Source organism: Castor canadensis, chromosome 8, assembly GCF_047511655.1.
Source record: "Castor canadensis chromosome 8, mCasCan1.hap1v2, whole genome shotgun sequence".
NCBI lineage: Eukaryota > Metazoa > Chordata > Mammalia > Rodentia > Castoridae > Castor > Castor canadensis.
Window position 1 is genome coordinate 70299814 of NC_133393.1, and position 72089 is coordinate 70371902.

Sequence of the window (72089 nt, forward strand, 5' to 3'; positions counted from 1 at the left end):
TTTAGACAATTCAGGTGAATAGGCCAATTTGAAACAAAGAAACATATGGCCCCCTTCAAAGTGCTAATTTGCAGGACGAGTTCCTTTAAAAACTAACTCAGTTCTCACAGGGAAACAATGTGCTAGATGCACTTTCTTCTAACACAGATGGTTTTCTTTCAAGAAATATGTGTGTTTCTTCAACCTAGGCTTGCTTGGAGCAAGTGAACTTCAATCCATGTTGGAAATTCTGATTTGCAGGAAATACTCCTTTCTAAAACAAACTAAATTGTCAGAGGGAAGCAGTGTGATAGAAATTACAGCTTCCAACGTAGATGGTACTTTTTCAAGATACACATGTGCTTCTTCATCTCAGCTAAAAAGGCCTGTTTGAAGCAAACAGAGACTATCTCCACAATGAAACTCAAAAGTTGCCAGTAGTAGTCCTTTCAAAAACTAAGTCAGTTCTTGCAGGGAAACAATGTGGTAATTGCTGCAGGTTGAAGCATAGATGGTATTGTGAGGAGAGATACATGTCTGTCTTCAATTGAGCCGAATCGTCCTCTTTGGACAAAATGAGCCTTTCTCTAGCTTGAAAATTCTGATTTGCTAAACGTGTTGCTTTGAAAACCTAACTCAATACTCAGAAGGAAACAATGTGGTCGATTTGATGCTGCTAACGTAGACCATTTTCCTTGGAGAGATACATGAGTTTCTCAAACTCATCTGAATAGGCTTATTGGAGGAAATAGAGCCAATCTCCACCTTGAAACACCTAGGTTGCAGTCAGCGTTCTTTTCAAACACTAACTCACTTCTCATAGGAAACAATGTGCTAGATTCTCCTTCTTCTAACACAGGTGATTTTCTTTAGAGAGAAAAATGTGCTTCTTCAACTCAGCTGAATAGGCTTAGTCCAACAAAAAGAGGCTTTTCCAGCCTGAAAATTCTCCTTTGCAGAAGTATTCCACTCAAAAACTACCTCTAATCTCACAGGGAATCAAGGTTAAAGGCAGTGGAGATTGTAACATGGATTGTTTTCTTTCCAGAGAAACATGTGTTTCAACATCTCAGTGGAATAGGCCTATTTAGAATGAAATGAAGCTTTGGTGCACCTTGGAAGTTCTGATTTGCAGGAATATTCTTTTCCAAACGAACTGAATTCTCCCAGGGAAGCAATATGTACATGCTTCAGCTTCTACCAGAAATGGTTTTCTTTGGAAGTATCCATTTGTTACTTCCCCTCAAATCAATAGGCCTATTTTGAACAAAAGCAGCCTTTCTCCACCTTCAAATCTAGCATTTGCAGGAGGTATTCCTTTCAAACGTAACTCGGTTCTCACAGGGAATCAATGTTCTAGATGCTCAGGCTTCTTACACATATAGTTCTCTTGCGAGATATACATGTTGTTTCTTCCACTCAGCTAAATAGTCCTATTTGGAGTAAAGTGAGCTGTTGTACACCTTGAAATCCATGATTGGCAGGAAGTACTCCTTTCAAATATTCACTCGATTCTCACAGGGAAACAATGTGCCGGATGATCCTGCTTCTAACACAGATGGTTTTCTCTCGCGAGATCCATGTGTTTTTTCAATGCAGCTCAATAGGGCTATTAGGAACAAAGTAGCCTTTTCCACCCTGAAATTCTGATTTGCAAAAGTGCTCCAATGAAAACGAACTCAAATCTCACAGGTAAACAATGTTCTATGCGACGGACCGTCTAACACAGAGAGTTTCTTGTGAGAGAAACATGTGTTTCAACATGTCAGGTGAAAACGCCTATTTGGCACAGAATGAACCTTTGTTGACCTTGCAAGTTCTGAATTGCAGGAAGTACTCCTTTCAAAAGCTCTCTCAATTGTGACAGAGAAACCATGTGGTAGCTGCTGCACTTTCTAACATAGATGGTTTTCTTGGGAAAGATGCGTGTGTCTTCAACTCAGCTGAAAAGACCTATTTCGAGCAAACAGAGCCTATCGCCCCTTTGAAACTCTCAGGTTTCCTGTAGTAGTCATTTCAAAACCACACTCAGTTCTCACAGGGAAACAATGTTCTAGATATTCCAGCATCATACAGAGATGGTTTTTTTTGAGAGGTACATGTGTTTCTTCAACTTAGCTGAATAGGCCAATTTGGAACAGAAAGAGGCTATCTCCACGTTGATCCCCTAAGTTGCACGTATATTCCTTTCAAAAACTAACACTATTCTCACAGCAAACAATGTGATAGATGCTCTGGTTTCTAACACACATAGTTTTCTTTTGAGATTTACATTTGTTTCTTCAACTGTTCTAAACTGTCCTATTTGGAACAAAATGAAGCTTTCTACACCTCGAAAACGCTGATTTGCAGCAGTCTTCCTTTCAAAAACTCACAGAATTCTCACAGTAAAACAATGTGCTAGATGCTCCTGCTTCTAACACTGCTGGTTTTCTTTTGAGAGGTACATGTGTTTTTTCAACTCAGGCGAATAGGCCTATTCAGAACAAAATGATCTTCATCCACCCCGACAATTCTGATTTGCAGGAGCATTCCATTCAAAAAGTAATTCAAGTATCACTGGTAAACAACGTTCTACGTGCTTGAGCTTCGGACCCAGCTTGTTCTCTTTTGGACATACAGGCCTTTCTTCATCTTAGGTGAATAGGCCTTTGCGAAACAAAATGAACCTTTGTGCACGTTGGAATTTCGGATTTGCAGGAAGTATTCTTCCCAAAACGAACTCAATTCTCACAGGAAAACAATATGGTAGATGCTGCAGCTTCTACCATAAATGGGTTTCTTCGGAGGGATACTTGTGTTTCTTCCCCAATGATGAACGGCCCCATTTGGAACAAAATGAGCCTTTCTCCACTTTGAAACATCTTAAGTCGCAGGAAGTATTCCTTTCAATAACTTACTCAGTTCTCACAGGGAAACAATGCCCTAGATGCTCGTGGTTCTAACAAAGATTTTTCTTTGAGAGATACATGTTTCTATACAACTTAGCTGAATGGGCCTACTTGGACACACTCAGCCTAAGAATACCCTGAAAATTCAGATTGTCAGGAAGTCTTCCTTTCAAAAACTAAGCCAATTGTCACAGGGAAACAATGTGCTAGCAACTGTAGCTTCAAGCTTAGATGGTGTTATTTGGAGAAATAAATGTGTTTCTTCAAATCAGCTGATTAGGCATTTTTGTACCAAAATGAGCCTTCCCCTACCATGATAACCACGATATGCAGGAAATATTCCTTTCAAAAGTGAACTCAATTCTCACAGGTAACAATGTGTCAGATGCTGCAGCTTCTAGCAGAAATGGTTTTCTTTGGAGGGATACATGTGTTTCTTCCCCCCAGACAAAGAGGGCCATTTGAGGAAAATCACCCTTTCTCCACCTTGAAAATTAGGATTTGCAGTAAGTATTCCTTTCAAAACTAAGTCAATTCTCACACGGAAACAATGGTCTAGACACTTCTCTCTTTCTAACACTGACCATTTTCTTTCGAGAGACAAATGTGTTCCCACTTTCAGGTCAATAGGCTTATTTGGAAGAAAATGAACATCTCTCCACCTTGAAAGTTCTAATTTTCAGGAAATATTCCTTTCCAAAAGTAACTCATTTACAGAATGAAGCAATGTTGTTAATGTTTTGACTTCTGGCACAGATGGCTTTCTGTGGAGAGCTAAATGTGTTTCTTCACCTCAGGAAAATACGCATACTTGGGACAAAAGGAGCCTTTCTACTTCTTGAAAATGAGGATTTCCAGAAGTATTGCATTGAAAAACTCATTCAATTCTCACAGGCAAACAACAGGCGGGATTGTGAAGCATTTAACATAGATCTCTTTCTTTGGGAGATACATGCGTTTCTCAAACCACCTTGAATACGCCTCCCTGGAGTAAACAGAACCTATCTCCACATTGAAACACTTAAGATGTAGGAAGTATGCTTTTAAAAATTAACTCAATTTTCACAGGGAAAGAATGTGCAGGAAACACCTGTTTCTATGACAGTTTTCCTTTCCACACAAATGGTTTTTGACATCTCATGTGATTTGGCCCATTTGGAAAAAATGATCCTTTCTCTGCCTTCTAAGTTATCATTTCCATTAAATGTTCCTTTGAAATCTATGTCAATTCACACAGGGAAATAAAGTGGTAGATCTACCATAGATGGTTTTCTTTGGAAAGGTACATGTGTTTCTTCAACTCAGCTGTATAGACCTATTTGGAACAAAATGAGCCTTACTTCATCTTGAAAAGGAGGATTTGCAGGAAATACGCCTTTCACGAACTAAATCAATTCTCACAAGGAAACACTGTTCTAGATGATGCTGATTCTAACCTACATGATTTCCTTGGAGAGATGCATGTTTTTCTTCAACATAGCTGAAATGGCCCATTTGGACAAAATGAGCTGTCCTACACTTTGAAAATCTGTTATTCAGAAGTTATTCATTTCCATAACTAATTGAAATTTCATAGGGGAACAATGTGCTTGACGCTACAGTTTCTAGCATAGATGGTTGTCATTAGAGTTAGACATGTGTTTCTTCAACTCAGCTATATAGGCCTATTTGCAGCAATCAGGGCATATCTCCACATTGAAATCTGTCAGTTGCAGGTACATTCCTTTCCAAGACTAAGTCTTCTCACAAGGAAGCAATAGGCTAGTTGTTCCTCTTTCTAAAACATATTGTGATGTTTCAAGAGGAACACGTGTTTAGACAATTCAGGTGAATAGGCCAATTTGAAACAAAGAAACATATGGCCCCCTTCAAAGTGCTAATTTGCAGGACGAGTTCCTTTAAAAACTAACTCAGTTCTCAAAGGGAAACAACGTGCTAGATGCACTTTCTTCTAACACAGATGGTTTTCTTTCAAGAAATATGTGTGTTTCTTCAACCTAGGCTTGCTTGGAGCAAGTGAACTTCAATCCATGTTGGAAATTCTGATTTGCAGGAAATACTTCTTTCTAAAACAAACTAAATTGTCAGAGGGAAACAGTGTGATAGAAATTACAGCTTCCAACGTAGATGGTACTTTTTCAAGATACACATGTGCTTCTTCATCTCAGCTAAAAAGGCCTGTTTGAAGCAAACAGAGACTATCTCCACAGTGAAACTCAAAAGTTGCCAGTAGTAGTCCTTTCAAAAACTAAGTCAATTCTTGCAGGGAAACAATGTGGTAATTGCTGCAGGTTGAAGCATAGATGGTATTGTGTGGAGAGATACATGTCTGTCTTCAATTGAGCCGAATCGTCCTCTTTGGACAAAATGAGCCTTTCTCTAGCTTGAAAATTCTGATTTGCTAAACGTGTTGCTTTCGAAACCTAACTCAATACTCAGAAGGAAACAATGTGGTCGATTTAATGCTGCTAACGTAGACCATTTTCCTTGGAGAGATACATGAGTTTCTCAAACTCATCTGAATAGGCTCATTGGAGGAAATAGAGCCAATCTCCACCTTGAAACACCTAGGTTGCAGTCAGCGTTCTTTTCAAACACTAACTCACTTCTCATAGGAAACAATGTGCTAGATTCTCCTTCTTCTAACACAGATGATTTTCTTTAGAGAGAAAAATGTGCTTCTTCAACTCAGCTGAATAGGCTTAGTCCAACAAAAAGAGGCTTTTCCAGCCTGAAAATTCTCCTTTGCAGAAGTATTCCACTCAAAAACTACCTCTAATCTCACAGGGAATCAAGGTTAAAGGCAGTGGAGATTGTAACATGGATTGTTTTCTTTCCAGAGAAACATGTGTTTCAACATCTCAGTGGAATAGGCCTATTTAGAATGAAATGAAGCTTGGTGCACCTTGGAAGTTCTGATTTGCAGGAATATTCTTTTCCAAACGAACTGAATTCTCCCAGGGAAGCAATATGTACATGCTTCTGCTTCTACCAGAAATGGTTTTCTTTGGAAGAATCCATTTGTTACTTCCCCTCAAATCAATAGGCCTATTTTGAACAAAAGCAGCCTTTCTCCACCTTCAAATCTAGCATTTGCAGGAGGTATTCCTTTCAAACGTAACTCGGTTCTCACAGTTAATCAATGTTCTAGATGCTCAGGCTTCTTACACATATAGTTCTCTTGCGAGATATACATGTTGTTTCTTCCACTCAGCTAAATAGTCCTATTTGGAGTAAAGTGAGCTGTTGTACACCTTGAAATCCATGATTGGCAGGAAGTACTCCTTTCAAATATTCACTCGATTCTCACAGGGAAACAATGTGCTGGATGATCCTGCTTCTAACACAGATGGTTTTCTCTTGCGAGATCCATGTGTTTTTTCAATGCAGCTCAATAGGGCTATTAGGAACAAAGTAGCCTTTTCCATCCTGACATTCTGATTTGCAAAAGTTCTCCAATGAAAACGAACTCAAATCTCACAGGTAAACAATGTTCCATGCGATGGACCGTCTAACACAGAGAGTTTCTTGTGAGAGAAACATGTGTTTCAACATGTCAGGTGAAAACGCCTATTTGGCACAGAATGAACCTTTGTTGACCTTGCAAGTTCTGAATTGCAGGAAGTACTCCTTTCAAAAGCTCTCTCAATTGTGACAGAGAAACCATGTGGTAGCTGCTGCACTTTCTAACATAGATGGTTTTCTTGGGAAAGATGCGTGTGTCTTCAACTCAGCTGAAAAGACCTATTTCGAGCAAACAGAGCCTATCGCCCCTTTGAAACTCTCAGGTTTCCTGTCGTAGTCATTTCAAAACCACACTCAGTTCTCACAGGGAAACAATGTTCTAGATATTCCAGCATCATACAGAGATGGTTTTTTTTGAGAGGTACATGTATTTCTTCAACTTAGCTGAATAGGCCAATTTGGAACAGAAAGAGGCTATCTCCACGTTGATCCCCTAAGTTGCAGGTATATTCCTTTCAAAAACTAACACTATTCTCACAGCAAACAATGTGATAGATGCTCTGGTTTCTAACACACATAGTTTTCTTTTGAGATTTACATTTGTTTCTTCAACTGTTCTAAACTGTCCTATTTGGAACAAAATGAAGCTTTCTACACCTCGAAAACGCTGATTTGCAGCAGTCTTCCTTTCAAAAACTCACTGAATTCTCACAGGAAAACAATGTGCTAGATGCTCCTGCTTCTAACACTGCTGGTTTTCTTTTGAGAGGTACATGTGTTTTTTCAACTCAGGCGAATAGGCCTATTCAGAACAAAATGATCTTCATCCACCCCGACAATTCTGATTTGCAGGAGCATTCCATTCAAAAAGTAATTCAAGTATCACTGGTAAACAACGTTCTACGTGCTTGAGCTTCGGACCCAGCTTGTTCTCTTTTGGACATACAGGCCTTTCTTCATCTTAGGTGAATAGGCCTATGGGAAACAAAATGAACCTTTGTTCACGTTGGAATTTCTGATTTGCAGGAAGTATTCTTCCCAAAACGAACTCAATTCTCACAGGAAAACAATATGGTAGATGCTGCAGCTTCTAGCATGAATGGGTTTCTTCGGAGGGATACTTGTGTTTCTTCCCCAATGATGAACGGCCCCATTTGGAACAAAATGAGCCTTTCTCCACTTTGAAACATCTTAAGTCGCAGGAAGTATTCCTTTCAATATCTTACTCAGTTCTCACAGGGAAACAATGCCCTAGATGCTCGTTGTTCTAACAAAGATTTTTCTTTGAGAGATACATGTCTCTATACAACTTAGCTGAATGGGCCTACTTGGACACACTCAGCCTAAGAATACCCTGAAAATTCAGATTGTCAGGAAGTCTTCCTTTCAAAAACTAAGCCAATTGTCACAGGGAAACAATGTGCTAGCAACTGTAGCTTCAAGCTTAGATGGTGTTATTTGGAGAAATAAATGTGTTTCTTCAAATCAGCTGATTAGGCATTTTTGTACCAAAATGAGCCTTCCCCTACCATGATAACCACGATATGCAGGAAATATTCCTTTCAAAAGTGAACTCAATTCTCACAGGTAAAAATGTGTCAGATGCTGCAGCTTCTAGCAGAAATGGTTTTCTTTGGAGGGATACATGTGTTTCTTCCCCTCAGATAAAGAGGCCCATTTGAGGAAAATCACCCTTTCTCCACCTTGAAAATTAGGATTTGCAGTAAGTATTCCTTTCAAAACTAAGTCAATTCTCACACGGAAACAATGGTCTAGACACTTCTCTCTTTCTAACACTGACCATTTTCTTTCGAGAGACAAATGTGTTCCCACTTTCAGGTCAATAGGCTTAATTGGAAGAAAATGAACATCTCTCCACCTTGAAAGTTCTAATTTTCAGGAAACATTCCTTTCCAAAAGTAACTCATTTACAGAATGAAGCAATGTTGTTAATGTTTTGACTTCTGGCACAGATGGCTTTCTGTGGAGAGCTAAATGTGTTTCTTCACCTCAGGAAAATACGCATACTTGGGACAAAAGGAGCCTTTCTTCTTCTTGAAAATGAGGATTTCCAGAAGTATTGCATTCAAAAACTCATTCAATTCTCACAGGCAAACAACAGGCGGGATTGTGAAGCATTTAACATAGATCTCTTTCTTTGGGAGATACATGCGTTTCTCAAACCACCTTGAATACGCCTCCCTGGAGTAAACAGAACCTATCTCCACATTGAAACACTTAAGATGTAGGAAGTATGCTTTTAAAAATTAACTCAATTTTCACAGGGAAAGAATGTGCAGGAAACACCTGTTTCTATGACAGTTTTCCTTTCCACACAAATGGTTTTTGACATCTCATGTGATTTGGCCCATTTGGAAAAAATGATCCTTTCTCTGCCTTCTAAGTTATCATTCCCATTAAAGGTTCCTTTGAAATCTATGTCAATTCACACAGGGAAATAAAGTGGTAGATCTACCATAGATGGTTTTCTTTGGAAAGGTACATGTGTTTCTTCAACTCAGCTGTATAGACCTATTTGGAACAAAATGAGCCTTACTTCATCTTGAAAAGGATGATTTGCAGGAAATACGCCTTTCACGAACTAAATCAATTCTCACAAGGAAACCGTCTTCTCGATGATGCTGATTCTAACCTACATGATTTCGTTGGAGAGATGCATGTGTTTCTTCAACATAGCTGAAATGGCCTATTTGGACAAAATGAGCTTTCCTACACTTTGAAAATCTGTTATTCAGAAGTTATTCATTTCCATAACTAATTGAAATTTCATAGGGGAACAATGTGCTTGACGCTACAGTTTCTAGCATAGATGGTTGTCATTAGAGTTAGACATGTGTTTCTTCAACTCAGCTATATAGGCCTATTTGCAGCAATCAGGGCATATCTCCACATTGAAATCTGTCAGTTGCAGGTACATTCCTTTCCAAGACTAAGTCTTCTCACAAGGAAGCAATAGGCTAGTTGTTCCTCTTTCTAAAACATATTGTGATGTTTCAAGAGGAACACGTGTTTAGACAATTCAGGTGAATAGGCCAATTTGAAACAAAGAAACATATGGCCCCCTTCAAAGTGCTAATTTGCAGGACGAGTTCCTTTAAAAACTAACTCAGTTCTCACAGGGAAACAATGTGCTAGATGCACTTTCTTCTAACACAGATGGTTTTCTTTCAAGAAATATGTGTGTTTCTTCAACCTAGGCTTGCTTGGAGCAAGTGAACTTCAATCCATGTTGGAAATTCTGATTTGCAGGAAATACTCCTTTCTAAAACAAACTAAATTGTCAGAGGGAAGCAGTGTGATAGAAATTACAGCTTCCAACGTAGATGGTACTTTTTCAAGATACACATGTGCTTCTTCATCTCAGCTAAAAAGGCCTGTTTGAAGCAAACAGAGACTATCTCCACAATGAAACTCAAAAGTTGCCAGTAGTAGTCCTTTCAAAAACTAAGTCAGTTCTTGCAGGGAAACAATGTGGTAATTGCTGCAGGTTGAAGCATAGATGGTATTGTGAGGAGAGATACATGTCTGTCTTCAATTGAGCCGAATCGTCCTCTTTGGACAAAATGAGCCTTTCTCTAGCTTGAAAATTCTGATTTGCTAAACGTGTTGCTTTGAAAACCTAACTCAATACTCAGAAGGAAACAATGTGGTCGATTTGATGCTGCTAACGTAGACCATTTTCCTTGGAGAGATACATGAGTTTCTCAAACTCATCTGAATAGGCTTATTGGAGGAAATAGAGCCAATCTCCACCTTGAAACACCTAGGTTGCAGTCAGCGTTCTTTTCAAACACTAACTCACTTCTCATAGGAAACAATGTGCTAGATTCTCCTTCTTCTAACACAGGTGATTTTCTTTAGAGAGAAAAATGTGCTTCTTCAACTCAGCTGAATAGGCTTAGTCCAACAAAAAGAGGCTTTTCCAGCCTGAAAATTCTCCTTTGCAGAAGTATTCCACTCAAAAACTACCTCTAATCTCACAGGGAATCAAGGTTAAAGGCAGTGGAGATTGTAACATGGATTGTTTTCTTTCCAGAGAAACATGTGTTTCAACATCTCAGTGGAATAGGCCTATTTAGAATGAAATGAAGCTTTGGTGCACCTTGGAAGTTCTGATTTGCAGGAATATTCTTTTCCAAACGAACTGAATTCTCCCAGGGAAGCAATATGTACATGCTTCAGCTTCTACCAGAAATGGTTTTCTTTGGAAGTATCCATTTGTTACTTCCCCTCAAATCAATAGGCCTATTTTGAACAAAAGCAGCCTTTCTCCACCTTCAAATCTAGCATTTGCAGGAGGTATTCCTTTCAAACGTAACTCGGTTCTCACAGGGAATCAATGTTCTAGATGCTCAGGCTTCTTACACATATAGTTCTCTTGCGAGATATACATGTTGTTTCTTCCACTCAGCTAAATAGTCCTATTTGGAGTAAAGTGAGCTGTTGTACACCTTGAAATCCATGATTGGCAGGAAGTACTCCTTTCAAATATTCACTCGATTCTCACAGGGAAACAATGTGCCGGATGATCCTGCTTCTAACACAGATGGTTTTCTCTCGCGAGATCCATGTGTTTTTTCAATGCAGCTCAATAGGGCTATTAGGAACAAAGTAGCCTTTTCCACCCTGAAATTCTGATTTGCAAAAGTTCTCCAATGAAAACGAACTCAAATCTCACAGGTAAACAATGTTCTATGCGATGGACCGTCTAACACAGAGAGTTTCTTGTGAGAGAAACATGTGTTTCAACATGTCAGGTGAAAACGCCTATTTGGCACAGAATGAACCTTTGTTGACCTTGCAAGTTCTGAATTGCAGGAAGTACTCCTTTCAAAAGCTCTCTCAATTGTGACAGAGAAACCATGTGGTAGCTGCTGCACTTTCTAACATAGATGGTTTTCTTGGGAAAGATGCGTGTGTCTTCAACTCAGCTGAAAAGACCTATTTCGAGCAAACAGAGCCTATCGCCCCTTTGAAACTCTCAGGTTTCCTGTCGTAGTCATTTCAAAACCACACTCAGTTCTCACAGGGAAACAATGTTCTAGATATTCCAGCATCATACAGAGATGGTTTTTTTTGAGAGGTACATGTATTTCTTCAACTTAGCTGAATAGGCCAATTTGGAACAGAAAGAGGCTATCTCCACGTTGATCCCCTAAGTTGCAGGTATATTCCTTTCAAAAACTAACACTATTCTCACAGCAAACAATGTGATAGATGCTCTGGTTTCTAACACACATAGTTTTCTTTTGAGATTTACATTTGTTTCTTCAACTGTTCTAAACTGTCCTATTTGGAACAAAATGAAGCTTTCTACACCTCGAAAACGCTGATTTGCAGCAGTCTTCCTTTCAAAAACTCACTGAATTCTCACAGGAAAACAATGTGCTAGATGCTCCTGCTTCTAACACTGCTGGTTTTCTTTTGAGAGGTACATGTGTTTTTTCAACTCAGGCGAATAGGCCTATTCAGAACAAAATGATCTTCATCCACCCCGACAATTCTGATTTGCAGGAGCATTCCATTCAAAAAGTAATTCAAGTATCACTGGTAAACAACGTTCTACGTGCTTGAGCTTCGGACCCAGCTTGTTCTCTTTTGGACATACAGGCCTTTCTTCATCTTAGGTGAATAGGCCTATGGGAAACAAAATGAACCTTTGTTCACGTTGGAATTTCTGATTTGCAGGAAGTATTCTTCCCAAAACGAACTCAATTCTCACAGGAAAACAATATGGTAGATGCTGCAGCTTCTAGCATGAATGGGTTTCTTCGGAGGGATACTTGTGTTTCTTCCCCAATGATGAACGGCCCCATTTGGAACAAAATGAGCCTTTCTCCACTTTGAAACATCTTAAGTCGCAGGAAGTATTCCTTTCAATATCTTACTCAGTTCTCACAGGGAAACAATGCCCTAGATGCTCGTTGTTCTAACAAAGATTTTTCTTTGAGAGATACATGTCTCTATACAACTTAGCTGAATGGGCCTACTTGGACACACTCAGCCTAAGAATACCCTGAAAATTCAGATTGTCAGGAAGTCTTCCTTTCAAAAACTAAGCCAATTGTCACAGGGAAACAATGTGCTAGCAACTGTAGCTTCAAGCTTAGATGGTGTTATTTGGAGAAATAAATGTGTTTCTTCAAATCAGCTGATTAGGCATTTTTGTACCAAAATGAGCCTTCCCCTACCATGATAACCACGATATGCAGGAAATATTCCTTTCAAAAGTGAACTCAATTCTCACAGGTAAAAATGTGTCAGATGCTGCAGCTTCTAGCAGAAATGGTTTTCTTTGGAGGGATACATGTGTTTCTTCCCCTCAGATAAAGAGGCCCATTTGAGGAAAATCACCCTTTCTCCACCTTGAAAATTAGGATTTGCAGTAAGTATTCCTTTCAAAACTAAGTCAATTCTCACACGGAAACAATGGTCTAGACACTTCTCTCTTTCTAACACTGACCATTTTCTTTCGAGAGACAAATGTGTTCCCACTTTCAGGTCAATAGGCTTAATTGGAAGAAAATGAACATCTCTCCACCTTGAAAGTTCTAATTTTCAGGAAACATTCCTTTCCAAAAGTAACTCATTTACAGAATGAAGCAATGTTGTTAATGTTTTGACTTCTGGCACAGATGGCTTTCTGTGGAGAGCTAAATGTGTTTCTTCACCTCAGGAAAATACGCATACTTGGGACAAAAGGAGCCTTTCTTCTTCTTGAAAATGAGGATTTCCAGAAGTATTGCATTCAAAAACTCATTCAATTCTCACAGGCAAACAACAGGCGGGATTGTGAAGCATTTAACATAGATCTCTTTCTTTGGGAGATACATGCGTTTCTCAAACCACCTTGAATACGCCTCCCTGGAGTAAACAGAACCTATCTCCACATTGAAACACTTAAGATGTAGGAAGTATGCTTTTAAAAATTAACTCAATTTTCACAGGGAAAGAATGTGCAGGAAACACCTGTTTCTATGACAGTTTTCCTTTCCACACAAATGGTTTTTGACATCTCATGTGATTTGGCCCATTTGGAAAAAATGATCCTTTCTCTGCCTTCTAAGTTATCATTCCCATTAAAGGTTCCTTTGAAATCTATGTCAATTCACACAGGGAAATAAAGTGGTAGATCTACCATAGATGGTTTTCTTTGGAAAGGTACATGTGTTTCTTCAACTCAGCTGTATAGACCTATTTGGAACAAAATGAGCCTTACTTCATCTTGAAAAGGATGATTTGCAGGAAATACGCCTTTCACGAACTAAATCAATTCTCACAAGGAAACCGTCTTCTCGATGATGCTGATTCTAACCTACATGATTTCGTTGGAGAGATGCATGTGTTTCTTCAACATAGCTGAAATGGCCTATTTGGACAAAATGAGCTTTCCTACACTTTGAAAATCTGTTATTCAGAAGTTATTCATTTCCATAACTAATTGAAATTTCATAGGGGAACAATGTGCTTGACGCTACAGTTTCTAGCATAGATGGTTGTCATTAGAGTTAGACATGTGTTTCTTCAACTCAGCTATATAGGCCTATTTGCAGCAATCAGGGCATATCTCCACATTGAAATCTGTCAGTTGCAGGTACATTCCTTTCCAAGACTAAGTCTTCTCACAAGGAAGCAATAGGCTAGTTGTTCCTCTTTCTAAAACATATTGTGATGTTTCAAGAGGAACACGTGTTTAGACAATTCAGGTGAATAGGCCAATTTGAAACAAAGAAACATATGGCCCCCTTCAAAGTGCTAATTTGCAGGACGAGTTCCTTTAAAAACTAACTCAGTTCTCACAGGGAAACAATGTGCTAGATGCACTTTCTTCTAACACAGATGGTTTTCTTTCAAGAAATATGTGTGTTTCTTCAACCTAGGCTTGCTTGGAGCAAGTGAACTTCAATCCATGTTGGAAATTCTGATTTGCAGGAAATACTCCTTTCTAAAACAAACTAAATTGTCAGAGGGAAGCAGTGTGATAGAAATTACAGCTTCCAACGTAGATGGTACTTTTTCAAGATACACATGTGCTTCTTCATCTCAGCTAAAAAGGCCTGTTTGAAGCAAACAGAGACTATCTCCACAATGAAACTCAAAAGTTGCCAGTAGTAGTCCTTTCAAAAACTAAGTCAGTTCTTGCAGGGAAACAATGTGGTAATTGCTGCAGGTTGAAGCATAGATGGTATTGTGAGGAGAGATACATGTCTGTCTTCAATTGAGCCGAATCGTCCTCTTTGGACAAAATGAGCCTTTCTCTAGCTTGAAAATTCTGATTTGCTAAACGTGTTGCTTTGAAAACCTAACTCAATACTCAGAAGGAAACAATGTGGTCGATTTGATGCTGCTAACGTAGACCATTTTCCTTGGAGAGATACATGAGTTTCTCAAACTCATCTGAATAGGCTTATTGGAGGAAATAGAGCCAATCTCCACCTTGAAACACCTAGGTTGCAGTCAGCGTTCTTTTCAAACACTAACTCACTTCTCATAGGAAACAATGTGCTAGATTCTCCTTCTTCTAACACAGGTGATTTTCTTTAGAGAGAAAAATGTGCTTCTTCAACTCAGCTGAATAGGCTTAGTCCAACAAAAAGAGGCTTTTCCAGCCTGAAAATTCTCCTTTGCAGAAGTATTCCACTCAAAAACTACCTCTAATCTCACAGGGAATCAAGGTTAAAGGCAGTGGAGATTGTAACATGGATTGTTTTCTTTCCAGAGAAACATGTGTTTCAACATCTCAGTGGAATAGGCCTATTTAGAATGAAATGAAGCTTTGGTGCACCTTGGAAGTTCTGATTTGCAGGAATATTCTTTTCCAAACGAACTGAATTCTCCCAGGGAAGCAATATGTACATGCTTCAGCTTCTACCAGAAATGGTTTTCTTTGGAAGTATCCATTTGTTACTTCCCCTCAAATCAATAGGCCTATTTTGAACAAAAGCAGCCTTTCTCCACCTTCAAATCTAGCATTTGCAGGAGGTATTCCTTTCAAACGTAACTCGGTTCTCACAGGGAATCAATGTTCTAGATGCTCAGGCTTCTTACACATATAGTTCTCTTGCGAGATATACATGTTGTTTCTTCCACTCAGCTAAATAGTCCTATTTGGAGTAAAGTGAGCTGTTGTACACCTTGAAATCCATGATTGGCAGGAAGTACTCCTTTCAAATATTCACTCGATTCTCACAGGGAAACAATGTGCCGGATGATCCTGCTTCTAACACAGATGGTTTTCTCTCGCGAGATCCATGTGTTTTTTCAATGCAGCTCAATAGGGCTATTAGGAACAAAGTAGCCTTTTCCACCCTGAAATTCTGATTTGCAAAAGTTCTCCAATGAAAACGAACTCAAATCTCACAGGTAAACAATGTTCTATGCGATGGACCGTCTAACACAGAGAGTTTCTTGTGAGAGAAACATGTGTTTCAACATGTCAGGTGAAAACGCCTATTTGGCACAGAATGAACCTTTGTTGACCTTGCAAGTTCTGAATTGCAGGAAGTACTCCTTTCAAAAGCTCTCTCAATTGTGACAGAGAAACCATGTGGTAGCTGCTGCACTTTCTAACATAGATGGTTTTCTTGGGAAAGATGCGTGTGTCTTCAACTCAGCTGAAAAGACCTATTTCGAGCAAACAGAGCCTATCGCCCCTTTGAAACTCTCAGGTTTCCTGTCGTAGTCATTTCAAAACCACACTCAGTTCTCACAGGGAAACAATGTTCTAGATATTCCAGCATCATACAGAGATGGTTTTTTTTGAGAGGTACATGTATTTCTTCAACTTAGCTGAATAGGCCAATTTGGAACAGAAAGAGGCTATCTCCACGTTGATCCCCTAAGTTGCAGGTATATTCCTTTCAAAAACTAACACTATTCTCACAGCAAACAATGTGATAGATGCTGTGGTTTCTAACACACAGTTTTCTTTTGAGATTTACATTTGTTTCTTCAACTGTTCTAAACTGTCCTATTTGGAACAAAATGAAGCTTTCTACACCTCGAAAACGCTGATTTGCAGCAGTCTTCCTTTCAAAAACTCACTGAATTCTCACAGGAAAACAATGTGCTAGATGCTCCTGCTTCTAACACTGCTGGTTTTCTTTTGAGAGGTACATGTGTTTTTTCAACTCAGGCGAATAGGCCTATTCAGAACAAAATGATCTTCATCCACCCCGACAATTCTGATTTGCAGGAGCATTCCATTCAAAAAGTAATTCAAGTATCACTGGTAAACAACGTTCTACGTGCTTGAGCTTCGGACCCAGCTTGTTCTCTTTTGGACATACAGGCCTTTCTTCATCTTAGGTGAATAGGCCTATGGGAAACAAAATGAACCTTTGTTCACGTTGGAATTTCTGATTTGCAGGAAGTATTCTTCCCAAAACGAACTCAATTCTCACAGGAAAACAATATGGTAGATGCTGCAGCTTCTAGCATGAATGGGTTTCTTCGGAGGGATACTTGTGTTTCTTCCCCAATGATGAACGGCCCCATTTGGAACAAAATGAGCCTTTCTCCACTTTGAAACATCTTAAGTCGCAGGAAGTATTCCTTTCAATATCTTACTCAGTTCTCACAGGGAAACAATGCCCTAGATGCTCGTTGTTCTAACAAAGATTTTTCTTTGAGAGATACATGTCTCTATACAACTTAGCTGAATGGGCCTACTTGGACACACTCAGCCTAAGAATACCCTGAAAATTCAGATTGTCAGGAAGTCTTCCTTTCAAAAACTAAGCCAATTGTCACAGGGAAACAATGTGCTAGCAACTGTAGCTTCAAGCTTAGATGGTGTTATTTGGAGAAATAAATGTGTTTCTTCAAATCAGCTGATTAGGCATTTTTGTACCAAAATGAGCCTTCCCCTACCATGATAACCACGATATGCAGGAAATATTCCTTTCAAAAGTGAACTCAATTCTCACAGGTAAAAATGTGTCAGATGCTGCAGCTTCTAGCAGAAATGGTTTTCTTTGGAGGGATACATGTGTTTCTTCCCCTCAGATAAAGAGGCCCATTTGAGGAAAATCACCCTTTCTCCACCTTGAAAATTAGGATTTGCAGTAAGTATTCCTTTCAAAACTAAGTCAATTCTCACACGGAAACAATGGTCTAGACACTTCTCTCTTTCTAACACTGACCATTTTCTTTCGAGAGACAAATGTGTTCCCACTTTCAGGTCAATAGGCTTAATTGGAAGAAAATGAACATCTCTCCACCTTGAAAGTTCTAATTTTCAGGAAACATTCCTTTCCAAAAGTAACTCATTTACAGAATGAAGCAATGTTGTTAATGTTTTGACTTCTGGCACAGATGGCTTTCTGTGGAGAGCTAAATGTGTTTCTTCACCTCAGGAAAATACGCATACTTGGGACAAAAGGAGCCTTTCTTCTTCTTGAAAATGAGGATTTCCAGAAGTATTGCATTCAAAAACTCATTCAATTCTCACAGGCAAACAACAGGCGGGATTGTGAAGCATTTAACATAGATCTCTTTCTTTGGGAGATACATGCGTTTCTCAAACCACCTTGAATACGCCTCCCTGGAGTAAACAGAACCTATCTCCACATTGAAACACTTAAGATGTAGGAAGTATGCTTTTAAAAATTAACTCAATTTTCACAGGGAAAGAATGTGCAGGAAACACCTGTTTCTATGACAGTTTTCCTTTCCACACAAATGGTTTTTGACATCTCATGTGATTTGGCCCATTTGGAAAAAATGATCCTTTCTCTGCCTTCTAAGTTATCATTCCCATTAAAGGTTCCTTTGAAATCTATGTCAATTCACACAGGGAAATAAAGTGGTAGATCTACCATAGATGGTTTTCTTTGGAAAGGTACATGTGTTTCTTCAACTCAGCTGTATAGACCTATTTGGAACAAAATGAGCCTTACTTCATCTTGAAAAGGATGATTTGCAGGAAATACGCCTTTCACGAACTAAATCAATTCTCACAAGGAAACCGTCTTCTCGATGATGCTGATTCTAACCTACATGATTTCGTTGGAGAGATGCATGTGTTTCTTCAACATAGCTGAAATGGCCTATTTGGACAAAATGAGCTTTCCTACACTTTGAAAATCTGTTATTCAGAAGTTATTCATTTCCATAACTAATTGAAATTTCATAGGGGAACAATGTGCTTGACGCTACAGTTTCTAGCATAGATGGTTGTCATTAGAGTTAGACATGTGTTTCTTCAACTCAGCTATATAGGCCTATTTGCAGCAATCAGGGCATATCTCCACATTGAAATCTGTCAGTTGCAGGTACATTCCTTTCCAAGACTAAGTCTTCTCACAAGGAAGCAATAGGCTAGTTGTTCCTCTTTCTAAAACATATTGTGATGTTTCAAGAGGAACACGTGTTTAGACAATTCAGGTGAATAGGCCAATTTGAAACAAAGAAACATATGGCCCCCTTCAAAGTGCTAATTTGCAGGACGAGTTCCTTTAAAAACTAACTCAGTTCTCACAGGGAAACAATGTGCTAGATGCACTTTCTTCTAACACAGATGGTTTTCTTTCAAGAAATATGTGTGTTTCTTCAACCTAGGCTTGCTTGGAGCAAGTGAACTTCAATCCATGTTGGAAATTCTGATTTGCAGGAAATACTCCTTTCTAAAACAAACTAAATTGTCAGAGGGAAGCAGTGTGATAGAAATTACAGCTTCCAACGTAGATGGTACTTTTTCAAGATACACATGTGCTTCTTCATCTCAGCTAAAAAGGCCTGTTTGAAGCAAACAGAGACTATCTCCACAATGAAACTCAAAAGTTGCCAGTAGTAGTCCTTTCAAAAACTAAGTCAGTTCTTGCAGGGAAACAATGTGGTAATTGCTGCAGGTTGAAGCATAGATGGTATTGTGAGGAGAGATACATGTCTGTCTTCAATTGAGCCGAATCGTCCTCTTTGGACAAAATGAGCCTTTCTCTAGCTTGAAAATTCTGATTTGCTAAACGTGTTGCTTTGAAAACCTAACTCAATACTCAGAAGGAAACAATGTGGTCGATTTGATGCTGCTAACGTAGACCATTTTCCTTGGAGAGATACATGAGTTTCTCAAACTCATCTGAATAGGCTTATTGGAGGAAATAGAGCCAATCTCCACCTTGAAACACCTAGGTTGCAGTCAGCGTTCTTTTCAAACACTAACTCACTTCTCATAGGAAACAATGTGCTAGATTCTCCTTCTTCTAACACAGGTGATTTTCTTTAGAGAGAAAAATGTGCTTCTTCAACTCAGCTGAATAGGCTTAGTCCAACAAAAAGAGGCTTTTCCAGCCTGAAAATTCTCCTTTGCAGAAGTATTCCACTCAAAAACTACCTCTAATCTCACAGGGAATCAAGGTTAAAGGCAGTGGAGATTGTAACATGGATTGTTTTCTTTCCAGAGAAACATGTGTTTCAACATCTCAGTGGAATAGGCCTATTTAGAATGAAATGAAGCTTTGGTGCACCTTGGAAGTTCTGATTTGCAGGAATATTCTTTTCCAAACGAACTGAATTCTCCCAGGGAAGCAATATGTACATGCTTCAGCTTCTACCAGAAATGGTTTTCTTTGGAAGTATCCATTTGTTACTTCCCCTCAAATCAATAGGCCTATTTTGAACAAAAGCAGCCTTTCTCCACCTTCAAATCTAGCATTTGCAGGAGGTATTCCTTTCAAACGTAACTCGGTTCTCACAGGGAATCAATGTTCTAGATGCTCAGGCTTCTTACACATATAGTTCTCTTGCGAGATATACATGTTGTTTCTTCCACTCAGCTAAATAGTCCTATTTGGAGTAAAGTGAGCTGTTGTACACCTTGAAATCCATGATTGGCAGGAAGTACTCCTTTCAAATATTCACTCGATTCTCACAGGGAAACAATGTGCCGGATGATCCTGCTTCTAACACAGATGGTTTTCTCTCGCGAGATCCATGTGTTTTTTCAATGCAGCTCAATAGGGCTATTAGGAACAAAGTAGCCTTTTCCACCCTGAAATTCTGATTTGCAAAAGTGCTCCAATGAAAACGAACTCAAATCTCACAGGTAAACAATGTTCTATGCGACGGACCGTCTAACACAGAGAGTTTCTTGTGAGAGAAACATGTGTTTCAACATGTCAGGTGAAAACGCCTATTTGGCACAGAATGAACCTTTGTTGACCTTGCAAGTTCTGAATTGCAGGAAGTACTCCTTTCAAAAGCTCTCTCAATTGTGACAGAGAAACCATGTGGTAGCTGCTGCACTTTCTAACATAGATGGTTTTCTTGGGAAAGATGCGTGTGTCTTCAACTCAGCTGAAAAGACCTATTTCGAGCAAACAGAGCCTATCGCCCCTTTGAAACTCTCAGGTTTCCTGTAGTAGTCATTTCAAAACCACACTCAGTTCTCACAGGGAAACAATGTTCTAGATATTCCAGCATCATACAGAGATGGTTTTTTTTGAGAGGTACATGTGTTTCTTCAACTTAGCTGAATAGGCCAATTTGGAACAGAAAGAGGCTATCTCCACGTTGATCCCCTAAGTTGCACGTATATTCCTTTCAAAAACTAACACTATTCTCACAGCAAACAATGTGATAGATGCTCTGGTTTCTAACACACATAGTTTTCTTTTGAGATTTACATTTGTTTCTTCAACTGTTCTAAACTGTCCTATTTGGAACAAAATGAAGCTTTCTACACCTCGAAAACGCTGATTTGCAGCAGTCTTCCTTTCAAAAACTCACAGAATTCTCACAGTAAAACAATGTGCTAGATGCTCCTGCTTCTAACACTGCTGGTTTTCTTTTGAGAGGTACATGTGTTTTTTCAACTCAGGCGAATAGGCCTATTCAGAACAAAATGATCTTCATCCACCCCGACAATTCTGATTTGCAGGAGCATTCCATTCAAAAAGTAATTCAAGTATCACTGGTAAACAACGTTCTACGTGCTTGAGCTTCGGACCCAGCTTGTTCTCTTTTGGACATACAGGCCTTTCTTCATCTTAGGTGAATAGGCCTTTGCGAAACAAAATGAACCTTTGTGCACGTTGGAATTTCGGATTTGCAGGAAGTATTCTTCCCAAAACGAACTCAATTCTCACAGGAAAACAATATGGTAGATGCTGCAGCTTCTACCATAAATGGGTTTCTTCGGAGGGATACTTGTGTTTCTTCCCCAATGATGAACGGCCCCATTTGGAACAAAATGAGCCTTTCTCCACTTTGAAACATCTTAAGTCGCAGGAAGTATTCCTTTCAATAACTTACTCAGTTCTCACAGGGAAACAATGCCCTAGATGCTCGTGGTTCTAACAAAGATTTTTCTTTGAGAGATACATGTTTCTATACAACTTAGCTGAATGGGCCTACTTGGACACACTCAGCCTAAGAATACCCTGAAAATTCAGATTGTCAGGAAGTCTTCCTTTCAAAAACTAAGCCAATTGTCACAGGGAAACAATGTGCTAGCAACTGTAGCTTCAAGCTTAGATGGTGTTATTTGGAGAAATAAATGTGTTTCTTCAAATCAGCTGATTAGGCATTTTTGTACCAAAATGAGCCTTCCCCTACCATGATAACCACGATATGCAGGAAATATTCCTTTCAAAAGTGAACTCAATTCTCACAGGTAACAATGTGTCAGATGCTGCAGCTTCTAGCAGAAATGGTTTTCTTTGGAGGGATACATGTGTTTCTTCCCCCCAGACAAAGAGGGCCATTTGAGGAAAATCACCCTTTCTCCACCTTGAAAATTAGGATTTGCAGTAAGTATTCCTTTCAAAACTAAGTCAATTCTCACACGGAAACAATGGTCTAGACACTTCTCTCTTTCTAACACTGACCATTTTCTTTCGAGAGACAAATGTGTTCCCACTTTCAGGTCAATAGGCTTATTTGGAAGAAAATGAACATCTCTCCACCTTGAAAGTTCTAATTTTCAGGAAATATTCCTTTCCAAAAGTAACTCATTTACAGAATGAAGCAATGTTGTTAATGTTTTGACTTCTGGCACAGATGGCTTTCTGTGGAGAGCTAAATGTGTTTCTTCACCTCAGGAAAATACGCATACTTGGGACAAAAGGAGCCTTTCTACTTCTTGAAAATGAGGATTTCCAGAAGTATTGCATTGAAAAACTCATTCAATTCTCACAGGCAAACAACAGGCGGGATTGTGAAGCATTTAACATAGATCTCTTTCTTTGGGAGATACATGCGTTTCTCAAACCACCTTGAATACGCCTCCCTGGAGTAAACAGAACCTATCTCCACATTGAAACACTTAAGATGTAGGAAGTATGCTTTTAAAAATTAACTCAATTTTCACAGGGAAAGAATGTGCAGGAAACACCTGTTTCTATGACAGTTTTCCTTTCCACACAAATGGTTTTTGACATCTCATGTGATTTGGCCCATTTGGAAAAAATGATCCTTTCTCTGCCTTCTAAGTTATCATTTCCATTAAATGTTCCTTTGAAATCTATGTCAATTCACACAGGGAAATAAAGTGGTAGATCTACCATAGATGGTTTTCTTTGGAAAGGTACATGTGTTTCTTCAACTCAGCTGTATAGACCTATTTGGAACAAAATGAGCCTTACTTCATCTTGAAAAGGAGGATTTGCAGGAAATACGCCTTTCACGAACTAAATCAATTCTCACAAGGAAACACTGTTCTAGATGATGCTGATTCTAACCTACATGATTTCCTTGGAGAGATGCATGTTTTTCTTCAACATAGCTGAAATGGCCCATTTGGACAAAATGAGCTGTCCTACACTTTGAAAATCTGTTATTCAGAAGTTATTCATTTCCATAACTAATTGAAATTTCATAGGGGAACAATGTGCTTGACGCTACAGTTTCTAGCATAGATGGTTGTCATTAGAGTTAGACATGTGTTTCTTCAACTCAGCTATATAGGCCTATTTGCAGCAATCAGGGCATATCTCCACATTGAAATCTGTCAGTTGCAGGTACATTCCTTTCCAAGACTAAGTCTTCTCACAAGGAAGCAATAGGCTAGTTGTTCCTCTTTCTAAAACATATTGTGATGTTTCAAGAGGAACACGTGTTTAGACAATTCAGGTGAATAGGCCAATTTGAAACAAAGAAACATATGGCCCCCTTCAAAGTGCTAATTTGCAGGACGAGTTCCTTTAAAAACTAACTCAGTTCTCAAAGGGAAACAACGTGCTAGATGCACTTTCTTCTAACACAGATGGTTTTCTTTCAAGAAATATGTGTGTTTCTTCAACCTAGGCTTGCTTGGAGCAAGTGAACTTCAATCCATGTTGGAAATTCTGATTTGCAGGAAATACTTCTTTCTAAAACAAACTAAATTGTCAGAGGGAAACAGTGTGATAGAAATTACAGCTTCCAACGTAGATGGTACTTTTTCAAGATACACATGTGCTTCTTCATCTCAGCTAAAAAGGCCTGTTTGAAGCAAACAGAGACTATCTCCACAGTGAAACTCAAAAGTTGCCAGTAGTAGTCCTTTCAAAAACTAAGTCAATTCTTGCAGGGAAACAATGTGGTAATTGCTGCAGGTTGAAGCATAGATGGTATTGTGTGGAGAGATACATGTCTGTCTTCAATTGAGCCGAATCGTCCTCTTTGGACAAAATGAGCCTTTCTCTAGCTTGAAAATTCTGATTTGCTAAACGTGTTGCTTTCGAAACCTAACTCAATACTCAGAAGGAAACAATGTGGTCGATTTAATGCTGCTAACGTAGACCATTTTCCTTGGAGAGATACATGAGTTTCTCAAACTCATCTGAATAGGCTCATTGGAGGAAATAGAGCCAATCTCCACCTTGAAACACCTAGGTTGCAGTCAGCGTTCTTTTCAAACACTAACTCACTTCTCATAGGAAACAATGTGCTAGATTCTCCTTCTTCTAACACAGATGATTTTCTTTAGAGAGAAAAATGTGCTTCTTCAACTCAGCTGAATAGGCTTAGTCCAACAAAAAGAGGCTTTTCCAGCCTGAAAATTCTCCTTTGCAGAAGTATTCCACTCAAAAACTACCTCTAATCTCACAGGGAATCAAGGTTAAAGGCAGTGGAGATTGTAACATGGATTGTTTTCTTTCCAGAGAAACATGTGTTTCAACATCTCAGTGGAATAGGCCTATTTAGAATGAAATGAAGCTTGGTGCACCTTGGAAGTTCTGATTTGCAGGAATATTCTTTTCCAAACGAACTGAATTCTCCCAGGGAAGCAATATGTACATGCTTCTGCTTCTACCAGAAATGGTTTTCTTTGGAAGAATCCATTTGTTACTTCCCCTCAAATCAATAGGCCTATTTTGAACAAAAGCAGCCTTTCTCCACCTTCAAATCTAGCATTTGCAGGAGGTATTCCTTTCAAACGTAACTCGGTTCTCACAGTTAATCAATGTTCTAGATGCTCAGGCTTCTTACACATATAGTTCTCTTGCGAGATATACATGTTGTTTCTTCCACTCAGCTAAATAGTCCTATTTGGAGTAAAGTGAGCTGTTGTACACCTTGAAATCCATGATTGGCAGGAAGTACTCCTTTCAAATATTCACTCGATTCTCACAGGGAAACAATGTGCTGGATGATCCTGCTTCTAACACAGATGGTTTTCTCTTGCGAGATCCATGTGTTTTTTCAATGCAGCTCAATAGGGCTATTAGGAACAAAGTAGCCTTTTCCATCCTGACATTCTGATTTGCAAAAGTTCTCCAATGAAAACGAACTCAAATCTCACAGGTAAACAATGTTCCATGCGATGGACCGTCTAACACAGAGAGTTTCTTGTGAGAGAAACATGTGTTTCAACATGTCAGGTGAAAACGCCTATTTGGCACAGAATGAACCTTTGTTGACCTTGCAAGTTCTGAATTGCAGGAAGTACTCCTTTCAAAAGCTCTCTCAATTGTGACAGAGAAACCATGTGGTAGCTGCTGCACTTTCTAACATAGATGGTTTTCTTGGGAAAGATGCGTGTGTCTTCAACTCAGCTGAAAAGACCTATTTCGAGCAAACAGTCCCTATCGCCCCTTTGAAACTCTCAGGTTTCCTGTAGTAGTCATTTCAAAACCACACTCAGTTCTCACAGGGAAACAATGTTCTAGATATTCCAGCATCATACAGAGATGGTTTTTTTTGAGAGGTACATGTGTTTCTTCAACTTAGCTGAATAGGCCAATTTGGAACAGAAAGAGGCTATCTCCACGTTGATCCCCTAAGTTGCACGTATATTCCTTTCAAAAACTAACACTATTCTCACAGCAAACAATGTGATAGATGCTCTGGTTTCTAACACACATAGTTTTCTTTTGAGATTTACATTTGTTTCTTCAACTGTTCTAAACTGTCCTATTTGGAACAAAATGAAGCTTTCTACACCTCGAAAACGCTGATTTGCAGCAGTCTTCCTTTCAAAAACTCACTGAATTCTCACAGGAAAACAATGTGCTAGATGCTCCTGCTTCTAACACTGCTGGTTTTCTTTTGAGAGGTACATGTGTTTTTTCAACTCAGGCGAATAGGCCTATTCAGAACAAAATGATCTTCATCCACCCGGACAATTCTGATTTGCAGGAGCATTCCATTCAAAAAGTAATTCAAGTATCACTGGTAAACAACGTTCTACGTGCTTGAGCTTCGGACCCAGCTTGTTCTCTTTTGGACATACAGGCCTTTCTTCATCTTAGGTGAATAGGCCTTTGGGAAACAAAATGAACCTTTGTTCACGTTGGAAATCTGATTTGCAGGAAGTATTCTTCCCAAAACGAACTCAATTCTCACAGGAAACAATATGGTAGATGCTGCAGCTTCTACCATAAATGGGTTTCTTCGGAGGGATACTTGTGTTTCTTCCCCAATGATGAACGGCCCCATTTGGAACAAAATGAGCCTTTCTCCACTTTGAAACATCTTAAGTCGCAGGAAGTATTCCTTTCAATAACTTACTCAGTTCTCACAGGGAAACAATGCCCAAGATGCTCGTGGTTCTAACAAAGATTTTTCTTTGAGAGATACATGTTTCTATACAACTTAGCTGAATGGGCCTACTTGGACACACTCAGCCTAAGAATACCCTGAAAATTCAGATTGTCAGGAAGTCTTCCTTTCAAAAACTAAGCCAATTGTCACAGGGAAACAATGTGCTAGCAACTGTAGCTTCAAGCTTAGATGGTGTTATTTGGAGAAATAAATGTGTTTCTTCAAATCAGCTGATTAGGCATTTTTGTACCAAAATGAGCCTTCCCCTACCATGATAACCACGATATGCAGGAAATATTCCTTTCAAAAGTGAACTCAATTCTCACAGGTAACAATGTGTCAGATGCTGCAGCTTCTAGCAGAAATGGTTTTCTTTGGAGGGATACATGTGTTTCTTCCCCCCAGATAAAGAGGCCCATTTGAGGAAAATCACCCTTTCTCCACCTTGAAAATTAGGATTTGCAGTAAGTATTCCTTTCAAAACTAAGTCAATTCTCACACGGAAACAATGGTCTAGACACTTCTCTCTTTCTAACACTGACCATTTTCTTTCGAGAGACAAATGTGTTCCCACTTTCAGGTCAATAGGCTTATTTGGAAGAAAATGTACATCTCTCCACCTTGAAAGTTCTAATTTTCAGGAAATATTCCTTTCCAAAAGTAACTCATTTACAGAATGAAGCAATGTTGTTAATGTTTTGACTTCTGGCACAGATGGCTTTCTGTGGAGAGCTAAATGTGTTTCTTCACCTCAGCAAAATACGCATACTTGGGACAAAAGGAGCCTTTCTTCTTCTTGAAAATGAGGATTTCCAGAAGTATTGCATTCAAAAACTCATTCAATTCTCACAGGCAAACAACAGGCGGGATTGTGAAGCATTTAACATAGATCTCTTTCTTTGGGAGATACATGCGTTTCTCAAACCACCTTGAATACGCCTCCCTGGAGTAAACAGAACCTATCTCCACATTGAAACACTTAAGATGTAGGAAGTATGCTTTTAAAAATTAACTCAATTTTCACAGGGAAAGAATGTGCAGGAACACCTGTTTCTATGACAGTTTTACTTTCCACACAAATGGTTTTTGACATCTCATGTGATTTGGCCCATTTGGAAAAAATATTCCTTTCTCTGCCTTCTAAGTTATCATTCCCATTAAATGTTCCTTTGAAATCTATGTCAATTCACACAGGGAAATAAAGTGGTAGATCTACCATAGATGGTTTTCTTTGGAAAGGTACATGTGTTTCTTCAACTCAGCTGTATAGACCTATTTGGAACAAAATGAGCCTTACTTCATCTTGAAAAGGATGATTTGCAGGAAATACGCCTTTCACGAACTAAATCAATTCTGACAAGGAAACAGTGTTCTAGATGATGCTGATTCTAACCTACATGATTTCGTTGGAGAGATGCATGTGTTTCTTCAACATAGCTGAAATGGCCCATTTGGACAAAATGAGCTTTCCTACACTTTGAAAATCTGTTATTCAGAAGTTATTCATTTCCATAACTAATTGAAATTTCATAGGGGAACAATGTGCTTGACGCTACAGTTTCTAGCATAGATGGTTGTCATTAGAGTTAGACATGTGTTTCTTCAACTCAGCTATATAGGCCTATTTGCAGCAATCAGGGCATATCTCCACATTGAAATCTGTCAGTTGCAGGTACATTCCTTTCCAAGACTAAGTCTTCTCACAAGGAAGCAATAGGCTAGTTGTTCCTCTTTCTAAAACATATTGTGATGTTTCAAGAGGAACACGTGTTTAGATAATTCAGGTGAATAGGCCAATTTGAAACAAAGAAACATATGGCCCCCTTCAAAGTGCTAATTTGCAGGACGAGTTCCTTTAAAAACTAACTCAGTTCTCACAGGGAAACAATGTGCTAGATGCACTTTCTTCTAACACAGATGGTTTTCTTTCAAGAAATAGGTGTGTTTCTTCAACCTAGGCTTGTTTGGAGCAAGTGAACTTCAATCCATGTTGGAAATTCTGATTTGCAGGAAATACTCCTTTCTAAAACAAACTAAATTGTCAGAGGGAAACAGTGTGATAGAAATTACAGCTTCCAACGTAGATGGTACTTTTTCAAGATACACATGTGCTTCTTCATCTCAGCTAAAAAGGCCTGTTTGAAGTAAAAAGAGACTATCTCCACAGTGAAACTCAAAAGTTGCCAGTAGTAGTCCTTTCAAAAACTAAGTCAATTCTTGCAGGGAAACAATGTGGTAATTGCTGCAGGTTGAAGCATAGATGGTATTGTGTGGAGAGATACATGTCTGTCTTCAATTGAGCCGAATCGTCCTCTTTGGACAAAATGAGCCTTTCTCTAGCTTGAAAATTCTGATTTGCTAAACGTGTTGCTTTCAAAACCTAACTCAATACTCAGAAGGAAACAATGTGGTCGATTTGATGCTGCTAACGTAGACCATTTTCCTTGGAGAGATACATGAGTTTCTCAAACTCATCTGAATAGGCTTATTGGAGGAAATAGAGCCAATCTCCACCTTGAAACACCTAGGTTGCAGTCAACGTTCTTTTCAAACACTAACTCACTTCTCAAAGGAAACAATGTGCTAGATTCTCCTTCTTCTAACACAGATGATTTTCTTTAGAGAGAAAAATGTGCTTCTTCAACTCAGCTGAATAGGCTTAGTCCAACAAAAAGAGGCTTTTCCAGCCTGAAAATTCTCCTTTGCAGAAGTATTCCACTCAAAAACTACCTCTAATCTCACAGGGAATCAAGGTTAAAGGCAGTGGAGTTTGTAACATGGATTGTTTTCTTTCCAGAGAAACATGTGTTTCAACATCTCAGTGGAATAGGCCTATTTAGAATGAAATGAAGCTTGGTGCACCTTGGAAGTTCTGATTTGCAGGAATATTCTTTTCCAAACGAACTGAATTCTCCCAGGGAAGCAATATGTACATGCTTCAGCTTCTACCAGAAATGGTTTTCTTTGGAAGTATCCATTTGTTACTTCCCCTCAAATCAATAGGCCTATTTTGAACAAAAGCAGCCTTTCTCCACCTTCAAATCTAGCATTTGCAGGAGGTATTCCTTTCAAACGTAACTCGGTTCTCACAGGGAATCAATGTTCTAGATGCTCAGGCTTCTTACACATATAGTTCTCTTGCGAGATATACATGTTGTTTCTTCCACTCAGCTAAATAGTCCTATTTGGAGTAAAGTGAGCTGTTGTACACCTTGAAATCCATGATTGGCAGGAAGTACTCCTTTCAAATATTCACTCGATTCTCACAGGGAAACAATGTGCCGGATGATCCTGCTTCTAACACAGATGGTTTTCTCTCGCGAGATCCATGTGTTTTTTCAATGCAGCTCAATAGGGCTATTAGGAACAAAGTAGCCTTTTCCACCCTGAAATTCTGATTGGCAAAAGTTCTCCAATGAAAACGAACTCAAATCTCACAGGTAAACAATGTTCTATGCGACGGACCGTCTAACACAGAGAGTTTCTTGTGAGAGAAACATGTGTTTCAACATGTCAGGTGAAAACGCCTATTTGGCACAGAATGAACCTTTGTTGACCTTGCAAGTTCTGAATTGCAGGAAGTACTCCTTTCAAAAGCTCTCTCAATTGTGACAGAGAAACCATGTGGTAGCTGCTGCACTTTCTAACATAGATGGTTTTCTTGGGAAAGATGCGTGTGTCTTCAACTCAGCTGAAAAGACCTATTTCGAGCAAACAGAGCCTATCGCCCCTTTGAAACTCTCAGGTTTCCTGTAGTAGTCATTTCAAAACCACACTCAGTTCTCACAGGGAAACAATGTTCTAGATATTCCAGCATCATACAGAGATGGTTTTTTTTGAGAGGTACATGTGTTTCTTCAACTTAGCTGAATAGGCCAATTTGGAACAGAAAGAGGCTATCTCCACGTTGATCCCCTAAGTTGCACGTATATTCCTTTCAAAAACTAACACTATTCTCACAGCAAACAATGTGATAGATGCTCTGGTTTCTAACACACATAGTTTTCTTTTGAGATTTACATTTGTTTCTTCAACTGTTCTAAACTGTCCTATTTGGAACAAAATGAAGCTTTCTACACCTCGAAAACGCTGATTTGCAGCAGTCTTCCTTTCAAAAACTCACAGAATTCTCACAGTAAAACAATGTGCTAGATGCTCCTGCTTCTAACACTGCTGGTTTTCTTTTGAGAGGTACATGTGTTTTTTCAACTCAGGCGAATAGGCCTATTCAGAACAAAATGATCTTCATCCACCCCGACAATTCTGATTTGCAGGAGCATTCCATTCAAAAAGTAATTCAAGTATCACTGGTAAACAACGTTCTACGTGCTTGAGCTTCGGACCCAGCTTGTTCTCTTTTGGACATACAGGCCTTTCTTCATCTTAGGTGAATAGGCCTTTGCGAAACAAAATGAACCTTTGTGCACGTTGGAATTTCGGATTTGCAGGAAGTATTCTTCCCAAAACGAACTCAATTCTCACAGGAAAACAATATGGTAGATGCTGCAGCTTCTACCATAAATGGGTTTCTTCGGAGGGATACTTGTGTTTCTTCCCCAATGATGAACGGCCCCATTTGGAACAAAATGAGCCTTTCTCCACTTTGAAACATCTTAAGTCGCAGGAAGTATTCCTTTCAATAACTTACTCAGTTCTCACAGGGAAACAATGCCCTAGATGCTCGTGGTTCTAACAAAGATTTTTCTTTGAGAGATACATGTTTCTATACAACTTAGCTGAATGGGCCTACTTGGACACACTCAGCCTAAGAATACCCTGAAAATTCAGATTGTCAGGAAGTCTTCCTTTCAAAAACTAAGCCAATTGTCACAGGGAAACAATGTGCTAGCAACTGTAGCTTCAAGCTTAGATGGTGTTATTTGGAGAAATAAATGTGTTTCTTCAAATCAGCTGATTAGGCATTTTTGTACCAAAATGAGCCTTCCCCTACCATGATAACCACGATATGCAGGAAATATTCCTTTCAAAAGTGAACTCAATTCTCACAGGTAACAATGTGTCAGATGCTGCAGCTTCTAGCAGAAATGGTTTTCTTTGGAGGGATACATGTGTTTCTTCCCCCCAGACAAAGAGGGCCATTTGAGGAAAATCACCCTTTCTCCACCTTGAAAATTAGGATTTGCAGTAAGTATTCCTTTCAAAACTAAGTCAATTCTCACACGGAAACAATGGTCTAGACACTTCTCTCTTTCTAACACTGACCATTTTCTTTCGAGAGACAAATGTGTTCCCACTTTCAGGTCAATAGGCTTATTTGGAAGAAAATGAACATCTCTCCACCTTGAAAGTTCTAATTTTCAGGAAATATTCCTTTCCAAAAGTAACTCATTTACAGAATGAAGCAATGTTGTTAATGTTTTGACTTCTGGCACAGATGGCTTTCTGTGGAGAGCTAAATGTGTTTCTTCACCTCAGGAAAATACGCATACTTGGGACAAAAGGAGCCTTTCTACTTCTTGAAAATGAGGATTTCCAGAAGTATTGCATTGAAAAACTCATTCAATTCTCACAGGCAACAACAGGCGGGATTGTGAAGCATTTAACATAGATCTCTTTCTTTGGGAGATACATGCGTTTCTCAAACCACCTTGAATACGCCTCCCTGGAGTAAACAGAACCTATCTCCACATTGAAACACTTAAGATGTAGGAAGTATGCTTTTAAAAATTAACTCAATTTTCACAGGGAAAGAATGTGCAGGAAACACCTGTTTCTATGACAGTTTTCCTTTCCACACAAATGGTTTTTGACATCTCATGTGATTTGGCCCATTTGGAAAAAATGATCCTTTCTCTGCCTTCTAAGTTATCATTTCCATTAAATGTTCCTTTGAAATCTATGTCAATTCACACAGGGAAATAAAGTGGTAGATCTACCATAGATGGTTTTCTTTGGAAAGGTACATGTGTTTCTTCAACTCAGCTGTATAGACCTATTTGGAACAAAATGAGCCTTACTTCATCTTGAAAAGGAGGATTTTCAGGAAATACGCCTTTCACGAACTAAATCAATTCTCACAAGGAAACACTGTTCTAGATGATGCTGATTCTAACCTACATGATTTCGTTGGAGAGATGCATGTTTTTCTTCAACATAGCTGAAATGGCCCATTTGGACAAAATGAGCTGTCCTACACTTTGAAAATCTGTTATTCAGAAGTTATTCATTTCCATAACTAATTGAAATTTCATAGGGGAACAATGTGCTTGACGCTACAGTTTCTAGCATAGATGGTTGTCATTAGAGTTAGACATGTGTTTCTTCAACTCAGCTATATAGGCCTATTTGCAGCAATCAGGGTATATCTCCACATTGAAATCTGTCAGTTGCAGGTACATTCCTTTCCAAGACTAAGTCTTCTCACAAGGAAGCAATAGGCTAGTTGTTCCTCTTTCTAAAACATATTGTGATGTTTCAAGAGGAACACGTGTTTAGACAATTCAGGTGAATAGGCCAATTTGAAACAAAGAAACATATGGCCCCCTTCAAAGTGCTAATTTGCAGGACGAGTTCCTTTAAAAACTAACTCAGTTCTCAAAGGGAAACAACGTGCTAGATGCACTTTCTTCTAACACAGATGGTTTTCTTTCAAGAAATATGTGTGTTTCTTCAACCTAGGCTTGCTTGGAGCAAGTGAACTTCAATCCATGTTGGAAATTCTGATTTGCAGGAAATACTTCTTTCTAAAACAAACTAAATTGTCAGAGGGAAACAGTGTGATAGAAATTACAGCTTCCAACGTAGATGGTACTTTTTCAAGATACACATGTGCTTCTTCATCTCAGCTAAAAAGGCCTGTTTGAAGCAAACAGAGACTATCTCCACAGTGAAACTCAAAAGTTGCCAGTAGTAGTCCTTTCAAAAACTAAGTCAATTCTTGCAGGGAAACAATGTGGTAATTGCTGCAGGTTGAAGCATAGATGGTATTGTGTGGAGAGATACATGTCTGTCTTCAATTGAGCCGAATCGTCCTCTTTGGACAAAATGAGCCTTTCTCTAGCTTGAAAATTCTGATTTGCTAAACGTGTTGCTTTCGAAACCTAACTCAATACTCAGAAGGAAACAATGTGGTCGATTTAATGCTGCTAACGTAGACCATTTTCCTTGGAGAGATACATGAGTTTCTCAAACTCATCTGAATAGGCTCATTGGAGGAAATAGAGCCAATCTCCACCTTGAAACACCTAGGTTGCAGTCAGCGTTCTTTTCAAACACTAACTCACTTCTCATAGGAAACAATGTGCTAGATTCTCCTTCTTCTAACACAGATGATTTTCTTTAGAGAGAAAAATGTGCTTCTTCAACTCAGCTGAATAGGCTTAGTCCAACAAAAAGAGGCTTTTCCAGCCTGAAAATTCTCCTTTGCAGAAGTATTCCACTCAAAAACTACCTCTAATCTCACAGGGAATCAAGGTTAAAGGCAGTGGAGATTGTAACATGGATTGTTTTCTTTCCAGAGAAACATGTGTTTCAACATCTCAGTGGAATAGGCCTATTTAGAATGAAATGAAGCTTGGTGCACCTTGGAAGTTCTGATTTGCAGGAATATTCTTTTCCAAACGAACTGAATTCTCCCAGGGAAGCAATATGTACATGCTTCTGCTTCTACCAGAAATGGTTTTCTTTGGAAGAATCCATTTGTTACTTCCCCTCAAATCAATAGGCCTATTTTGAACAAAAGCAGCCTTTCTCCACCTTCAAATCTAGCATTTGCAGGAGGTATTCCTTTCAAACGTAACTCGGTTCTCACAGTTAATCAATGTTCTAGATGCTCAGGCTTCTTACACATATAGTTCTCTTGCGAGATATACATGTTGTTTCTTCCACTCAGCTAAATAGTCCTATTTGGAGTAAAGTGAGCTGTTGTACACCTTGAAATCCATGATTGGCAGGAAGTACTCCTTTCAAATATTCACTCGATTCTCACAGGGAAACAATGTGCTGGATGATCCTGCTTCTAACACAGATGGTTTTCTCTTGCGAGATCCATGTGTTTTTTCAATGCAGCTCAATAGGGCTATTAGGAACAAAGTAGCCTTTTCCATCCTGACATTCTGATTTGCAAAAGTTCTCCAATGAAAACGAACTCAAATCTCACAGGTAAACAATGTTCCATGCGATGGACCGTCTAACACAGAGAGTTTCTTGTGAGAGAAACATGTGTTTCAACATGTCAGGTGAAAACGCCTATTTGGCACAGAATGAACCTTTGTTGACCTTGCAAGTTCTGAATTGCAGGAAGTACTCCTTTCAAAAGCTCTCTCAATTGTGACAGAGAAACCATGTGGTAGCTGCTGCACTTTCTAACATAGATGGTTTTCTTGGGAAAGATGCGTGTGTCTTCAACTCAGCTGAAAAGACCTATTTCGAGCAAACAGTCCCTATCGCCCCTTTGAAACTCTCAGGTTTCCTGTAGTAGTCATTTCAAAACCACACTCAGTTCTCACAGGGAAACAATGTTCTAGATATTCCAGCATCATACAGAGATGGTTTTTTTTGAGAGGTACATGTGTTTCTTCAACTTAGCTGAATAGGCCAATTTGGAACAGAAAGAGGCTATCTCCACGTTGATCCCCTAAGTTGCACGTATATTCCTTTCAAAAACTAACACTATTCTCACAGCAAACAATGTGATAGATGCTCTGGTTTCTAACACACATAGTTTTCTTTTGAGATTTACATTTGTTTCTTCAACTGTTCTAAACTGTCCTATTTGGAACAAAATGAAGCTTTCTACACCTCGAAAACGCTGATTTGCAGCAGTCTTCCTTTCAAAAACTCACTGAATTCTCACAGGAAAACAATGTGCTAGATGCTCCTGCTTCTAACACTGCTGGTTTTCTTTTGAGAGGTACATGTGTTTTTTCAACTCAGGCGAATAGGCCTATTCAGAACAAAATGATCTTCATCCACCCGGACAATTCTGATTTGCAGGAGCATTCCATTCAAAAAGTAATTCAAGTATCACTGGTAAACAACGTTCTACGTGCTTGAGCTTCGGACCCAGCTTGTTCTCTTTTGGACATACAGGCCTTTCTTCATCTTAGGTGAATAGGCCTTTGGGAAACAAAATGAACCTTTGTTCACGTTGGAAATCTGATTTGCAGGAAGTATTCTTCCCAAAACGAACTCAATTCTCACAGGAAACAATATGGTAGATGCTGCAGCTTCTACCATAAATGGGTTTCTTCGGAGGGATACTTGTGTTTCTTCCCCAATGATGAACGGCCCCATTTGGAACAAAATGAGCCTTTCTCCACTTTGAAACATCTTAAGTCGCAGGAAGTATTCCTTTCAATAACTTACTCAGTTCTCACAGGGAAACAATGCCCAAGATGCTCGTGGTTCTAACAAAGATTTTTCTTTGAGAGATACATGTTTCTATACAACTTAGCTGAATGGGCCTACTTGGACACACTCAGCCTAAGAATACCCTGAAAATTCAGATTGTCAGGAAGTCTTCCTTTCAAAAACTAAGCCAATTGTCACAGGGAAACAATGTGCTAGCAACTGTAGCTTCAAGCTTAGATGGTGTTATTTGGAGAAATAAATGTGTTTCTTCAAATCAGCTGATTAGGCATTTTTGTACCAAAATGAGCCTTCCCCTACCATGATAACCACGATATGCAGGAAATATTCCTTTCAAAAGTGAACTCAATTCTCACAGGTAACAATGTGTCAGATGCTGCAGCTTCTAGCAGAAATGGTTTTCTTTGGAGGGATACATGTGTTTCTTCCCCCCAGATAAAGAGGCCCATTTGAGGAAAATCACCCTTTCTCCACCTTGAAAATTAGGATTTGCAGTAAGTATTCCTTTCAAAACTAAGTCAATTCTCACACGGAAACAATGGTCTAGACACTTCTCTCTTTCTAACACTGACCATTTTCTTTCGAGAGACAAATGTGTTCCCACTTTCAGGTCAATAGGCTTATTTGGAAGAAAATGTACATCTCTCCACCTTGAAAGTTCTAATTTTCAGGAAATATTCCTTTCCAAAAGTAACTCATTTACAGAATGAAGCAATGTTGTTAATGTTTTGACTTCTGGCACAGATGGCTTTCTGTGGAGAGCTAAATGTGTTTCTTCACCTCAGCAAAATACGCATACTTGGGACAAAAGGAGCCTTTCTTCTTCTTGAAAATGAGGATTTCCAGAAGTATTGCATTCAAAAACTCATTCAATTCTCACAGGCAAACAACAGGCGGGATTGTGAAGCATTTAACATAGATCTCTTTCTTTGGGAGATACATGCGTTTCTCAAACCACCTTGAATACGCCTCCCTGGAGTAAACAGAACCTATCTCCACATTGAAACACTTAAGATGTAGGAAGTATGCTTTTAAAAATTAACTCAATTTTCACAGGGAAAGAATGTGCAGGAACACCTGTTTCTATGACAGTTTTACTTTCCACACAAATGGTTTTTGACATCTCATGTGATTTGGCCCATTTGGAAAAAATATTCCTTTCTCTGCCTTCTAAGTTATCATTCCCATTAAATGTTCCTTTGAAATCTATGTCAATTCACACAGGGAAATAAAGTGGTAGATCTACCATAGATGGTTTTCTTTGGAAAGGTACATGTGTTTCTTCAACTCAGCTGTATAGACCTATTTGGAACAAAATGAGCCTTACTTCATCTTGAAAAGGATGATTTGCAGGAAATACGCCTTTCACGAACTAAATCAATTCTGACAAGGAAACAGTGTTCTAGATGATGCTGATTCTAACCTACATGATTTCGTTGGAGAGATGCATGTGTTTCTTCAACATAGCTGAAATGGCCCATTTGGACAAAATGAGCTTTCCTACACTTTGAAAATCTGTTATTCAGAAGTTATTCATTTCCATAACTAATTGAAATTTCATAGGGGAACAATGTGCTTGACGCTACAGTTTCTAGCATAGATGGTTGTCATTAGAGTTAGACATGTGTTTCTTCAACTCAGCTATATAGGCCTATTTGCAGCAATCAGGGCATATCTCCACATTGAAATCTGTCAGTTGCAGGTACATTCCTTTCCAAGACTAAGTCTTCTCACAAGGAAGCAATAGGCTAGTTGTTCCTCTTTCTAAAACATATTGTGATGTTTCAAGAGGAACACGTGTTTAGATAATTCAGGTGAATAGGCCAATTTGAAACAAAGAAACATATGGCCCCCTTCAAAGTGCTAATTTGCAGGACGAGTTCCTTTAAAAACTAACTCAGTTCTCACAGGGAAACAATGTGCTAGATGCACTTTCTTCTAACACAGATGGTTTTCTTTCAAGAAATAGGTGTGTTTCTTCAACCTAGGCTTGTTTGGAGCAAGTGAACTTCAATCCATGTTGGAAATTCTGATTTGCAGGAAATACTCCTTTCTAAAACAAACTAAATTGTCAGAGGGAAACAGTGTGATAGAAATTACAGCTTCCAACGTAGATGGTACTTTTTCAAGATACACATGTGCTTCTTCATCTCAGCTAAAAAGGCCTGTTTGAAGTAAAAAGAGACTATCTCCACAGTGAAACTCAAAAGTTGCCAGTAGTAGTCCTTTCAAAAACTAAGTCAATTCTTGCAGGGAAACAATGTGGTAATTGCTGCAGGTTGAAGCATAGATGGTATTGTGTGGAGAGATACATGTCTGTCTTCAATTGAGCCGAATCGTCCTCTTTGGACAAAATGAGCCTTTCTCTAGCTTGAAAATTCTGATTTGCTAAACGTGTTGCTTTCAAAACCTAACTCAATACTCAGAAGGAAACAATGTGGTCGATTTGATGCTGCTAACGTAGACCATTTTCCTTGGAGAGATACATGAGTTTCTCAAACTCATCTGAATAGGCTTATTGGAGGAAATAGAGCCAATCTCCACCTTGAAACACCTAGGTTGCAGTCAACGTTCTTTTCAAACACTAACTCACTTCTCAAAGGAAACAATGTGCTAGATTCTCCTTCTTCTAACACAGATGATTTTCTTTAGAGAGAAAAATGTGCTTCTTCAACTCAGCTGAATAGGCTTAGTCCAACAAAAAGAGGCTTTTCCAGCCTGAAAATTCTCCTTTGCAGAAGTATTCCACTCAAAAACTACCTCTAATCTCACAGGGAATCAAGGTTAAAGGCAGTGGAGTTTGTAACATGGATTGTTTTCTTTCCAGAGAAACATGTGTTTCAACATCTCAGTGGAATAGGCCTATTTAGAATGAAATGAAGCTTGGTGCACCTTGGAAGTTCTGATTTGCAGGAATATTCTTTTCCAAACGAACTGAATTCTCCCAGGGAAGCAATATGTACATGCTTCAGCTTCTACCAGAAATGGTTTTCTTTGGAAGTATCCATTTGTTACTTCCCCTCAAATCAATAGGCCTATTTTGAACAAAAGCAGCCTTTCTCCACCTTCAAATCTAGCATTTGCAGGAGGTATTCCTTTCAAACGTAACTCGGTTCTCACAGGGAATCAATGTTCTAGATGCTCAGGCTTCTTACACATATAGTTCTCTTGCGAGATATACATGTTGTTTCTTCCACTCAGCTAAATAGTCCTATTTGGAGTAAAGTGAGCTGTTGTACACCTTGAAATCCATGATTGGCAGGAAGTACTCCTTTCAAATATTCACTCGATTCTCACAGGGAAACAATGTGCCGGATGATCCTGCTTCTAACACAGATGGTTTTCTCTCGCGAGATCCATGTGTTTTTTCAATGCAGCTCAATAGGGCTATTAGGAACAAAGTAGCCTTTTCCACCCTGAAATTCTGATTGGCAAAAGTTCTCCAATGAAAACGAACTCAAATCTCACAGGTAAACAATGTTCTATGCGACGGACCGTCTAACACAGAGAGTTTCTTGTGAGAGAAACATGTGTTTCAACATGTCAGGTGAAAACGCCTATTTGGCACAGAATGAACCTTTGTTGACCTTGCAAGTTCTGAATTGCAGGAAGTACTCCTTTCAAAAGCTCTCTCAATTGTGACAGAGAAACCATGTGGTAGCTGCTGCACTTTCTAACATAGATGGTTTTCTTGGGAAAGATGCGTGTGTCTTCAACTCAGCTGAAAAGACCTATTTCGAGCAAACAGAGCCTATCGCCCCTTTGAAACTCTCAGGTTTCCTGTAGTAGTCATTTCAAAACCACACTCAGTTCTCACAGGGAAACAATGTTCTAGATATTCCAGCATCATACAGAGATGGTTTTTTTTGAGAGGTACATGTGTTTCTTCAACTTAGCTGAATAGGCCAATTTGGAACAGAAAGAGGCTATCTCCACGTTGATCCCCTAAGTTGCACGTATATTCCTTTCAAAAACTAACACTATTCTCACAGCAAACAATGTGATAGATGCTCTGGTTTCTAACACACATAGTTTTCTTTTGAGATTTACATTTGTTTCTTCAACTGTTCTAAACTGTCCTATTTGGAACAAAATGAAGCTTTCTACACCTCGAAAACGCTGATTTGCAGCAGTCTTCCTTTCAAAAACTCACAGAATTCTCACAGGAAAACAATGTGCTAGATGCTCCTGCTTCTAACACTGCTGGTTTTCTTTTGAGAGGTACATGTGTTTTTTCAACTCAGGCAAATAGGCCTATTCAGAACAAAATGATCTTCATCCACCCCGACAATTCTGATTTGCAGGAGCATTCCATTCAAAAAGTAATTCAAGTATCACTGGTAAACAACGTTCTACGTGCTTGAGCTTCGGACCCAGCTTGTTCTCTTTTGGACATACAGGCCTTTCTTCATCTTAGGTGAATAGGCCTTTGCGAAACAAAATGAACCTTTGTTCACGTTGGAATTTCGGATTTGCAGGAAGTATTCTTCCCAAAACGAACTCAATTCTCACAGGAAAACAATATGGTAGATGCTGCAGCTTCTACCATAAATGGGTTTCTTCGGAGGGATACTTGTGTTTCTTCCCCAATGATGAACGGCCCCATTTGGAACAAAATGAGCCTTTCTCCACTTTGAAACATCTTAAGTCGCAGGAAGTATTCCTTTCAATAACTTACTCAGTTCTCACAGGGAAACAATGCCCTAGATGCTCCTGGTTCTAAGAAAGATTTTTTTTTGAGAGACACATGTTTCTATAGAACTTAGCTGAATGGGCCTACTTGGACACACTCAGCCTAATAATACCCTGAAAATTCAGATTGTCAGGAAGTCTTCCTTTCAAAAACTAAGCCAATTGTCACAGGGAAACAATGTGCTAGCAACTGTAGCTTCAAGCTTAGATGGTGTTATTTGGAGAAATAAATGTGTTTCTTCAAATCAGCTGATTAGGCATTTTTGTACCAAAATGAGCCTTCCCCTACCATGATAACCACGATATGCAGGAAATATTCCTTTCAAAAGTGAACTCAATTCTCACAGGTAACAATGTGTCAGATGCTGCAGCTTCTAGCAGAAATGGTTTTCTTTGGAGGGATACATGTGTTTCTTCCCCCCAGATAAAGAGGCCCATTTGAGGAAAATCACCCTTTCTCCACCTTGAAAATTAGGATTTGCAGTAAGTATTCCTTTCAAAACTAAGTCAATTCTCACACGGAAACAATGGTCTAGACACTTCTCTCTTTCTAACACTGACCATTTTCTTTCGAGAGACAAATGTGTTCCCACTTTCAGGTCAATAGGCTTATTTGGAAGAAAATGAACATCTCTCCACCTTGAAAGTTCTAATTTTCAGGAAATATTCCTTTCCAAAAGTAACTCATTTACAGAATGAAGCAATGTTGTTAATGTTTTGACTTCTGGCACAGATGGCTTTCTGTGGAGAGCTAAATGTGTTTCTTCACCTCAGCAAAATACGCATACTTGGGACAAAAGGAGCCTTTCTTCTTCTTGAAAATGAGGATTTCCAGAAGTATTGCATTGAAAAACTCATTCAATTCTCACAGGCAAACAACAGGCGGGATTGTGAAGCATTTAACATAGATCTCTTTCTTTGGGAGATACATGCGTTTCTCAAACCACCTTGAATACGCCTCCCTGGAGTAAACAGAACCTATCTCCACATTGAAACACTTAAGATGTAGGAAGTATGCTTTTAAAAATTAACTCAATTTTCACAGGGAAAGAATGTGCAGGAAACACCTGTTTCTATGACAGTTTTCCTTTCCACACAAATGGTTTTTGACATCTCATGTGATTTGGCCCATTTGGAAAAAATGATCCTTTCTCTGCCTTCTAAGTTATCATTTCCATTAAATGTTCCTTTGAAATCTGTGTCAATTCACACAGGGAAATAAAGTGGTAGATCTACCATAGATGGTTTCCTTTGGAAAGGTACATGTGTTTCTTCAACTCAGCTGTATAGACCTATTTGGAACAAAATGAGCCTTACTTCATCTTGAAAAGGATGATTTGCAGGAAATACGCCTTTCACGAACTAAATCAATTCTCACAAGGAAACAGTGTTCTAGATGATGCTGATTCTAACCTACATGATTTCGTTGGAGAGATGCATGTGTTTCTTCAACATAGCTGAAATGGCCCATTTGGACAAAATGAGCTTTCCTACACTTTGAAAATCTGTTATTCAGAAGTTATTCATTTCCATAACTAATTGAAATTTCATAGGGGAACAATGTGCTTGACGCTACAGTTTCTAGCATAGATGGTTGTCATTAGAGTTAGACATGTGTTTCTTCAACTCAGCTATATAGGCCTATTTGCAGCAATCAGGGCATATCTCCACATTGAAATCTGTCAGTTGCAGGTACATTCCTTTCCAAGACTAAGTCTTCTCACAAGGAAGCAATAGGCTAGTTGTTCCTCTTTCTAAAACATATTGTGATGTTTCAAGAGGAATACGTGTTTAGATAATTCAGGTGAATAGGCCAATTTGAAACAAAGAAACATATGGCCCCCTTCAAAGTGCTAATTTGCAGGACGAGTTCCTTTAAAAACTAACTCAGTTCTCACAGGGAAACAATGTGCTAGATGCACTTTCTTCTAACACAGATGGTTTTCTTTCAAGAAATAGGTGTGTTTCTTCAACCTAGGCTTGTTTGGAGCAAGTGAACTTCAATCCATGTTGGAAATTCTGATTTGCAGGAAATACTCCTTTCTAAAACAAACTAAATTGTCAGAGGGAAACAGTGTGATAGAAATTACAGCTTCCAACGTAGATGGTACTTTTTCAAGATACACATGTGCTTCTTCATCTCAGCTAAAAAGGCCTGTTTGAAGTAAAAAGAGACTATCTCCACAGTGAAACTCAAAAGTTGCCAGTAGTAGTCCTTTCAAAAACTAAGTCAATTCTTGCAGGGAAACAATGTGGTAATTGCTGCAGGTTGAAGCATAGATGGTATTGTGTGGAGAGATACATGTCTGTCTTCAATTGAGCCGAATCGTCCTCTTTGGACAAAATGAGCCTTTCTCTAGCTTGAAAATTCTGATTTGCTAAACGTGTTGCTTTCAAAACCTAACTCAATACTCAGAAGGAAACAATGTGGTCGATTTGATGCTGCTAACGTAGACCATTTTCCTTGGAGAGATACATGAGTTTCTCAAACTCATCTGAATAGGCTTATTGGAGGAAATAGAGCCAATCTCCACCTTGAAACACCTAGGTTGCAGTCAACGTTCTTTTCAAACACTAACTCACTTCTCAAAGGAAACAATGTGCTAGATTCTCCTTCTTCTAACACAGATGATTTTCTTTAGAGAGAAAAATGTGCTTCTTCAACTCAGCTGAATAGGCTTAGTCCAACAAAAAGAGGCTTTTCCAGCCTGAAAATTCTCCTTTGCAGAAGTATTCCACTCAAAAACTACCTCTAATCTCACAGGGAATCAAGGTTAAAGGCAGTGGAGTTTGTAACATGGATTGTTTTCTTTCCAGAGAAACATGTGTTTCAACATCTCAGTGGAATAGGCCTATTTAGAATGAAATGAAGCTTGGTGCACCTTGGAAGTTCTGATTTGCAGGAATATTCTTTTCCAAACGAACTGAATTCTCCCAGGGAAGCAATATGTACATGCTTCAGCTTCTACCAGAAATGGTTTTCTTTGGAAGTATCCATTTGTTACTTCCCCTCAAATCAATAGGCCTATTTTGAACAAAAGCAGCCTTTCTCCACCTTCAAATCTAGCATTTGCAGGAGGTATTCCTTTCAAACGTAACTCGGTTCTCACAGGGAATCAATGTTCTAGATGCTCAGGCTTCTTACACATATAGTTCTCTTGCGAGATATACATGTTGTTTCTTCCACTCAGCTAAATAGTCCTATTTGGAGTAAAGTGAGCTGTTGTACACCTTGAAATCCATGATTGGCAGGAAGTACTCCTTTCAAATATTCACTCGATTCTCACAGGGAAACAATGTGCCGGATGATCCTGCTTCTAACACAGATGGTTTTCTCTCGCGAGATCCATGTGTTTTTTCAATGCAGCTCAATAGGGCTATTAGGAACAAAGTAGCCTTTTCCACCCTGAAATTCTGATTGGCAAAAGTTCTCCAATGAAAACGAACTCAAATCTCACAGGTAAACAATGTTCTATGCGACGGACCGTCTAACACAGAGAGTTTCTTGTGAGAGAAACATGTGTTTCAACATGTCAGGTGAAAACGCCTATTTGGCACAGAATGAACCTTTGTTGACCTTGCAAGTTCTGAATTGCAGGAAGTACTCCTTTCAAAAGCTCTCTCAATTGTGACAGAGAAACCATGTGGTAGCTGCTGCACTTTCTAACATAGATGGTTTTCTTGGGAAAGATGCGTGTGTCTTCAACTCAGCTGAAAAGACCTATTTCGAGCAAACAGAGCCTATCGCCCCTTTGAAACTCTCAGGTTTCCTGTAGTAGTCATTTCAAAACCACACTCAGTTCTCACAGGGAAACAATGTTCTAGATATTCCAGCATCATACAGAGATGGTTTTTTTTGAGAGGTACATGTGTTTCTTCAACTTAGCTGAATAGGCCAATTTGGAACAGAAAGAGGCTATCTCCACGTTGATCCCCTAAGTTGCAGGTATATTCCTTTCAAAAACTAACACTATTCTCACAGCAAACAATGTGATAGATGCTCTGGTTTCTAACACACATAGTTTTCTTTTGAGATTTACATTTGTTTCTTCAACTGTTCTAAACTGTCCTATTTGGAACAAAATGAAGCTTTCTACACCTCGAAAACGCTGATTTGCAGCAGTCTTCCTTTCAAAAACTCACAGAATTCTCACAGTAAAACAATGTGCTAGATGCTCCTGCTTCTAACACTGCTGGTTTTCTTTTGAGAGGTACATGTGTTTTTTCAACTCAGGCAAATAGGCCTATTCAGAACAAAATGATCTTCATCCACCCCGACAATTCTGATTTGCAGGAGCATTCCATTCAAAAAGTAATTCAAGTATCACTGGTAAACAACGTTCTACGTGCTTGAGCTTCGGACCCAGCTTGTTCTCTTTTGGACATACAGGCCTTTCTTCATCTTAGGTGAATAGGCCTTTGCGAAACAAAATGAACCTTTGTTCACGTTGGAATTTCGGATTTGCAGGAAGTATTCTTCCCAAAACGAACTCAATTCTCACAGGAAAACAATATGGTAGATGCTGCAGCTTCTACCATAAATGGGTTTCTTCGGAGGGATACTTGTGTTTCTTCCCCAATGATGAACGGCCCCATTTGGAACAAAATGAGCCTTTCTCCACTTTGAAACATCTTAAGTCGCAGGAAGTATTCCTTTCAATAACTTACTCAGTTCTCACAGGGAAACAATGCCCTAGATGCTCGTGGTTCTAACAAAGATTTTTCTTTGAGAGATACATGTTTCTATACAACTTAGCTGAATGGGCCTACTTGGACACACTCAGCCTAAGAATACCCTGAAAATTCAGATTGTCAGGAAGTCTTCCTTTCAAAAACTAAGCCAATTGTCACAGGGAAACAATGTGCTAGCAACTGTAGCTTCAAGCTTAGATGGTGTTATTTGGAGAAATAAATGTGTTTCTTCAAATCAGCTGATTAGGCATTTTTGTACCAAAATGAGCCTTCCCCTACCATGATAACCACGATATGCAGGAAATATTCCTTTCAAAAGTGAACTCAATTCTCACAGGTAACAATGTGTCAGATGCTGCAGCTTCTAGCAGAAATGGTTTTCTTTGGAGGGATACATGTGTTTCTTCCCCCCAGATAAAGAGGCCCATTTGAGGAAAATCACCCTTTCTCCACCTTGAAAATTAGGATTTGCAGTAAGTATTCCTTTCAAAACTAAGTCAATTCTCACACGGAAACAATGGTCTAGACACTTCTCTCTTTCTAACACTGACCATTTTCTTTCGAGAGACAAATGTGTTCCCACTTTCAGGTCAATAGGCTTATTTGGAAGAAAATGAACATCTCTCCACCTTGAAAGTTCTAATTTTCAGGAAATATTCCTTTCCAAAAGTAACTCATTTACAGAATGAAGCAATGTTGTTAATGTTTTGACTTCTGGCACAGATGGCTTTCTGTGGAGAGCTAAATGTGTTTCTTCACCTCAGCAAAATACGCATACTTGGGACAAAAGGAGCCTTTCTTCTTCTTGAAAATGAGGATTTCCAGAAGTATTGCATTCAAAAACTCATTCAATTCTCACAGGCAAACAACAGGCGGGATTGTGAAGCATTTAACATAGATCTCTTTCTTTGGGAGATACATGCGTTTCTCAAACCACCTTGAATACGCCTCCCTGGAGTAAACAGAACCTATCTCCACATTGAAACACTTAAGATGTAGGAAGTATGCTTTTAAAAATTAACTCAATTTTCACAGGGAAAGAATGTGCAGGAAACACCTGTTTCTATGACAGTTTTCCTTTCCACACAAATGGTTTTTGACATCTCATGTGATTTGGCCCATTTGGAAAAAATGATCCTTTCTCTGCCTTCTAAGTTATCATTTCCATTAAATGTTCCTTTGAAATCTGTGTCAATTCACACAGGGAAATAAAGTGGTAGATCTACCATAGATGGTTTCCTTTGGAAAGGTACATGTGTTTCTTCAACTCAGCTGTATAGACCTATTTGGAACAAAATGAGCCTTACTTCATCTTGAAAAGGATGATTTGCAGGAAATACGCCTTTCACGAACTAAATCAATTCTCACAAGGAAACAGTGTTCTAGATGATGCTGATTCTAACCTACATGATTTCGTTGGAGAGATGCATGTGTTTCTTCAACATAGCTGAAATGGCCCATTTGGACAAAATGAGCTTTCCTACACTTTGAAAATCTGTTATTCAGAAGTTATTCATTTCCATAACTAATTGAAATTTCATAGGGGAACAATGTGCTTGACGCTACAGTTTCTAGCATAGATGGTTGTCATTAGAGTTAGACATGTGTTTCTTCAACTCAGCTATATAGGCCTATTTGCAGCAATCAGGGCATATCTCCACATTGAAATCTGTCAGTTGCAGGTACATTCCTTTCCAAGACTAAGTCTTCTCACAAGGAAGCAATAGGCTAGTTGTTCCTCTTTCTAAAACATATTGTGATGTTTCAAGAGGAATACGTGTTTAGATAATTCAGGTGAATAGGCCAATTTGAAACAAAGAAACATATGGCCCCCTTCAAAGTGCTAATTTGCAGGACGAGTTCCTTTAAAAACTAACTCAGTTCTCACAGGGAAACAATGTGCTAGATGCACTTTCTTCTAACACAGATGGTTTTCTTTCAAGAAATAGGTGTGTTTCTTCAACCTAGGCTTGTTTGGAGCAAGTGAACTTCAATCCATGTTGGAAATTCTGATTTGCAGGAAATACTCCTTTCTAAAACAAACTAAATTGTCAGAGGGAAACAGTGTGATAGAAATTACAGCTTCCAACGTAGATGGTACTTTTTCAAGATACACATGTGCTTCTTCATCTCAGCTAAAAAGGCCTGTTTGAAGTAAAAAGAGACTATCTCCACAGTGAAACTCAAAAGTTGCCAGTAGTAGTCCTTTCAAAAACTAAGTCAATTCTTGCAGGGAAACAATGTGGTAATTGCTGCAGGTTGAAGCATAGATGGTATTGTGTGGAGAGATACATGTCTGTCTTCAATTGAGCCGAATCGTCCTCTTTGGACAAAATGAGCCTTTCTCTAGCTTGAAAATTCTGATTTGCTAAACGTGTTGCTTTCAAAACCTAACTCAATACTCAGAAGGAAACAATGTGGTCGATTTGATGCTGCTAACGTAGACCATTTTCCTTGGAGAGATACATGAGTTTCTCAAACTCATCTGAATAGGCTTATTGGAGGAAATAGAGCCAATCTCCACCTTGAAACACCTAGGTTGCAGTCAACGTTCTTTTCAAACACTAACTCACTTCTCAAAGGAAACAATGTGCTAGATTCTCCTTCTTCTAACACAGATGATTTTCTTTAGAGAGAAAAATGTGCTTCTTCAACTCAGCTGAATAGGCTTAGTCCAACAAAAAGAGGCTTTTCCAGCCTGAAAATTCTCCTTTGCAGAAGTATTCCACTCAAAAACTACCTCTAATCTCACAGGGAATCAAGGTTAAAGGCAGTGGAGTTTGTAACATGGATTGTTTTCTTTCCAGAGAAACATGTGTTTCAACATCTCAGTGGAATAGGCCTATTTAGAATGAAATGAAGCTTGGTGCACCTTGGAAGTTCTGATTTGCAGGAATATTCTTTTCCAAACGAACTGAATTCTCCCAGGGAAGCAATATGTACATGCTTCAGCTTCTACCAGAAATGGTTTTCTTTGGAAGTATCCATTTGTTACTTCCCCTCAAATCAATAGGCCTATTTTGAACAAAAGCAGCCTTTCTCCACCTTCAAATCTAGCATTTGCAGGAGGTATTCCTTTCAAACGTAACTCGGTTCTCACAGGGAATCAATGTTCTAGATGCTCAGGCTTCTTACACATATAGTTCTCTTGCGAGATATACATGTTGTTTCTTCCACTCAGCTAAATAGTCCTATTTGGAGTAAAGTGAGCTGTTGTACACCTTGAAATCCATGATTGGCAGGAAGTACTCCTTTCAAATATTCACTCGATTCTCACAGGGAAACAATGTGCCGGATGATCCTGCTTCTAACACAGATGGTTTTCTCTCGCGAGATCCATGTGTTTTTTCAATGCAGCTCAATAGGGCTATTAGGAACAAAGTAGCCTTTTCCACCCTGAAATTCTGATTGGCAAAAGTTCTCCAATGAAAACGAACTCAAATCTCACAGGTAAACAATGTTCTATGCGACGGACCGTCTAACACATAGAGTTTCTTGTGAGAGAAACATGTGTTTCAACATGTCAGGTGAAAACGCCTATTTGGCACAGAATGAACCTTTGTTGACCTTGCAAGTTCTGAATTGCAGGAAGTACTCCTTTCAAAAGCTCTCTCAATTGTGACAGAGAAACCATGTGGTAGCTGCTGCACTTTCTAACATAGATGGTTTTCTTGGGAAAGATGCGTGTGTCTTCAACTCAGCTGAAAAGACCTATTTCGAGCAAACAGAGCCTATCGCCCCTTTGAAACTCTCAGGTTTCCTGTAGTAGTCATTTCAAAACCACACTCAGTTCTCACAGGGAAACAATGTTCTAGATATTCCAGCATCATACAGAGATGGTTTTTTTTGAGAGGTACATGTGTTTCTTCAACTTAGCTGAATAGGCCAATTTGGAACAGAAAGAGGCTATCTCCACGTTGATCCCCTAAGTTGCAGGTATATTCCTTTCAAAAACTAACACTATTCTCACAGCAAACAATGTGATAGATGCTCTGGTTTCTAACACACATAGTTTTCTTTTGAGATTTACATTTGTTTCTTCAACTGTTCTAAACTGTCCTATTTGGAACAAAATGAAGCTTTCTACACCTCGAAAACGCTGATTTGCAGCAGTCTTCCTTTCAAAAACTCACAGAATTCTCACAGTAAAACAATGTGCTAGATGCTCCTGCTTCTAACACTGCTGGTTTTCTTTTGAGAGGTACATGTGTTTTTTCAACTCAGGCAAATAGGCCTATTCAGAACAAAATGATCTTCATCCACCCCGACAATTCTGATTTGCAGGAGCATTCCATTCAAAAAGTAATTCAAGTATCACTGGTAAACAACGTTCTACGTGCTTGAGCTTCGGACCCAGCTTGTTCTCTTTTGGACATACAGGCCTTTCTTCATCTTAGGTGAATAGGCCTTTGCGAAACAAAATGAACCTTTGTTCACGTTGGAATTTCGGATTTGCAGGAAGTATTCTTCCCAAAACGAACTCAATTCTCACAGGAAAACAATATGGTAGATGCTGCAGCTTCTACCATAAATGGGTTTCTTCGGAGGGATACTTGTGTTTCTTCCCCAATGATGAACGGCCCCATTTGGAACAAAATGAGCCTTTCTCCACTTTGAAACATCTTAAGTCGCAGGAAGTATTCCTTTCAATAACTTACTCAGTTCTCACAGGGAAACAATGCCCTAGATGCTCGTGGTTCTAACAAAGATTTTTCTTTGAGAGATACATGTTTCTATACAACTTAGCTGAATGGGCCTACTTGGACACACTCAGCCTAAGAATACCCTGAAAATTCAGATTGTCAGGAAGTCTTCCTTTCAAAAACTAAGCCAATTGTCACAGGGAAACAATGTGCTAGCAACTGTAGCTTCAAGCTTAGATGGTGTTATTTGGAGAAATAAATGTGTTTCTTCAAATCAGCTGATTAGGCATTTTTGTACCAAAATGAGCCTTCCCCTACCATGATAACCACGATATGCAGGAAATATTCCTTTCAAAAGTGAACTCAATTCTCACAGGTAACAATGTGTCAGATGCTGCAGCTTCTAGCAGAAATGGTTTTCTTTGGAGGGATACATGTGTTTCTTCCCCCCAGATAAAGAGGCCCATTTGAGGAAAATCACCCTTTCTCCACCTTGAAAATTAGGATTTGCAGTAAGTATTCCTTTCAAAACTAAGTCAATTCTCACACGGAAACAATGGTCTAGACACTTCTCTCTTTCTAACACTGACCATTTTCTTTCGAGAGACAAATGTGTTCCCACTTTCAGGTCAATAGGCTTATTTGGAAGAAAATGAACATCTCTCCACCTTGAAAGTTCTAATTTTCAGGAAATATTCCTTTCCAAAAGTAACTCATTTACAGAATGAAGCAATGTTGTTAATGTTTTGACTTCTGGCACAGATGGCTTTCTGTGGAGAGCTAAATGTGTTTCTTCACCTCAGCAAAATACGCATACTTGGGACAAAAGGAGCCTTTCTTCTTCTTGAAAATGAGGATTTCCAGAAGTATTGCATTCAAAAACTCATTCAATTCTCACAGGCAAACAACAGGCGGGATTGTGAAGCATTTAACATAGATCTCTTTCTTTGGGAGATACATGCGTTTCTCAAACCACCTTGAATACGCCTCCCTGGAGTAAACAGAACCTATCTCCACATTGAAACACTTAAGATGTAGGAAGTATGCTTTTAAAAATTAACTCAATTTTCACAGGGAAAGAATGTGCAGGAAACACCTGTTTCTATGACAGTTTTCCTTTCCACACAAATGGTTTTTGACATCTCATGTGATTTGGCCCATTTGGAAAAAATGATCCTTTCTCTGCCTTCTAAGTTATCATTCCCATTAAATGTTCCTTTGAAATCTATGTCAATTCACACAGGGAAATAAAGTGGTAGATCTACCATAGATGATTTTCTTTGGAAAGGTACATGTGTTTCTTCAAATCAGCTGTATAGACCTATTTGGAACAAAATGAGCCTTACTTCATCTTGAAAAGGATGATTTGCAGGAAATACGCCTTTCACGAACTAAATCAATTCTCACAAGGAAACTGTGTTCTAGATGATGCTGATTCTAACCTACATGATTTCGTTGGAGAGATGCATGTGTTTCTTCAACATAGCTGAAATGGCCCATTTGGACAAAATGAGCTTTCCTACACTTTGAAAATCTGTTATTCAGAAGTTATTCATTTCCATAACTAATTGAAATTTCATAGGGGAACAATGTGCTTGACGCTACAGTTTCTAGCATAGATGGTTGTCATTAGAGTTAGACATGTGTTTCTTCAACTCAGCTATATAGGCCTATTTGCAGCAATCAGGGCATATCTCCACATTGAAATCTGTCAGTTGCAGGTACATTCCTTTCCAAGACTAAGTCTTCTCACAAGGAAGCAATAGGCTAGTTGTTCCTCTTTCTAAAACATATTGTGATGTTTCATGAGGAACACGTGTTTAGACAATTCAGGTGAATAGGCCAATTTGAAACAAAGAAACATATGGCCCCCTTCAAAGTGCTAATTTGCAGGACGAGTTCCTTTAAAAACTAACTCAGTTCTCACAGGGAAACAATGTGCTAGATGCACTTTCTTCTAACACAGATGGTTTTCTTTCAAGAAATATGTGTGTTTCTTCAACCTAGGCTTGTTTGGAGCAAGTGAACTTCAATCCATGTTGGAAATTCTGATTTGCAGGAAATACTCCTTTCTAAAACAAACTAAATTGTCAGAGGGAAACAGTGTGATAGAAATTACAGCTTCCAACGTAGATGGTACTTTTTCAAGATACACATGTGCTTCTTCATCTCAGCTAAAAAGGCCTGTTTGAAGTAAAAAGAGACTATCTCCACAGTGAAACTCAAAAGTTGCCAGTAGTAGTCCTTTCAAAAACTAAGTCAATTCTTGCAGGGAAACAATGTGGTAATTGCTGCAGGTTGAAGCATAGATGGTATTGTGTGGAGAGATACATGTCTGTCTTCAATTGAGCCGAATCGTCCTCTTTGGACAAAATGAGCCTTTCTCTAGCTTGAAAATTCTGATTTGCTAAACGTGTTGCTTTCAAAACCTAACTCAATACTCAGAAGGAAACAATGTGGTCGATTTGATGCTGCTAACATAGACCATTTTCCTTGGAGAGATACATGAGTTTCTCAAACTCATCTGAATAGGCTTATTGGAGGAAATAGAGCCAATCTCCACCTTGAAACACCTAGGTTGCAGTCAACGTTCTTTTCAAACACTAACTCACTTCTCAAAGGAAACAATGTGCTAGATTCTCCTTCTTCTAACACAGATGATTTTCTTTAGAGAGAAAAATGTGCTTCTTCAACTCAGCTGAATAGGCTTAGTCCAACAAAAAGAGGCTTTTCCAGCCTGAAAATTCTCCTTTGCAGAAGTATTCCACTCAAAAACTACCTCTAATCTCACAGGGAATCAAGGTTAAAGGCAGTGGAGTTTGTAACATGGATTGTTTTCTTTCCAGAGAAACATGTGTTTCAACATCTCAGTGGAATAGGCCTATTTAGAATGAAATGAAGCTTGGTGCACCTTGGAAGTTCTGATTTGCAGGAATATTCTTTTCCAAACGAACTGAATTCTCCCAGGGAAGCAATATGTACATGCTTCAGCTTCTACCAGAAATGGTTTTCTTTGGAAGTATCCATTTGTTACTTCCCCTCAAATCAATAGGCCTATTTTGAACAAAAGCAGCCTTTCTCCACCTTCAAATCTAGCATTTGCAGGAGGTATTCCTTTCAAACGTAACTCGGTTCTCACAGGGAATCAATGTTCTAGATGCTCAGGCTTCTTACACATATAGTTCTCTTGCGAGATATACATGTTGTTTCTTCCACTCAGCTAAATAGTCCTATTTGGAGTAAAGTGAGCTGTTGTACACCTTGAAATCCATGATTGGCAGGAAGTACTCCTTTCAAATATTCACTCGATTCTCACAGGGAAACAATGTGCCGGATGATCCTGCTTCTAACACAGATGGTTTTCTCTCGCGAGATCCATGTGTTTTTTCAATGCAGCTCAATAGGGCTATTAGGAACAAAGTAGCCTTTTCCACCCTGAAATTCTGATTGGCAAAAGTTCTCCAATGAAAACGAACTCAAATCTCACAGGTAAACAATGTTCTATGCGACGGACCGTCTAACACAGAGAGTTTCCTGTGAGAGAAACATGTGTTTCAACATGTCAGGTGAAAACGCCTATTTGGCACAGAATGAACCTTTGTTGACCTTGCAAGTTCTGAATTGCAGGAAGTACTCCTTTCAAAAGCTCTCTCAATTGTGACAGAGAAACCATGTGGTAGCTGCTGCACTTTCTAACATAGATGGTTTTCTTGGGAAAGATGCGTGTGTCTTCAACTCAGCTGAAAAGACCTATTTCGAGCAAACAGAGCCTATCGCCCCTTTGAAACTCTCAGGTTTCCTGTAGTAGTCATTTCAAAACCACACTCAGTTCTCACAGGGAAACAATGTTCTAGATATTCCAGCATCATACAGAGATGGTTTTTTTTGAGAGGTACATGTGTTTCTTCAACTTAGCTGAATAGGCCAATTTGGAACAGAAAGAGGCTATCTCCACGTTGATCCCCTAAGTTGCAGGTATATTCCTTTCAAAAACTAACACTATTCTCACAGCAAACAATGTGATAGATGCTCTGGTTTCTAACACACATAGTTTTCTTTTGAGATTTACATTTGTTTCTTCAACTGTTCTAAACTGTCCTATTTGGAACAAAATGAAGCTTTCTACACCTCGAAAACGCTGATTTGCAGCAGTCTTCCTTTCAAAAACTCACAGAATTCTCACAGTAAAACAATGTGCTAGATGCTCCTGCTTCTAACACTGCTGGTTTTCTTTTGAGAGGTACATGTGTTTTTTCAACTCAGGCAAATAGGCCTATTCAGAACAAAATGATCTTCATCCACCCCGACAATTCTGATTTGCAGGAGCATTCCATTCAAAAAGTAATTCAAGTATCACTGGTAAACAACGTTCTACGTGCTTGAGCTTCGGACCCAGCTTGTTCTCTTTTGGACATACAGGCCTTTCTTCATCTTAGGTGAATAGGCCTTTGCGAAACAAAATGAACCTTTGTTCACGTTGGAATTTCGGATTTGCAGGAAGTATTCTTCCCAAAACGAACTCAATTCTCACAGGAAAACAATATGGTAGATGCTGCAGCTTCTACCATAAATGGGTTTCTTCGGAGGGATACTTGTGTTTCTTCCCCAATGATGAACGGCCCCATTTGGAACAAAATGAGCCTTTCTCCACTTTGAAACATCTTAAGTCGCAGGAAGTATTCCTTTCAATAACTTACTCAGTTCTCACAGGGAAACAATGCCCTAGATGCTCGTGGTTCTAACAAAGATTTTTCTTTGAGAGATACATGTTTCTATACAACTTAGCTGAATGGGCCTACTTGGACACACTCAGCCTAAGAATACCCTGAAAATTCAGATTGTCAGGAAGTCTTCCTTTCAAAAACTAAGCCAATTGTCACAGGGAAACAATGTGCTAGCAACTGTAGCTTCAAGCTTAGATGGTGTTATTTGGAGAAATAAATGTGTTTCTTCAAATCAGCTGATTAGGCATTTTTGTACCAAAATGAGCCTTCCCCTACCATGATAACCACGATATGCAGGAAATATTCCTTTCAAAAGTGAACTCAATTCTCACAGGTAACAATGTGTCAGATGCTGCAGCTTCTAGCAGAAATGGTTTTCTTTGGAGGGATACATGTGTTTCTTCCCCCCAGATAAAGAGGCCCATTTGAGGAAAATCACCCTTTCTCCACCTTGAAAATTAGGATTTGCAGTAAGTATTCCTTTCAAAACTAAGTCAATTCTCACACGGAAACAATGGTCTAGACACTTCTCTCTTTCTAACACTGACCATTTTCTTTCGAGAGACAAATGTGTTCCCACTTTCAGGTCAATAGGCTTATTTGGAAGAAAATGAACATCTCTCCACCTTGAAAGTTCTAATTTTCAGGAAATATTCCTTTCCAAAAGTAACTCATTTACAGAATGAAGCAATGTTGTTAATGTTTTGACTTCTGGCACAGATGGCTTTCTGTGGAGAGCTAAATGTGTTTCTTCACCTCAGCAAAATACGCATACTTGGGACAAAAGGAGCCTTTCTTCTTCTTGAAAATGAGGATTTCCAGAAGTATTGCATTCAAAAACTCATTCAATTCTCACAGGCAAACAACAGGCGGGATTGTGAAGCATTTAACATAGATCTCTTTCTTTGGGAGATACATGCGTTTCTCAAACCACCTTGAATACGCCTCCCTGGAGTAAACAGAACCTATCTCCACATTGAAACACTTAAGATGTAGGAAGTATGCTTTTAAAAATTAACTCAATTTTCACAGGGAAAGAATGTGCAGGAAACACCTGTTTCTATGACAGTTTTCCTTTCCACACAAATGGTTTTTGACATCTCATGTGATTTGGCCCATTTGGAAAAAATGATCCTTTCTCTGCCTTCTAAGTTATCATTTCCATTAAATGTTCCTTTGAAATCTGTGTCAATTCACACAGGGAAATAAAGTGGTAGATCTACCATAGATGGTTTCCTTTGGAAAGGTACATGTGTTTCTTCAACTCAGCTGTATAGACCTATTTGGAACAAAATGAGCCTTACTTCATCTTGAAAAGGATGATTTGCAGGAAATACGCCTTTCACGAACTAAATCAATTCTCACAAGGAAACAGTGTTCTAGATGATGCTGATTCTAACCTACATGATTTCGTTGGAGAGATGCATGTGTTTCTTCAACATAGCTGAAATGGCCCATTTGGACAAAATGAGCTTTCCTACACTTTGAAAATCTGTTATTCAGAAGTTATTCATTTCCATAACTAATTGAAATTTCATAGGGGAACAATGTGCTTGACGCTACAGTTTCTAGCATAGATGGTTGTCATTAGAGTTAGACATGTGTTTCTTCAACTCAGCTATATAGGCCTATTTGCAGCAATCAGGGCATATCTCCACATTGAAATCTGTCAGTTGCAGGTACATTCCTTTCCAAGACTAAGTCTTCTCACAAGGAAGCAATAGGCTAGTTGTTCCTCTTTCTAAAACATATTGTGATGTTTCAAGAGGAACACGTGTTTAGATAATTCAGGTGAATAGGCCAATTTGAAACAAAGAAACATATGGCCCCCTTCAAAGTGCTAATTTGCAGGACGAGTTCCTTTAAAAACTAACTCAGTTCTCACAGGGAAACAATGTGCTAGATGCACTTTCTTCTAACACAGATGGTTTTCTTTCAAGAAATAGGTGTGTTTCTTCAACCTAGGCTTGTTTGGAGCAAGTGAACTTCAATCCATGTTGGAAATTCTGATTTGCAGGAAATACTCCTTTCTAAAACAAACTAAATTGTCAGAGGGAAACAGTGTGATAGAAATTACAGCTTCCAACGTAGATGGTACTTTTTCAAGATACACATGTGCTTCTTCATCTCAGCTAAAAAGGCCTGTTTGAAGTAAAAAGAGACTATCTCCACAGTGAAACTCAAAAGTTGCCAGTAGTAGTCCTTTCAAAAACTAAGTCAATTCTTGCAGGGAAACAATGTGGTAATTGCTGCAGGTTGAAGCATAGATGGTATTGTGTGGAGAGATACATGTCTGTCTTCAATTGAGCCGAATCGTCCTCTTTGGACAAAATGAGCCTTTCTCTAGCTTGAAAATTCTGATTTGCTAAACGTGTTGCTTTCAAAACCTAACTCAATACTCAGAAGGAAACAATGTGGTCGATTTGATGCTGCTAACGTAGACCATTTTCCTTGGAGAGATACATGAGTTTCTCAAACTCATCTGAATAGGCTTATTGGAGGAAATAGAGCCAATCTCCACCTTGAAACACCTAGGTTGCAGTCAACGTTCTTTTCAAACACTAACTCACTTCTCAAAGGAAACAATGTGCTAGATTCTCCTTCTTCTAACACAGATGATTTTCTTTAGAGAGAAAAATGTGCTTCTTCAACTCAGCTGAATAGGCTTAGTCCAACAAAAAGAGGCTTTTCCAGCCTGAAAATTCTCCTTTGCAGAAGTATTCCACTCAAAAACTACCTCTAATCTCACAGGGAATCAAGGTTAAAGGCAGTGGAGTTTGTAACATGGATTGTTTTCTTTCCAGAGAAACATGTGTTTCAACATCTCAGTGGAATAGGCCTATTTAGAATGAAATGAAGCTTGGTGCACCTTGGAAGTTCTGATTTGCAGGAATATTCTTTTCCAAACGAACTGAATTCTCCCAGGGAAGCAATATGTACATGCTTCAGCTTCTACCAGAAATGGTTTTCTTTGGAAGTATCCATTTGTTACTTCCCCTCAAATCAATAGGCCTATTTTGAACAAAAGCAGCCTTTCTCCACCTTCAAATCTAGCATTTGCAGGAGGTATTCCTTTCAAACGTAACTCGGTTCTCACAGGGAATCAATGTTCTAGATGCTCAGGCTTCTTACACATATAGTTCTCGTGCGAGATATACATGTTGTTTCTTCCACTCAGCTAAATAGTCCTATTTGGAGTAAAGTGAGCTGTTGTACACCTTGAAATCCATGATTGGCAGGAAGTACTCCTTTCAAATATTCACTCGATTCTCACAGGGAAACAATGTGCCGGATGATCCTGCTTCTAACACAGATGGTTTTCTCTCGCGAGATCCATGTGTTTTTTCAATGCAGCTCAATAGGGCTATTAGGAACAAAGTAGCCTTTTCCACCCTGAAATTCTGATTGGCAAAAGTTCTCCAATGAAAACGAACTCAAATCTCACAGGTAAACAATGTTCTATGCGACGGACCGTCTAACACAGAGAGTTTCTTGTGAGAGAAACATGTGTTTCAACATGTCAGGTGAAAACGCCTATTTGGCACAGAATGAACCTTTGTTGACCTTGCAAGTTCTGAATTGCAGGAAGTACTCCTTTCAAAAGCTCTCTCAATTGTGACAGAGAAACCATGTGGTAGCTGCTGCACTTTCTAACATAGATGGTTTTCTTGGGAAAGATGCGTGTGTCTTCAACTCAGCTGAAAAGACCTATTTCGAGCAAACAGAGCCTATCGCCCCTTTGAAACTCTCAGGTTTCCTGTAGTAGTCATTTCAAAACCACACTCAGTTCTCACAGGGAAACAATGTTCTAGATATTCCAGCATCATACAGAGATGGTTTTTTTTGAGAGGTACATGTGTTTCTTCAACTTAGCTGAATAGGCCAATTTGGAACAGAAAGAGGCTATCTCCACGTTGATCCCCTAAGTTGCAGGTATATTCCTTTCAAAAACTAACACTATTCTCACAGCAAACAATGTGATAGATGCTCTGGTTTCTAACACACATAGTTTTCTTTTGAGATTTACATTTGTTTCTTCAACTGTTCTAAACTGTCCTATTTGGAACAAAATGAAGCTTTCTACACCTCGAAAACGCTGATTTGCAGCAGTCTTCCTTTCAAAAACTCACAGAATTCTCACAGGAAAACAATGTGCTAGATGCTCCTGCTTCTAACACTGCTGGTTTTCTTTTGAGAGGTACATGTGTTTTTTCAACTCAGGCAAATAGGCCTATTCAGAACAAAATGATCTTCATCCACCCCGACAATTCTGATTTGCAGGAGCATTCCATTCAAAAAGTAATTCAAGTATCACTGGTAAACAACGTTCTACGTGCTTGAGCTTCGGACCCAGCTTGTTCTCTTTTGGACATACAGGCCTTTCTTCATCTTAGGTGAATAGGCCTTTGCGAAACAAAATGAACCTTTGTTCACGTTGGAATTTCGGATTTGCAGGAAGTATTCTTCCCAAAACGAACTCAATTCTCACAGGAAAACAATATGGTAGATGCTGCAGCTTCTACCATAAATGGGTTTCTTCGGAGGGATACTTGTGTTTCTTCCCCAATGATGAACGGCCCCATTTGGAACAAAATGAGCCTTTCTCCACTTTGAAACATCTTAAGTCGCAGGAAGTATTCCTTTCAATAACTTACTCAGTTCTCACAGGGAAACAATGCCCTAGATGCTCGTGGTTCTAACAAAGATTTTTCTTTGAGAGATACATGTTTCTATACAACTTAGCTGAATGGGCCTACTTGGACACACTCAGCCTAAGAATACCCTGAAAATTCAGATTGTCAGGAAGTCTTCCTTTCAAAAACTAAGCCAATTGTCACAGGGAAACAATGTGCTAGCAACTGTAGCTTCAAGCTTAGATGGTGTTATTTGGAGAAATAAATGTGTTTCTTCAAATCAGCTGATTAGGCATTTTTGTACCAAAATGAGCCTTCCCCTACCATGATAACCACGATATGCAGGAAATATTCCTTTCAAAAGTGAACTCAATTCTCACAGGTAACAATGTGTCAGATGCTGCAGCTTCTAGCAGAAATGGTTTTCTTTGGAGGGATACATGTGTTTCTTCCCCCCAGACAAAGAGGGCCATTTGAGGAAAATCACCCTTTCTCCACCTTGAAAATTAGGATTTGCAGTAAGTATTCCTTTCAAAACTAAGTCAATTCTCACACGGAAACAATGGTCTAGACACTTCTCTCTTTCTAACACTGACCATTTTCTTTCGAGAGACAAATGTGTTCCCACTTTCAGGTCAATAGGCTTATTTGGAAGAAAATGAACATCTCTCCACCTTGAAAGTTCTAATTTTCAGGAAATATTCCTTTCCAAAAGTAACTCATTTACAGAATGAAGCAATGTTGTTAATGTGTTGACTTCTGGCACAGATGGCTTTCTGTGGAGAGCTAAATGTGTTTCTTCACCTCAGCAAAATACGCATACTTGGGACAAAAGGAGCCTTTCTTCTTCTTGAAAATGAGGATTTCCAGAAGTATTGCATTCAAAAACTCATTCAATTCTCACAGGCAAACAACAGGCGGGATTGTGAAGCATTTAACATAGATCTCTTTCTTTGGGAGATACATGCGTTTCTCAAACCACCTTGAATACGCCTCCCTGGAGTAAACAGAACCTATCTCCACATTGAAACACTTAAGATGTAGGAAGTATGCTTTTAAAAATTAACTCAATTTTCACAGGGAAAGAATGTGCAGGAAACACCTGTTTCTATGACAGTTTTCCTTTCCACACAAATGGTTTTTGACATCTCATGTGATTTGGCCCATTTGGAAAAAATGATCCTTTCTCTGCCTTCTAAGTTATCATTTCCATTAAATGTTCCTTTGAAATCTGTGTCAATTCACACAGGGAAATAAAGTGGTAGATCTACCATAGATGGTTTCCTTTGGAAAGGTACATGTGTTTCTTCAACTCAGCTGTATAGACCTATTTGGAACAAAATGAGCCTTACTTCATCTTGAAAAGGATGATTTGCAGGAAATACGCCTTTCACGAACTAAATCAATTCTCACAAGGAAACAGTGTTCTAGATGATGCTGATTCTAACCTACATGATTTCGTTGGAGAGATGCATGTATTTCTTCAACATAGCTGAAATGGCCCATTTGGACAAAATGAGCTTTCCTACACTTTGAAAATCTGTTATTCAGAAGTTATTCATTTCCATAACTAATTGAAATTTCATAGGGGAACAATGTGCTTGACGCTACAGTTTCTAGAATAGATGGTTGTCATTAGAGTTAGACATGTGTTTCTTCAACTCAGCTATATAGGCCTATTTGCAGCAATCAGGGCATATCTCCACATTGAAATCTGTCAGTTGCAGGTACATTCCTTTCCAAGACTAAGTCTTCTCACAAGGAAGCAATAGGCTAGTTGTTCCTCTTTCTAAAACATATTGTGATGTTTCAAGAGGAACACGTGTTTAGATAATTCAGGTGAATAGGCCAATTTGAAACAAAGAAACATATGGCCCCCTTCAAAGTGCTAATTTGCAGGACGAGTTCCTTTAAAAACTAACTCAGTTCTCACAGGGAAACAATGTGCTAGATGCACTTTCTTCTAACACAGATGGTTTTCTTTCAAGAAATAGGTGTGTTTCTTCAACCTAGGCTTGTTTGGAGCAAGTGAACTTCAATCCATGTTGGAAATTCTGATTTGCAGGAAATACTCCTTTCTAAAACAAACTAAATTGTCAGAGGGAAACAGTGTGATAGAAATTACAGCTTCCAACGTAGATGGTACTTTTTCAAGATACACATGTGCTTCTTCATCTCAGCTAAAAAGGCCTGTTTGAAGTAAAAAGAGACTATCTCCACAGTGAAACTCAAAAGTTGCCAGTAGTAGTCCTTTCAAAAACTAAGTCAATTCTTGCAGGGAAACAATGTGGTAATTGCTGCAGGTTGAAGCATAGATGGTATTGTGTGGAGAGATACATGTCTGTCTTCAATTGAGCCGAATCGTCCTCTTTGGACAAAATGAGCCTTTCTCTAGCTTGAAAATTCTGATTTGCTAAACGTGTTGCTTTCAAAACCTAACTCAATACTCAGAAGGAAACAATGTGGTCGATTTGATGCTGCTAACGTAGACCATTTTCCTTGGAGAGATACATGAGTTTCTCAAACTCATCTGAATAGGCTTATTGGAGGAAATAGAGCCAATCTCCACCTTGAAACACCTAGGTTGCAGTCAACGTTCTTTTCAAACACTAACTCACTTCTCAAAGGAAACAATGTGCTAGATTCTCCTTCTTCTAACACAGATGATTTTCTTTAGAGAGAAAAATGTGCTTCTTCAACTCAGCTGAATAGGCTTAGTCCAACAAAAAGAGGCTTTTCCAGCCTGAAAATTCTCCTTTGCAGAAGTATTCCACTCAAAAACTACCTCTAATCTCACAGGGAATCAAGGTTAAAGGCAGTGGAGTTTGTAACATGGATTGTTTTCTTTCCAGAGAAACATGTGTTTCAACATCTCAGTGGAATAGGCCTATTTAGAATGAAATGAAGCTTGGTGCACCTTGGAAGTTCTGATTTGCAGGAATATTCTTTTCCAAACGAACTGAATTCTCCCAGGGAAGCAATATGTACATGCTTCAGCTTCTACCAGAAATGGTTTTCTTTGGAAGTATCCATTTGTTACTTCCCCTCAAATCAATAGGCCTATTTTGAACAAAAGCAGCCTTTCTCCACCTTCAAATCTAGCATTTGCAGGAGGTATTCCTTTCAAACGTAACTCGGTTCTCACAGGGAATCAATGTTCTAGATGCTCAGGCTTCTTACACATATAGTTCTCGTGCGAGATATACATGTTGTTTCTTCCACTCAGCTAAATAGTCCTATTTGGAGTAAAGTGAGCTGTTGTACACCTTGAAATCCATGATTGGCAGGAAGTACTCCTTTCAAATATTCACTCGATTCTCACAGGGAAACAATGTGCCGGATGATCCTGCTTCTAACACAGATGGTTTTCTCTCGCGAGATCCATGTGTTTTTTCAATGCAGCTCAATAGGGCTATTAGGAACAAAGTAGCCTTTTCCACCCTGAAATTCTGATTGGCAAAAGTTCTCCAATGAAAACGAACTCAAATCTCACAGGTAAACAATGTTCTATGCGACGGACCGTCTAACACAGAGAGTTTCTTGTGAGAGAAACATGTGTTTCAACATGTCAGGTGAAAACGCCTATTTGGCACAGAATGAACCTTTGTTGACCTTGCAAGTTCTGAATTGCAGGAAGTACTCCTTTCAAAAGCTCTCTCAATTGTGACAGAGAAACCATGTGGTAGCTGCTGCACTTTCTAACATAGATGGTTTTCTTGGGAAAGATGCGTGTGTCTTCAACTCAGCTGAAAAGACCTATTTCGAGCAAACAGAGCCTATCGCCCCTTTGAAACTCTCAGGTTTCCTGTAGTAGTCATTTCAAAACCACACTCAGTTCTCACAGGGAAACAATGTTCTAGATATTCCAGCATCATACAGAGATGGTTTTTTTTGAGAGGTACATGTGTTTCTTCAACTTAGCTGAATAGGCCAATTTGGAACAGAAAGAGGCTATCTCCACGTTGATCCCCTAAGTTGCAGGTATATTCCTTTCAAAAACTAACACTATTCTCACAGCAAACAATGTGATAGATGCTCTGGTTTCTAACACACATAGTTTTCTTTTGAGATTTACATTTGTTTCTTCAACTGTTCTAAACTGTCCTATTTGGAACAAAATGAAGCTTTCTACACCTCGAAAACGCTGATTTGCAGCAGTCTTCCTTTCAAAAACTCACAGAATTCTCACAGGAAAACAATGTGCTAGATGCTCCTGCTTCTAACACTGCTGGTTTTCTTTTGAGAGGTACATGTGTTTTTTCAACTCAGGCAAATAGGCCTATTCAGAACAAAATGATCTTCATCCACCCCGACAATTCTGATTTGCAGGAGCATTCCATTCAAAAAGTAATTCAAGTATCACTGGTAAACAACGTTCTACGTGCTTGAGCTTCGGACCCAGCTTGTTCTCTTTTGGACATACAGGCCTTTCTTCATCTTAGGTGAATAGGCCTTTGCGAAACAAAATGAACCTTTGTTCACGTTGGAATTTCGGATTTGCAGGAAGTATTCTTCCCAAAACGAACTCAATTCTCACAGGAAAACAATATGGTAGATGCTGCAGCTTCTACCATAAATGGGTTTCTTCGGAGGGATACTTGTGTTTCTTCCCCAATGATGAACGGCCCCATTTGGAACAAAATGAGCCTTTCTCCACTTTGAAACATCTTAAGTCGCAGGAAGTATTCCTTTCAATAACTTACTCAGTTCTCACAGGGAAACAATGCCCTAGATGCTCGTGGTTCTAACAAAGATTTTTCTTTGAGAGATACATGTTTCTATACAACTTAGCTGAATGGGCCTACTTGGACACACTCAGCCTAAGAATACCCTGAAAATTCAGATTGTCAGGAAGTCTTCCTTTCAAAAACTAAGCCAATTGTCACAGGGAAACAATGTGCTAGCAACTGTAGCTTCAAGCTTAGATGGTGTTATTTGGAGAAATAAATGTGTTTCTTCAAATCAGCTGATTAGGCATTTTTGTACCAAAATGAGCCTTCCCCTACCATGATAACCACGATATGCAGGAAATATTCCTTTCAAAAGTGAACTCAATTCTCACAGGTAACAATGTGTCAGATGCTGCAGCTTCTAGCAGAAATGGTTTTCTTTGGAGGGATACATGTGTTTCTTCCCCCCAGACAAAGAGGGCCATTTGAGGAAAATCACCCTTTCTCCACCTTGAAAATTAGGATTTGCAGTAAGTATTCCTTTCAAAACTAAGTCAATTCTCACACGGAAACAATGGTCTAGACACTTCTCTCTTTCTAACACTGACCATTTTCTTTCGAGAGACAAATGTGTTCCCACTTTCAGGTCAATAGGCTTATTTGGAAGAAAATGAACATCTCTCCACCTTGAAAGTTCTAATTTTCAGGAAATATTCCTTTCCAAAAGTAACTCATTTACAGAATGAAGCAATGTTGTTAATGTTTTGACTTCTGGCACAGATGGCTTTCTGTGGAGAGCTAAATGTGTTTCTTCACCTCAGCAAAATACGCATACTTGGGACAAAAGGAGCCTTTCTTCTTCTTGAAAATGAGGATTTCCAGAAGTATTGCATTGAAAAACTCATTCAATTCTCACAGGCAAACAACAGGCGGGATTGTGAAGCATTTAACATAGATCTCTTTCTTTGGGAGATACATGCGTTTCTCAAACCACCTTGAATACGCCTCCCTGGAGTAAACAGAACCTATCTCCACATTGAAACACTTAAGATGTAGGAAGTATGCTTTTAAAAATGAACTCAATTTTCACAGGGAAAGAATGTGCAGGAAACACCTGTTTCTATGACAGTTTTCCTTTCCACACAAATGGTTTTTGACATCTCATGTGATTTGGCCCATTTGGAAAAAATGATCCTTTCTCTGCCTTCTAAGTTATCATTCCCATTAAATGTTCCTTTGAAATCTATGTCAATTCACACAGGGAAATAAAGTGGTAGATCTACCATAGATGATTTTCTTTGGAAAGGTACATGTGTTTCTTCAACTCAGCTGTATAGACCTATTTGGAACAAAATGAGCCTTACTTCATCTTGAAAAGGATGATTTGCAGGAAATACGCCTTTCACGAACTAAATCAATTCTGACAAGGAAACAGTGTTCTAGATGATGCTGATTCTAACCTACATGATTTCGTTGGAGAGATGCATGTGTTTCTTCAACATAGCTGAAATGGCCCATTTGGACAAAATGAGCTTTCCTACACTTTGAAAATCTGTTATTCAGAAGTTATTCATTTCCATAACTAATTGAAATTTCATAGGGGAACAATGTGCTTGACGCTACAGTTTCTAGCATAGATGGTTGTCATTAGAGTTAGACATGTGTTTCTTCAACTCAGCTATATAGGCCTATTTGCAGCAATCAGGGCATATCTCCACATTGAAATCTCTCAGTTGCAGGTACATTCCTTTCCAAGACTAAGTCTTCTCACAAGGAAGCAATAGGCTAGTTGTTCCTCTTTCTAAAACATATTGTGATGTTTCAAGAGGAACACGTGTTTAGACAATTCAGGTGAATAGGCCAATTTGAAACAAAGAAACATATGGCCCCCTTCAAAGTGCTAATTTGCAGGACGAGTTCCTTTAAAAACTAACTCAGTTCTCACAGGGAAACAATGTGCTAGATGCACTTTCTTCTAACACAGATGGTTTTCTTTCAAGAAATATGTGTGTTTCTTCAACCTAGGCTTGTTTGGAGCAAGTGAACTTCAATCCATGTTGGAAATTCTGATTTGCAGGAAATACTCCTTTCTAAAACAAACTAAATTGTCAGAGGGAAACAGTGTGATAGAAATTACAGCTTCCAACGTAGATGGTACTTTTTCAAGATACACATGTGCTTCTTCATCTCAGCTAAAAAGGCCTGTTTGAAGTAAAAAGAGACTATCTCCACAGTGAAACTCAAAAGTTGCCAGTAGTAGTCCTTTCAAAAACTAAGTCAATTCTTGCAGGGAAACAATGTGGTAATTGCTGCAGGTTGAAGCATAGATGGTATTGTGTGGAGAGATACATGTCTGTCTTCAATTGAGCCGAATCGTCCTCTTTGGACAAAATGAGCCTTTCTCTAGCTTGAAAATTCTGATTTGCTAAACGTGTTGCTTTCAAAACCTAACTCAATACTCAGAAGGAAACAATGTGGTCGATTTGATGCTGCTAACGTAGACCATTTTCCTTGGAGAGATACATGAGTTTCTCAAACTCATCTGAATAGGCTTATTGGAGGAAATAGAGCCAATCTCCACCTTGAAACACCTAGGTTGCAGTCAACGTTCTTTTCAAACACTAACTCACTTCTCAAAGGAAACAATGTGCTAGATTCTCCTTCTTCTAACACAGATGATTTTCTTTAGAGAGAAAAATGTGCTTCTTCAACTCAGCTGAATAGGCTTAGTCCAACAAAAAGAGGCTTTTCCAGCCTGAAAATTCTCCTTTGCAGAAGTATTCCACTCAAAAACTACCTCTAATCTCACAGGGAATCAAGGTTAAAGGCAGTGGAGTTTGTAACATGGATTGTTTTCTTTCCAGAGAAACATGTGTTTCAACATCTCAGTGGAATAGGCCTATTTAGAATGAAATGAAGCTTGGTGCACCTTGGAAGTTCTGATTTGCAGGAATATTCTTTTCCAAACGAACTGAATTCTCCCAGGGAAGCAATATGTACATGCTTCAGCTTCTACCAGAAATGGTTTTCTTTGGAAGTATCCATTTGTTACTTCCCCTCAAATCAATAGGCCTATTTTGAACAAAAGCAGCCTTTCTCCACCTTCAAATCTAGCATTTGCAGGAGGTATTCCTTTCAAACGTAACTCGGTTCTCACAGGGAATCAATGTTCTAGATGCTCAGGCTTCTTACACATATAGTTCTCTTGCGAGATATACATGTTGTTTCTTCCACTCAGCTAAATAGTCCTATTTGGAGTAAAGTGAGCTGTTGTACACCTTGAAATCCATGATTGGCAGGAAGTACTCCTTTCAAATATTCACTCGATTCTCACAGGGAAACAATGTGCCGGATGATCCTGCTTCTAACACAGATGGTTTTCTCTCGCGAGATCCATGTGTTTTTTCAATGCAGCTCAATAGGGCTATTAGGAACAAAGTAGCCTTTTCCACCCTGAAATTCTGATTGGCAAAAGTTCTCCAATGAAAACGAACTCAAATCTCACAGGTAAACAATGTTCTATGCGACGGACCGTCTAACACAGAGAGTTTCTTGTGAGAGAAACATGTGTTTCAACATGTCAGGTGAAAACGCCTATTTGGCACAGAATGAACCTTTGTTGACCTTGCAAGTTCTGAATTGCAGGAAGTACTCCTTTCAAAAGCTCTCTCAATTGTGACAGAGAAACCATGTGGTAGCTGCTGCACTTTCTAACATAGATGGTTTTCTTGGGAAAGATGCGTGTGTCTTCAACTCAGCTGAAAAGACCTATTTCGAGCAAACAGAGCCTATCGCCCCTTTGAAACTCTCAGGTTTCCTGTAGTAGTCATTTCAAAACCACACTCAGTTCTCACAGGGAAACAATGTTCTAGATATTCCAGCATCATACAGAGATGGTTTTTTTTGAGAGGTACATGTGTTTCTTCAACTTAGCTGAATAGGCCAATTTGGAACAGAAAGAGGCTATCTCCACGTTGATCCCCTAAGTTGCAGGTATATTCCTTTCAAAAACTAACACTATTCTCACAGCAAACAATGTGATAGATGCTCTGGTTTCTAACACACATAGTTTTCTTTTGAGATTTACATTTGTTTCTTCAACTGTTCTAAACTGTCCTATTTGGAACAAAATGAAGCTTTCTACACCTCGAAAACGCTGATTTGCAGCAGTCTTCCTTTCAAAAACTCACAGAATTCTCACAGGAAAACAATGTGCTAGATGCTCCTGCTTCTAACACTGCTGGTTTTCTTTTGAGAGGTACATGTGTTTTTTCAACTCAGGCAAATAGGCCTATTCAGAACAAAATGATCTTCATCCACCCCGACAATTCTGATTTGCAGGAGCATTCCATTTAAAAAGTAATTCAAGTATCACTGGTAAACAACGTTCTACGTGCTTGAGCTTCGGACCCAGCTTGTTCTCTTTTGGACATACAGGCCTTTCTTCATCTTAGGTGAATAGGCCTTTGCGAAACAAAATGAACCTTTGTTCACGTTGGAATTTCGGATTTGCAGGAAGTATTCTTCCCAAAACGATCTCAATTCTCACAGGAAAACAATATGGTAGATGCTGCAGCTTCTACCATAAATGGGTTTCTTCGGAGGGATACTTGTGTTTCTTCCCCAATGATGAACGGCCCCATTTGGAACAAAATGAGCCTTTCTCCACTTTGAAACATCTTAAGTCGCAGGAAGTATTCCTTTCAATAACTTACTCAGTTCTCACAGGGAAACAATGCCCTAGATGCTCGTGGTTCTAACAAAGATTTTTCTTTGAGAGATACATGTTTCTATACAACTTAGCTGAATGGGCCTACTTGGACACACTCAGCCTAAGAATACCCTGAAAATTCAGATTGTCAGGAAGTCTTCCTTTCAAAAACTAAGCCAATTGTCACAGGGAAACAATGTGCTAGCAACTGTAGCTTCAAGCTTAGATGGTGTTATTTGGAGAAATAAATGTGTTTCTTCAAATCAGCTGATTAGGCATTTTTGTACCAAAATGAGCCTTCCCCTACCATGATAACCACGATATGCAGGAAATATTCCTTTCAAAAGTGAACTCAATTCTCACAGGTAACAATGTGTCAGATGCTGCAGCTTCTAGCAGAAATGGTTTTCTTTGGAGGGATACATGTGTTTCTTCCCCTCAGATAAAGAGGCCTATTTGAGGAAAATCACCCTTTCTCCACCTTGAAAATTAGGATTTGCAGTAAGTATTCCTTTCAAAACTAAGTCAATTCTCACACGGAAACAATGGTCTAGACACTTCTCTCTTTCTAACACTGACCATTTTCTTTCGAGAGACAAATGTGTTCCCACTTTCAGGTCAATAGGCTTATTTGGAAGAAAATGAACATCTCTCCACCTTGAAAGTTCTAATTTTCAGGAAATATTCCTTTCCAAAAGTAACTCATTTACAGAATGAAGCAATGTTGTTAATGTTTTGACTTCTGGCACAGATGGCTTTCTGTGGAGAGCTAAATGTGTTTCTTCACCTCAGCAAAATACGCATACTTGGGACAAAAGGAGCCTTTCTTCTTCTTGAAAATGAGGATTTCCAGAAGTATTGCATTCAAAAACTCATTCAATTCTCACAGGCAAACAACAGGCGGGATTGTGAAGCATTTAACATAGATCTCTTTCTTTGGGAGATACATGCGTTTCTCAAACCACCTTGAATACGCCTCCCTGGAGTAAACAGAACCTATCTCCACATTGAAACACTTAAGATGTAGGAAGTATGCTTTTAAAAATTAACTCAATTTTCACAGGGAAAGAATGTGCAGGAAACACCTGTTTCTATGACAGTTTTCCTTTCCACACAAATGGTTTTTGACATCTCATGTGATTTGGCCCATTTGGAAAAAATGATCCTTTCTCTGCCTTCTAAGTTATCATTCCCATTAAATGTTCCTTTGAAATCTATGTCAATTCACACAGGGAAATAAAGTGGTAGATCTACCATAGATGATTTTCTTTGGAAAGGTACATGTGTTTCTTCAACTCAGCTGTATAGACCTATTTGGAACAAAATGAGCCTTACTTCATTTTGAAAAGGATGATTTGCAGGAAATACGCCTTTCACGAACTAAATCAATTCTCACAAGGAAACTGTGTTCTAGATGATGCTGATTCTAACCTACATGATTTCGTTGGAGAGATGCATGTGTTTCTTCAACATAGCTGAAATGGCCCATTTGGACAAAATGAGCTTTCCTACACTTTGAAAATCTGTTATTCAGAAGTTATTCATTTCCATAACTAATTGAAATTTCATAGGGGAACAATGTGCTTGACGCTACAGTTTCTAGCATAGATGGTTGTCATTAGAGTTAGACATGTGTTTCTTCAACTCAGCTATATAGGCCTATTTGCAGCAATCAGGGCATATCTCCACATTGAAATCTGTCAGTTGCAGGTACATTCCTTTCCAAGACTAAGTCTTCTCACAAGGAAGCAATAGGCTAGTTGTTCCTCTTTCTAAAACATATTGTGATGTTTCAAGAGGAACATGTGTTTAGACAATTCAGGTGAATAGGCCAATTTGAAACAAAGAAACATATGGCCCCCTTCAAAGTGCTAATTTGCAGGACGAGTTCCTTTAAAAACTAACTCAGTTCTCACAGGGAAACAATGTGCTAGATGCACTTTCTTCTAACACAGATGGTTTTCTTTCAAGAAATAGGTGTGTTTCTTCAACCTAGGCTTGTTTGGAGCAAGTGAACTTCAATCCATGTTGGAAATTCTGATTTGCAGGAAATACTCCTTTCTAAAACAAACTAAATTGTCAGAGGGAAACAGTGTGATAGAAATTACAGCTTCCAACGTAGATGGTACTTTTTCAAGATACACATGTGCTTCTTCATCTCAGCTAAAAAGGCCTGTTTGAAGCAAACAGAGACTATCTCCACAGTGAAACTCAAAAGTTGCCAGTAGTAGTCCTTTCAAAAACTAAGTCAATTCTTGCAGGGAAACAATGTGGTAATTGCTGCAGGTTGAAGCATAGATGGTATTGTGTGGAGAGATACATGTCTGTCTTCAATTGAGCCGAATCGTCCTCTTTGGACAAAATGAGCCTTTCTCTAGCTTGAAAATTCTGATTTGCTAAACGTGTTGCTTTCAAAACCTAACTCAATACTCAGAAGGAAACAATGTGGTCGATTTGATGCTGCTAACGTAGACCATTTTCCTTGGAGAGATACATGAGTTTCTCAAACTCATCTGAATAGGCTTATTGGAGGAAATAGAGCCAATCTCCACCTTGAAACACCTAGGTTGCAGTCAGCGTTCTTTTCAAACACTAACTCACTTCTCATAGGAAACAATGTGCTAGATTCTCCTTCTTCTAACACAGATGATTTTCTTTAGAGAGAAAAATGTGCTTCTTCAACTCAGCTGAATAGGCTTAGTCCAACAAAAAGAGGCTTTTCCAGCCTGAAAATTCTCCTTTGCAGAAGTATTCCACTCAAAAACTACCTCTAATCTCACAGGGAATCAAGGTTAAAGGCAGTGGAGATTGTAACATGGATTGTTTTCTTTCCAGAGAAACATGTGTTTCAACATCTCAGTTGAATAGGCCTATTTAGAATGAAATGAAGCTTGGTGCACCTTGGAAGTTCTGATTTGCAGGAATATTCTTTTCCAAACGAACTGAATTCTCCCAGGGAAGCAATATGTACATGCTTCAGCTTCTACCAGAAATGGTTTTCTTTGGAAGTATCCATTTGTTACTTCCCCTCAAATCAATAGGCCTATTTTGAACAAAAGCAGCCTTTCTCCACCTTCAAATCTAGCATTTGCAGGAGGTATTCCTTTCAAACGTAACTCGGTTCTCACAGGGAATCAATGTTCTAGATGCTCAGGCTTCTTACACATATAGTTCTCTTGCGAGATATACATGTTGTTTCTTCCACTCAGCTAAATAGTCCTATTTGGAGTAAAGTGAGCTGTTGTACACCTTGAAATCCATGATTGGCAGGAAGTACTCCTTTCAAATATTCACTCGATTCTCACAGGGAAACAATGTGCCGGATGATCCTGCTTCTAACACAGATGGTTTTCTCTCGCGAGATCCATGTGTTTTTTCAATGCAGCTCAATAGGGCTATTAGGAACAAAGTAGCCTTTTCCACCCTGAAATTCTGATTGGCAAAAGTTCTCCAATGAAAACGAACTCAAATCTCACAGGTAAACAATGTTCTATGCGACGGACCGTCTAACACAGAGAGTTTCTTGTGAGAGAAACATGTGTTTCAACATGTCAGGTGAAAACGCCTATTTGGCACAGAATGAACCTTTGTTGACCTTGCAAGTTCTGAATTGCAGGAAGTACTCCTTTCAAAAGCTCTCTCAATTGTGACAGAGAAACCATGTGGTAGCTG